This window comes from Gorilla gorilla, chromosome 18 (genome assembly GCF_029281585.2).
Source record: "Gorilla gorilla gorilla isolate KB3781 chromosome 18, NHGRI_mGorGor1-v2.1_pri, whole genome shotgun sequence".
Classification (NCBI taxonomy): Eukaryota; Metazoa; Chordata; class Mammalia; order Primates; family Hominidae; genus Gorilla; species Gorilla gorilla.
In genome coordinates this window covers 37301678-37373766 of record NC_073242.2, presented here as the reverse complement: position 1 = coordinate 37373766, position 72089 = coordinate 37301678, and the positions used below count along the sequence as shown (strand labels likewise).

General features: G+C 39.2%; 1 protein-coding gene across 12 annotated transcripts; it reads right to left on the bottom strand.

The window, feature by feature from the left end:
- Positions 1-22766: 22766 nt before the first annotated feature.
- On the bottom strand, positions 22767-71118 carry KRBOX5 (KRAB box domain containing 5). Of its 12 annotated transcripts, none has more exons than XM_055365991.2 (6): positions 70895-70964; positions 65259-65399; positions 61580-61706; positions 60972-61067; positions 30441-30575; positions 24446-29886 (listed from the first exon to the last, which is right to left on the bottom strand). In XM_055365991.2, the coding sequence occupies exons 3-6, from the start codon at positions 61611-61613 to the stop codon at positions 28622-28624; spliced, it is 1530 nt and encodes a 509-aa protein (XP_055221966.1). In that variant the 5' UTR covers positions 61614-61706; positions 65259-65399; positions 70895-70964; the 3' UTR covers positions 24446-28621. The 12 variants fall into 12 exon arrangements, with proteins under 12 accessions (XP_004057618.1, XP_018868184.1, XP_055221966.1 ...); XM_063700168.1 differs by lacking the exon at positions 70895-70964 and adding an exon at positions 70020-70224 and having other exon boundaries at positions 65259-65396; XM_055365993.2 differs by lacking the exons at positions 65259-65399; positions 70895-70964 and adding exons at positions 50677-50737; positions 59577-59959 and having other exon boundaries at positions 61580-61602.
- Between the last annotated feature and the right edge of the window lie 971 nt (positions 71119-72089).

Below are 72089 nucleotides of genomic sequence, written 5' to 3'. Positions count from 1 at the left end.
ATTCACAACCAAGCATTTCAGTTCTGGGGAAGATAGACTAGACCTACATGTCTCTATTCTTCCCATTAAGTACAACTAAAATCCCTGGACATTATACATAAAACTAAATGGAGAAAGCTCTAAAAGGTGGAAGAAAGCAAGCATACTGTTCGTGAACCGAAGAAAGATGTGATAACAGAGTGGGGTGAAACATGGGTTTCTTTGCCCATATACTGTAGTCTTGGAGCTAAAGAAACTGGCAACTCAGATACACCAATGGGCAAAGGCAAAAAAATAAAACCAGAAAACTTTTATCCAGTGACTGCCCTACTACAGCCAAAACCACTGAAAAACCATGGCTGCCTGCCCACGTATGCCACCAAAAGCCAAATGAGAGGCTTTCACCTATGCCAGGATGAAATGCAGACAGCACCATAGGCTTTCTTTCCCTTTTGTGTTTTATAAATTGTATTTGATGCTTTAAGGAAAAATGGTAAGATTTTCAACTATGATAATTTCTGTATATAATGTAATATCTTGATCACACACTAAAAATGCTATACTCAAAAATACTATAAATAAAACAGCCACTGCTCCCTGGACTCCTGGAATATATTTATGGGACTTTAGGCACCTCGCTGGAGTCCTGTGCTCAGAACACAGCCTGATGAGCCACAATGTCATATTTTAAGTATAGATTCCATGCCTCATAGTGTATTTGCTGAGTTATGCAATTATAATCTCAGTCTAATTTATTTTTGTTCATCTCTAAAAAGACTTTGTGCTATTTGTAGTCACTCTTCATTTTCTTCCAGCCCTAGACACCATTAGTTTATATTCTGTCTCTAGAGATTTGCCTTTTCTGGACATGTCTTATGATTGGAATTCTCCAGTATAAGGTCTCCGGCTTCTGCTTTCTTCTTAGCTTTTTGAAAAGTTTACTCCTCTTGTACCATGTGTCATTACGTGCCTCAATTTTGATTGCTGAATATATTTCATTGTAAAAACATATATATGTATGGTTTTTATTTTACTTTAAGTTCTGGGATACATGTGCAGAGTGTGCAGGTTTGTTACATAGGCATACATGTGCCATGGTGGTTGGCTGCACCTATCCACCCGTCATCTAGGTTTTAAGCCCTGCATGCATTATGTATTTTGTAGGGTCCAGCCCTACAGGACCTGTGGGTTTTCTCTTTGTGTGTGGAGACAAGAGATCACAGAAATAAAGATATGAGACAAAGAAATAGAAGAAAAGACAGCTGGGCCCGGGGGGAGCACTACCACCAAGACGCAGAGACCAGTAGTGGCCCCGAATGCCTGGCCGCGCTGCTATTTATTGTATACAAGGAAAGGGGGCAGGGTTAGCAGTGTGAGTCATCCCCAATGATAGGTAAGGTCATGTGAGTCATGTGTTCACCAGACAGGGGGCCCTTCCCTACTTGGTAGCCAAGGTGGAGAGAGAGAGGGGACAGCTTATGTCATTATTTCTTCTATGCATTTCTTGGAAAGACTTTAATATTTTCACTAATTCTGCTACTGCTGTCTAAAAGGCAGAGCCGTGTGTACAGAACGGAACATGAAAGTGGACCAGGAGCGTGACCGCTAAAGCACAGCATCACAGGGAGATGTTTAGGCCTTCGTATGGCTGCGGGAGGGCCTGACTGGTGTCAGGCCTTCCACAAAAGGTGGTATAGCAGAGTGTTCTCTAAATCCCCCAGGGAAAGGGAGACTCCCTTTCCCGGCCTGCTAAGTAAAGGTTGCCTGCCTTCCCAGGCACTGGCGCTACCGCTAGACCAAGGTCTGCTAAGTAACAGGTGCCTTCTCAGGTACTGGCGTTACCGCTAGACCAAGGAGCCCTCTAGTGGCCCTGTCCAGGCGTAACAGAGGGCTCACACTCGCCTTCTGGTCACTTCTCATCATGTCCCTTCAGCTCCTAACTCTGTATGGCCTGGTTTTCCTAAGTTATAATTGTAGGACAGAAGTTATTAATAAAAGAGTAATGCTACAAACTAATGATTAATAATATTCATATATAATCATGTCTATATTCTATTTCTAATATAACAATTCTTATTCTAATTATTTTCTTTATTATACTGGAACAACTTGTGCCTTCGGTCTCCTGCCTTGGCACCTGGGTGGCTTGCCTCCCACAGTATTTATTCTAACGCTTTCCCTATTCTTGCCCCCAACCCCCTGACAGGCCCTGGTGTGTGATGTTCCCCTCCCTGTGTCCATGAGTTCTCATTGCTCAACTCCCACTTATGAGTGAGAACATACGGTGTTTGGTTTTCTGTTCCTGTGTTAGTTTGCTGAGGATGATGGTTTCCAGCTTCATCTATGTCCCTGCAAAGGACATGAACTCATTCTTTTTAACGGCTATGTAGTGTTCCATGGTGTATTGTTTTTCCTTATTCTCACTGGTTGATATTTGGGTTGTTTACCCATTCAGCTATCATGAATAGTGTTGCAGGGAGCCTTTGTGTACACATAGGTTTTCCTATCTTTTAGTTATATAACTGATAGTGTCACATGAATAATTTGCAAATATTTTCTCCCATTCAACAAATTGTCTCATCACTGTTGATTGCTTCCTTTGCTGTGCAGAAGCTCTGTAGTTCAATATGGTCCCATTTTCTAGTATTTGTTTGTTGCTTGTGATTTTGTGGTCTTAGCCATAAAATCTCTGGCTAGATCAATGTTCAGGAGGGTTTCTCTTATGTTTTATTCTAGTAGTGTTATAGTTATGGGTTCGTGTTTCAATCTTTTATTTTGAGATGATATATATATCATATATCATATATATATTTTGAGTTGAGATATATATATAAATATATATATTTGAAGCTAGACTTCTATCAGTATATATATATACTGATAGAAGTCTAGCTTCAAATGAATTGAATAGCTTATGCATATAGCTATCCAGTTTTTTCAATACCATTTATTGAAGAGGGTATCCTTCTCCCAACGTATGTTCTTAGTGCCATTGTTGAAAGTCAGTTACCTGTAAATATGTGGTTTTTTTCTGAATTCTCTATTCTGCTCTATTGGTCTCTGTGTCTATTTTTATACCAACACTATGCTTTTGGGGTTGCTCTGACCTTGTATGATATTTTGAAGTCAGGTGGTACAATGTCTTCAGCTTTGTTCTTTTGCTCAGGATTGCTTTGACTCCAGGCTCTTTGTTGGTTCCATACACATTTTAGACTTCTTTTGTGTGTGAAAAAGTTGGTATTTTGATAGTGATTGCATTGAATCTGTAGACTGCTTTGGCCATTTTAACAATATTAATTCTTCTAATCTATGGGCTAAACCACTAGCTAGACAAAAAAATTATGGGCATGGAATCTATGGGCATGGAATGTCCTTTCATTTTTTTATGTACTCTTCAGTTTCTTACATCAGTGTTTTTTAGTTCTCCTTGTAGAGGTCTTTCACCACCACAGCTAAATTTATTACTAGGTATTTTAATATTTTGTAGCTATTGTAAATGAGATGGCTTCCTTGACTTCTGTTTCAGCCACTTACTTATTATGGAGAAATGCTCCTGATTTCTGCATGTTGATTTTGTGTCCTGCAACTTTGCTGATCATATTTATCAAATCTAATAGTTTTTTGGTGGCATCTTTATGTTCTTCTAAATATAAAGTCATGTCATTTGCACAAAGCAACAATTAAACTTTCACTTTTCCAATTTAGATGCCTTTTATTTCTTTCTCTTGCCTGATTACTTCGGCTAGGACTTCCAGTACTTTGTTGAATAGAAATAGTGAAAATGAACATCGTTGTTTAGTTCTAGTCCCTAGCAGAAAAGATTTAAGCTTTTCCTTATTTAGTATAATGTTACCTGTGGATTTGTCATATATGGCCTTTATTAAGTTGAGGTATGTTCCTGTAGGCCTAGTTTGTTGAGCGTTTCTATCATGAAAAGATGTTAAATTTTGTCAAATGCTTTTTCTGCATCTATTGAGATGATTGTATGGTTTTTGTATTTCATTCTGTTAATGTGATGTATTGTGTTTATGGGTTTGTGTGTGGAAATCCATCCTTCCATCCCTGGGATAAATCCTACTTGATTGTGGCATGTTATCTTTTTGATGTGCTGTTGCATTCAGTTTGCTAGTATTTTGTTGAAGATTTTAACATCTTTATTCATCATATTAAACTGTAGCTTTCTGTTTTCATTGTATCCTCGTATTGTTTTCATATCAGGGTAATGCTTGCTTCATAGAATGAGTTACAAAGAATTCCCCCCCTTCTATTTTTTGAATACTTTGAGAAAAATTGATATTAGTTCTTCTTTATAAGTTTGGTAGAATTCAGCTGTCAAGTTATCAAGCCCCAAGCTTTTATTTGCAGAGAGACATTTTATTACTGTATCAATCTCATTTCTCATTACTGATTTGTTTGGGTCTTCTATTTCTTCCTGATTCAATAGTGATAGTTTGTATGTGTCCAGGAATTTAGATATTTTCTCTAATTTTTCCAGTTTGTTATCATGCAATTGTTCTTAGGAGTCTCTGATTATCTTTCATACTTCTTTCTGCAGTATCAGTTGAAATGTCTGCTTTTTCATTTCTGATATTGTTTATTTGGGTCTTTTCTCTATTTTTTGTCTAGCTAGTGGTTTATAAATGTTGTTTCATGTTTTCAAAAAAAGTTTTATTTCATTGGCCCTTTGTATTTTTTTTAAGTTTCTAGTTTGCTTACTTCTCCGATTTTTATTATTTCTTTTTTTGTTTGTTTGTTTTGTTTTGTTTTGTTTTAAGACGGAGTCTTACTCTGTTGCCCAGGTTGGACTGCAGTGGTGCCATCTCGGCTCACTGCAGCCTCTGCCTCCTGGGTTCAAGCAATTCTCCTGCCTCAGCCCCCTGAGTAGCTGGGATTACAGGTGTACTCCACCACACCTGGCTAATTTTTGTATTTTTTAGTAGAGAAGAGGTTTCACCACGTTGGCCAGGCTGGTCTCAAACTCGTGACCTCAGGTGATCCAGCTGTCTCAGTCTCCCAAAGTGCTGGACTACAGGCATGAGCCACTGCACCTGGCCTGATTTTTATTATTCCTTATGCTTATGTTGAGCTTAGTTTGTTCTTGCTTTTTTGGTTTCTTGAGGTGTATCATTAGGTTGTTTACTGTAAATATTTCTACTTTTTGATGTAGGTATTTACTGCTGTAAACTTCCCTCAACACTGCTTTTGCTGCATTTCATAGTTTCCAATATATTGTGTTTTCATCTTCATTTTTTAAATATTTGTTTGGATTTCTGTATTAACCCAATGGTTGTTCTGGAGCATGTCATTTAATTTTCATGTATTTGTACAGTTTTCAAAGTTCCTTTTGCTACTGATTTTTGGCTTTATTTCACCGTAGTATGAGAAAATACTTGACATGATTTCAATTTTTAAACATTTGTTAAGACTTGTTTTCTGGCTTAACAGAGGGTCTATCCTGAAGACTGTTCCATGTGCTTCTGAGAAGAATGTATGTTTTGCAGTCATTGGATCAAGTGTTCTGCAGATGTCTGTTAGGTTCCTTCAGTCTAAAGCAGCGGTGCCTAACCTTTTTGGCACCAGGAACTGGTTTCGTGGAAGACAATTTTTCCTAGGACTAGGGGAGGGGGATGATTTCAGGATAATTTAAGTGCATTACATTTATCATTAGATTCTCATAAGGAGCATACAGCCTGGATCACTGGCATGTGCAGTTCACAATAGGGTTTGAGCTCCTATGACAATCTAATGCTGCTGCTGATCTGACAGGAGGTAGAGCTCAGCTTCACTGGCTCACCTGCCACTCACCTCCTGCTGAGCTTCCTGGTTCCTAACAAGCCAGGGGTGGGTATTGGTCTGTGACCCGACGGTTGGGGACCCCTGGTCTAAAGTACAGTTTAAATCTGATGTTTCTTTATTGATTTTCTGTCTAGGTAATCTTCCAGGGCTTGTCTAGTGGTGATGAATTTCTTCAGTTTTTGCTTGTCTGGGAACGTCTTTATTTCTCCTTCATTATGAGGTATAATCTTGCTTAGGCTGTGTTTGCTAGTTGAGGCTGTGGTGAGGTTTTGGTAGGAATGGAACACCAGATAGGCCAGTCCTTCAGCCCCCATGGTGACAGTGGCAGCAGTAAAGGGTTGAGGGTGTCTGTCCTTGGGCTGCTGGGTAGTGTATGTGGGCACTGGTGTTAGTGTGCCTAAGCCTGTTGATTCTCAGGCCTTCAGGAGGCTTGCTCTGATGTCTGTAGTAACAGCAGTGGGCTAGGAAATGGGGCAAGTCCTCAGGCCTCTGAGCAGTGTGTACCGTGTGGATGAGGAGAGTAGTGGGGTTGAGGCAACTTCAGGCTTCCAGGCAGCACTCACAGTGTTTGTGGTGGCTGCAATGGGCTGAATCAGACAGTCCCTAGAGCCTTAGGTGACACATGAGTGTGGGTGCTGGTGGTTGTCTGGGTGGGCCCATCCTTAGGACCCCAAGAGTACCCAGATGACAGCAGTGGTGGATGGCATGGGAGATTCCTAGACCTTTAGACAGCATGCTTGAGTGCTCGCTGCGCATTTTCTTGGCCTGTTTTTAGGACCCTGGTGGACTCATGCCAGAGGCTACCACCTGTACAGTGCTGTCCTCAGGTCCACAAGTGGAATATTTGACCACTAAGGGTGGGAGAGAGGCAGGTGAGGTGGGCCTGTTCTCAAGTCCTCCTAGTGATGCACATGAGCATAGGCTGTGGGCAGGGCAGGGGAAGTCTCAGGCCTCTGGAGCTCATGCTAGGGCACCAGTGATGGCAGGCCTTCTGGAGCTGTTATTAGGCCCCTGGGAGATGGGTGCACCAAAATCTCAGAAGTCGCCACAAAAGAATTTATTCATGTGCAAATAAATAAATAAATAAATAAATAAATTCACTTACACTGTCTTATAATTATGTAATTAGTTTTGCTAGTGTGTGCTTTGTCTTTCTTATGCATTCAAATTATTGTCTGGATTTACTTGCTTTCAGCCTGAAAAACTTCTTTTGCCATTTTTTCATAAGGTCAGTTGGCTAGCAACAAATTGTATCAGTTTTTATTTACATAAAATGTTTTTATTTAACCTTCATTTTTAATAGCTAGTTTTTGTGGGTATAGGGTTCTTATTAGGCAGGCTTTTTCTGTGAGCATCAGACAAAATAATTTATAAAGAAGTAATTGAAAAGCTTCAGAGAAGGAAAATAAATCAAGACCTAAGGACACTGACTGGATTGAGCACCAACGTCATAGTGATGGCAGCTGGGTTTAAGATGACAGGGAGAATTTCACTGAAGACAGTAGAAGTCTGGGGATCAAGTGGTCCTGACTGCAGCTGAATGGAAAGTTTATTTTGTATTTTATTTTATTTTAATTTTTGAGACAGAATCTCGCTCTGTTGCCCAGCCTAGAGTGCAGTGGCCCGATCTCAGCTCACTGCAACCTCTGCCTCCTGGGTTTGAGTGATTCTTCTGCCTCAGCTTCCTGAATAGCTGGGATTCCAGGCGCCTGCCACGACGCCTGGCTAATTTCCGTGTTTTTAGTAGAGACGGGGTTTCACCATATTGGCCAGCTGGTCTCAAACTCCTGACCTGAAGTGATCCGCCTGCCTTGGCCTCCCAAAGGGCTGGGATTGCAGGCATGAGCCACCGTGCCCGGCCTGGAGAGTTTATTTGTTAGAGCCTCAGATATGGCACATGAGAGGGACACCAGCGTGAACTCAAACATATTCAGAACTGGTGCCTTGGGGGAAAATCTATAGATTAAGTGGGTGAGAAGTCACCACTTCAGTATCAGATGATGTTTGATTAAGAAAGTGTAACTCCAAATGTGGCAATCATGATCAAGGTTAAAGTTAAAGTTAGCACTAGTTATAACATAGGTGTGGTTGGTGGTGTCTCAGAAGCAAATAAAAGTTGTCAGTTGCTAAGAATGTGTTAATCATTTTATTCCACATGCTCTCATGCTGACTGTGTAGTTAAACATCCCTGTAAGTAGAAACAACTTCACTGTAAGCGCTATGTAAGCCTGGTGCAGGGGGCATTTTCTTCATTCCCAAAAAAGTTTTACATAGACTACCTGTAATATTGAAACGTAGGGACAACTGGGGACCATGTGTGAAGGCCCCCAGAAATTTCTTCAGTTAGCAAGGATGTTTGGTAAAGCAACACAGAAATTAAACAAAGTTTGAAACTATAGTTATTGCTTCTACTTTATTGGCAATAACTGAGACCAGACAACCCTCCTGGGCAAAATTACCTAAGAAAACAAGCTTGCACACGTTAAAGTTTGAAACCCATCTGTCCTACACTGATCTTTTCCAGGAATTAAATGTGTTCAGTTTTTCCTTTTGTTGCTCCCCTTTCCAATAATCTCGAGGCCAGGGCTGTCCTGCTTCTACAGGTGACATGCCAGTTATGGGCCTGGAGGGAGACGAGCTGACAGCATCCCTTCTTTATAACCAAGTCTCAGGGACCACCATCCACACACACAGACTCGCTCCAGGACTCCGCTGGGCAAATGGATGTTTCTCAGCTTTAGTAAAAGTGAGTGATCAAGACTTACGTTGGTAGTGGCAGGAGGATTTTCTCAATGATGTAGATAACTCTCTCATAATTTTGTTCTTGTGTCTCACTGAATTATAACTATTTTCAGATAAAAATATAAATTTTAATATCATGAGCACATAAATTTACAGATGTTCGAAAGGATATTTGTAATTTTGTAATGGTATATGTTATAGGTAAGATGTTTATTTAGAAACAGAATGCTTGTTTTTCGGTCACGTAAGGAAAAATTAGCATTTAGACAAAGTTTTTTTTTAGCAAGGCAATTTTACTTTCTGCAGAAAGGGTGCTCCTTGCAGATGGAACAATGGCAAGAGCACATTTGAACAAGGGAGGGAAGCAATTTTTATTTTTTATGTAGCTTGTCCCTGCTTTTGTGTCCTGTTTTTATTGGCTGAAGCCAGAATTCACAATTTAAATTAAAACCTGATTGGCTAATAACTTAAAATTTTTTAAACAGGTAAAAGCTCAGAACTTGTTATTGGTCTATTCAGAAATTCAGCTTCTACCAGGTTCAGTCTTGGGAAGCTGTATGTGTCCAGGAATTTATTTATCTATTTCTTCTAAATTTTCTAGTTTATTTGCATAGAAGTGTTTATAGCATTCTCTGATCGTTGTTTGTATTTCTGTGGGGTCAGTGGTAATATCCACTTTATCATTTTTTATTGTGTCTATTGGACTTTTCTCTCTTTTCTTCTTTATTAGTCTAGTTAGTGGTTTGTCTATTTTATTTATTTATTATTTTTTTTTTTGAAAAGCCAGCTCCTGGATTCATTGATTTTTTAGAGTTTTTCATGTCTCTATCTCCTTCAGATCCACTCTGATCTTGGTTATTTCTTGTCTCCTGCTAGCTTTGGGTTTGTTCGCTCTTGTATCTCTAGATCTTTTTGTTGTGATGTTAAGCTGTCGATTTGAGATCTTTCTAGCTTTTTGATGTGGGCATTTAGTGCTATAAAATTTTCTATTAACACTGTTTTAGCTGCATCCCAGAGATTCTGGTACCTTGTCTCTTTTTTCTCATTAGTTTCAAATAACTTGTTGATTTCTGCTTTAACTTCATTATTTACCCAGGAGTCATTCGGGAGCAGGTTGTTCAATTTCCATATAGGCGTGTGAGGTTCTTAATCTTGAGTTCTAATTTGGTTGTGCTGTGGTCTGAGACACTATTTCTTGTGAGTTCAGTTATTTTGCATTTGATGAGGAGTGTTTTACTTCCAATTATGTAATTGATTTTAGAGTAAGTATCATGTGGCACTGAGAAGAATGTATATTCTATTGTTTTGGGGTGGGAAGTTCTGTAGATATCTATCAGGTCCACTTGATCCAAAGCTGAGTTCAAGTCCTGAGTATTCTTGTCAATTTTCTGTCTTAATCTGTCTAATATTGACAGTGGGGTGCTAAAGTCTCCAACTATTATTGTGTGGGAGTTTACATCTCTTTGTAAGTCTCTTAAGAGCTTGTTTTATAAATCTAGGTGCTCCCGTATTGGGTGCATATATATTTCGGATTCTTAGCTCTTCTTGCTGAATTGATTCCTTTATGATTATGTAATGTCCTTCTTTGTCTTCTTTGATCTTTGTTGGTTTGAGGTCTGTTTTGTCAGAAACTAGGATTGCAACCCCTGCTTTTTTCTGCTTTCCATTTGCTTGGTAAATTTTCCTCTATCCCTTTATCTTGAGCCTATATGTGTCTTTGCAGGTGAGATGGGTGTCTTGAATACAGCCCACTGATGGATCTTGATTGACTCTATCCAGCTTGCCATTGTATATCTTTTAATTGGGGCATTCAGCCCCTTTACACTTAAGGTTAATATTGTTATGTGTGTATTTGATCCTGTCAAATGATGTCAGCTGGTTACTTTGAAGACTTGTTGATATAGGTGCTTCTTAGTGCCATTGGTCTTTGTACTTCTGTGTGTTTTTGCAGTGGCTAGTAATAGTTTTTCCTTTCCATATTTAGTGCTTCCTTCAGGAGCTCTTGCAAGACAGGCCTAGTGGTGACAAATTCCCTCAGCATTTGCTTGTCAAAAAAAGATTTTATTTCTCCTTTGCTTATGAAGCTTAGTTTGGCTGGATATGAAATTCTCAGTTGAAAATTCTTTTCCTTAAGAATGTTGAATATTGGCCCCCAATCTCATATGACCTGTGGTGTTTTTGCTGAGATGTTTGCTGTTATTCCAATGGCCTTCCCTTTGTAGGTGACCTGGCCTTTTTCTCTGGCTGCCCTTAACATTTTTTCCTTCATTTTGACCTTGGAGAATCTGATGAGTATGTGTCTTGGGATTGATCTTCTCATAAACGATTTTACTGAGGTTCTCTGGATTTCTTGAATTTGAATGTTGGCTTGTCTTGTTCAGTTGGGGAAGTTCCCCTGGATGATATCCTGAATTATATTTTGCAACTTGGTTCCATTCTCCGTCTCTTTCAGGTGTCCCAATTAGTTGTAGGTTTGTTCTTTTTACATAATCCCATAGTTCTTGGAGGTTTTGTTCATCCTTCTCATTCTTTTTTCTCTAACCTTATCTTATTTCAGCAAGACAGTTTTCAAGTTCTGAAATTCTTCCCTGTGCCTGGTCTATTTGGTTAGTGATACTTGTGATACTAGTGATAAATTTTGACATTCTCATGTTGTCCATCAGGTCTTTTATGTTCCTCTCTAAACTGGCTGCTCTGGTTAAGTTCCTTATGTTTTATCATCGTTCTTAGCTTGTTTGCACTGGGTTAGAACATGCTCCTTTATCTCAGCGAAGTTCACTATTACCCACCTTCTGACGCCTACTTCTGTCAATTCATCCATCTCAGCCTTCTCCCTCTTATTGGAGAGGTGTTGTGATCATTTGGAGGAGAAGAGGCCCTCTGGCTTTTTGAGTTTTTAGAGCTTTTTCATTGATTCCTTCTCATCTTCATGAATTTATCTGTCTTCAAACTTTGAAGGTGCTGACCTTTGGATGGGGTTTTTGCGGGTACTTTTTTGTTGATGCTATTGTTGCTGCTTTCTGTTTGTTTTTAACAGTCAGGGCCTTCTTCTATAGGGCTGCTGTGGTTTGCTGGGGGTCCACTCCAGACACTATTTGCCTGGATTCCTCCCACACATGGAGGTGTCACCTGTGGAGGCTGCAGAACAGCAAAGATAGCTGTCTGCTCCTTTCTCTGGGATCTCTGTCCCAGAGGGGCACTGATCTGATGCCAGAAGGAACTCTCCTGTATAAGCTGTCTGGCAATTTTTGTTTGGGGGTGTCTCACCCAGTCAGGAGGCATGGGATCTGGGACTCACTTAATGAAGCATTCTGGCTGCCCCTTAGCAGAGTCAGTGTGCTGCACTGAGGGGAATCCCACTCATCTGGACTGCCCAAATTCCTCAGAGCAAGCAGGAGGATATGGCTGATCCAAAGAGACTGTGGCTGCCCCTCCCCTCAGGGGTTCAGTCCCAGGGGTATCAGAGTTCTGTCCCTAAACCCCTGGCTGGAGTTCCTAAAATTCCTTTAGGGAGGCCCCTCACCCTCAGTGAGGAGGGTTGGGTCAGGGTCTGGCCTAAAGAGGCAGTCTGGCCACAATCTGCAACAGCTGCTGTGCTGCGCTGTGGGGAATTCCTTCTGGGTCCAAACTGTCCAATCTTCCTGGCACCAGCAGGGGAAAAATGGCAGCCTGGAACCCCTCCCCCCGGGAGCTCAGTCATCTTAGGCAGCAGGCAGCTGCAGTGATAATGGCCACCCCTCTCCTGAGAATTAGGTAGTCTTAGGTAGTCTCCAGCCAAGTGGCTGCTGAAAATCTGTACAGCTCTGTGCTTGGGACCCAAGGCCCTGGTGGTGTGGGCTCATGAGGGGGATCTTTTGATCTGTAGGTTGTACAGATCCATGGAAAAAGCAATGGTTTCCCAGGCAGGGTAGAAGGATCAGTCACTGCCTCCCTTGGATGGGGTTGCGCGCCCCCCTTGCCCTGTGTGGTTCCCAGGTAAGCCATCGCATCACCCTCCTTTTCCTACACAGTTGGTCATGCCAACTGTGTAGTCAGTCCCACTGAGAGAACCTGGATACCTCAGTTGCTGGTGCAGGATTCACTTGCCGTTTTCATTCTTTTCACTGGGAACCTTCAACTGCAGCTGTTTCTAGTCGGCTATCTTGGTCCCTTCCTCCCATGGATAAATTTAACGAAAGAAATGCAAGGACCTTATACTGGAAGATTATCTTATGTTAAAATAAATCCAAGAGCAGAATAAATGAAAAAAATCCAATGTTAAATGATAATATTGTAAAGAATACAATACCCCAGAAACTGACCTACAAATTAAATGGAGTCTCTTCAAATTTAAACCATAGCTTCTACAGTTTTTATAGAAATTGACAAAGTTTCTCAAATTTTCCTATATTTCCATAGTTTTTATAGAAATTGACAAGCTTTCTCAAAATCCACATATATATGCAAAGTAAACCAAAGACATAAACACAATCCTTAAAAGGAATAACAAAATTCATCCGGGCATGGTGGCTCACGTCTGTAATCCCAGCACTTTGGGAGGCCGAGGTGGGTGGATCACCTGAGGTCAGGAGTTCAAGACCAGCCTGATCAACATGAAGAAACCCCATCTCTATTAGAAATATAAAATTAGCCAGGCATGATCGCCCATGCCTGTAATCCCAGCTACTCGGGAGGCTGAGGCAGGAGACTTGCTTAAACCTGTGAGGCGGAGGTTGCAGTGAGCCGAGATCACGCCATTGCACTCCAGCCTGGGCAAGAGCAGCAAAACTCCAACTCAAAAAAAAAAAAAAGGAATAACAAAATTCTATAACTTAAACTCAATAAAACTAATTTTTATTCACTACAAAGTAACAATAATCAAGCCTGTGGTGGTAGCACAGGGATAGATTCATATAGAACAATGAAATAGACAGGAAGTTTCATTAATAAACTTGCATTTATGGTAAAGTGATTTTAACAAAGGGGCCAAGAAATTTCTGAGGAAAGAAAAGTCTTTTCAACAAATGATACTAGAAAATTGGATATTGGCCTGCAAAATAATGACACTGCACTCCTAACTCAAATCACACATCAAAAAACAAAAAACAAGCCAATCAACCAACAAACAAAAGTTAAAAAGATCATACACTTAAATGTAAGTGCTGAAACTAAAAAATTCTTAGGAGGAATATTAAAGTTTTGCAACCTTGCATTAGGCAATGATATTTTAGATTTTACACCAAAGGACAATCAAAAAGGGAAAACTATACTTCACCAAATTTAAAATGTTTTAAATATAAAACATGAAAATATAAAAATGGAAGTCACTGAATGAGAGAAATCACCCTAGCTGACACTTTGATACAGGATTTTTAGTCTCCATAATTGAGTACATTTATGTTTCTAAAGCCACCCAGCATGTGATAATCTGGTAATGTGGTATGGCAGCCCCAGCAAACTGATAGTCTATTAGAACACACACAGGATGTCCACTACGGTGTATCTGAGATGACCACAGAATTGAATCATGTCAATCTTCACCAGCACGGAAAGGCTGCACCACTGTGGCAAACAGCCTCCCTCATGGAATATTATGAAGACAAGTGAGGGCACAGGTTCTGACCTGGCAGGGTTATGATAATATGTTTTATAAGATTAAAAGTTATAGACAAATGTTAGAATAGCCTAAACCCCTCCCTTTCCTATATAAACCACCCAATTTAGAGTGATGGTTAAGTTGGAGGTCTGGAAGAATAGCGGAGCTGCCTGCTACATGGAATACTTGGGGCAAGTTGTGAAAACAATAAAAACAGCAACAACATGCAAAGATACTCATGGCCTATTTTAAAGTAAAAACAATGCAAAAATGTTTTCTCTGATATTTCTGAAGTATGTGAACAGGGAGTTTGCACCTAGCCAAGTTGCCACTGGGGACTAATGGAGGCCAGTTTCCTTTGGGAATGGGACTATCGGCCAGTAAATTGGCAAAAGTACAGGACAGAGCCCAGGGAAGTCTGTATATTCAGGTTTAGGCCCTGGGCCCACCCTGGTCATCTCAGGTCCTTGTCTGTGATGAACCTTTTGTGCTCACTCTCATGCTTGCCCAGCAGTGACCATGGTTGGTGATGTGGCACAACTATCTTTTTTCCAAGGAGATACAGTCGGACCTATCAAACAGCTCTTCACTGATCTCCTGCATGCAATTCTGCAAATAGAGTACCCAGCAAATTGACTGAGAGGTGTTAGTAGCCTGCTTGGCTGTTCCCACAAGGAGATACTCTGATTAAAGTTCTGCATTCTAGATTAGGCACAGAGGAGCATCTCCATGAACCTCCAGCCAGGGCAAAAGCCACATGACAGCTTGAGGTCTCAAAATCAAATCTGAGTAAATAAGCTTAATCCCCAACACTCACCTTCCCATCCTGCCAGCCATGACCTGGGGTATGAACACAGTAGAGTTCCAGCACCTAACAACCTGCTCCTTCCCAGGAAGAGCCTCACCTCACCTTCTGCTCCCCACCCCTACACACATATATGGTGATGAGGAGAGGATATGAGGTTATCCAGATGGGATGTCAAGTGAGGATTGGTCTGGAAAGGGCTACCCTGTGGTTACTTTGGGGTACCTCTTGCCAAATGACCTGAAGCATGGAGGTTGGGGATTGAGAGCTGAGCCAAATTCTGCATATTTAGAAAAGGCTCTCACTGAAGCAAGAGCTTTGAAAAGTTGGGATACAGCAGAACATCTTGCTCTCTTGACAGTCTCTGGCTAACTAAGCTTGATAGGAGACTGTCTTCAGAAATATGAGTGCCTGGTTACCAAAGTTCTAAGTTCTGTTGGGGTCCTTCACCAAGGAAGTGAGGTCACTTCTTCAAGGTTTCATCCTTTTACTAAGACCTACCCATAGGCTCCTCTAGGATGCTGACTGCTCATCTTCCTGCTCCATGTTATTTTATTACCTGCACACAATTATGCAAACACAGACCCCTCTCCCCCAGATTCTGAGAAGACTCAGTGAAGCCAGGACGACAGGTTGAGGAGAGCTAGGTCAGAACCTCCTTTTAATAAATGTATGAGTTATGTCATCCTAGATATGTCATTGTGCTTCTTGGGGGCTCCACAGTCTCCCAACCTGCACAATAGAGATCATGCTAGTTACCCAATTCTAAGAGAACTCATCAGGAGTTACCTAATTCTAAGGGAACTCAACAGGAGCATGTGAAATAATACAATGGTCGTGAGTTGGTATCACATGTAACTAATATAAAAAGAGATGGAAGAATTACATGGGTGGAACAACTCAAACATGCCTGGGTTTTATAAGCTGCATGTTGGGAAAGTCACTTCCCCTCCTGGTCTCATTTCCCAAGATCCACCATAAGGGAACTGAAATTAAATAAAATTTTGACAGTGTCATCCTCAGGCTATAGACCTTCCAATGTCTTCTCATTCTATTTAGAATCAGGTCCTTTTGTCTCACCTTGGCCTCTGTGGTAAGCAGCCTCCATGATGGTTCACGAAGATCCCCATTTCCCAGTATACACATCCTAGTGTAACCAGTAAGTGGTCAGCAACTCACCTCTTGGGAAAAGAATACAACTGAAGCTACGGAATGTCACTTCCTTACTAAAATATTGTCTTTTACCTTTTACTTTCTCTCTCTGGTGCCCTTAATTCCTTCCTTCCTTCCCCTACCCCCTGTGGTGTAGAAGATTGGTCAGGGTGGTGGGGAAAATTATAAGGAAAGATGAAAACCTTCTTGGAAGGCTGGGAGATTTTGCAAAAGCTTCTAAATACAATTTGGCTGAAGGCAGCCAAATTCCCTTCTCTGGAGCCTGAGAGCGAAGGGTAGATAAAAAGGGAATGTAAACAAACTTATCTAGATAAATTTGTTTACTCCTGTCTCCAGAAACCAACCTTTGATAATTCTTGCACAGGATTGCTCTCTACTCGTGGGTTTGACAATGTTTATTACCCACAAATTGTGTTTGCTCCAAGCCTTGGTCATTAAATCTGTGCTAAATAAATGTGAGCATCACTGGCTTATAGGGCGATAAGCACTCTTGGCTGAGCTGCACTCTCATCAGTGGTTCTAAGGGGTATAGTTCCCCTAGTTGTGCTGTCAGGCAAAATACCTGTGTCAGCATACTTCTTTCATCCGTCGCTCAGCCAGAGTCTGAAGGACAAACTCGGCAGGTTGTGCCCCATGTGAGGAACGCTACAATGCATCATGACAGAACCCTCAAAAATGAAGGTGAAGAGATTGCGCAGTAAGTCATTGGTGCCCCCTTGGGATTTCCAAGTTCGAGGGAATTGTTTAGGCTACGGTTTCATCATGCGACAACAGTTATCAGCTCAACAGCAACAGTATATAAAAGTATTGAAACAGCTGCTTAAAGCTAGTGGAGCCTCAGTTTTGCAGGCTCAATTAAGGGACCTAATGCAACCTGTTGTTTCCCATAACCCATGGTTCCCGGAAGAAGGTATGCTAGACGTACAGCTTGGGAACAAGTGGGTAAAAGTCTTAAACAACATCATGAACAAGGGCAACAGGTCCCAGTAACATCTCTAACATTATGTGCTTTAATTAGGGCTGCTTTGGTCCTGCTCTACACAGAAGAGCCTAAAAGGTAAGGGAGGAGGAACTGTCACCTACCTCACCACCACCTCCTTCTCCCTCAGCCCCGCCATTAACAGGCAAAAATACCAAAGAGGAAACAGAGGTTTTTCCTGAGCCCCCTCCTCCAATAAATTGGAAAAAGACAAGGGATACACTACAGCTATGGGACCCTGTCTTGGGCAAGTGACATTAGAAGGGGAGCTCTTAACCTGCCCAGTAATGCAAGATCAACAGGCAATCAAGTATCTGAACCCATTTCTTTTGACGCTCATAAAGAGATAAGAAAAAGCACTAAAGAAAATGGAGCTGCTAGCCCATTTATGAAAGGATTAATTGAAGCCATAGCAGACAACTTCTGTATGAGTCCGTGGGACTGGTCAGTGCTAGCTAAAAAACCTTTAGAGCCCAGCCAATACCTCCTCTGGAAGGCAGAATATGATGAGTTATATGAACAACAAGCCAACCAGAATCAGTTGGCCAGGCAAGACATAACAACTGCTATGCTCCAGGGTAGGGGTCCCCATGCCAATGTACAACTACATTTTGATACCCAGGCCTATGCACAAATGTCTTTGTGTGCTCTCAGGGCTTGGGACCAAATTCCTGAAAGCAGTGTTCAACAGGGATCTTTCATAATTGTTCCACAAGGGCCTCAGGAGCCATTTGTTGAATTTATCAATCAGTTAACCCAGGCAATTAAGAGATAAATTAGTTATGCCCAGGCCGCTGATCTTATTGCTGCAATTGGCTTATGAAAATGCTAACGTCAACTGCCAGCAAGCAATGCAGGAAATCAGAGGAAAGGCAGCCACAGTCAGGGAACTTATACAAGCATATAAACTGGTGGGGACTGAAACACACAAAGCCAAAATATTGGCTATGGCATTAAGGCCTCCTAAAGTGAAAAGGGAGAAAAACCCAAATTGTTTTCTATGTGGAAAGCCAGGTCATATTAAGAGGGAATGCCCCAATAATAGAGACCAAGGTAACTCAGGAAAAGAACCCCCTTTTATATGCCCCCAATGTAAAAAGGGGAAACATTGGGCAAATCAATGCAGGTCCAAATTTTAATGCCAGCAGCTTTCCTCGGTCAATGGAAAGCCCACAGTCCTCTCTCTCAGAGCAGCCACCACTGGGAGCACAGGACTGGACTTACTCTGCCCCAACGAATTAGTGCTAAAAGGAGAAGACCCTAAAAGGGTTGCAACCAAGATCTGGGGCCCACTGCCTCTGGGAACAGTGGGAGTAGTCCTAGGGCGATCAAGCCTATCCAGTAAAGGAATTAATGTGCTCACCAGGGTAATTGATAGTGATTATCAAGGTGAGATATTAGTTATGATGGAATGTAAAGGTCTGCATATTCTTCCTCCTGGATCAAAGATAGCTCAGTTACTACTCTTACCATACTGGGTCCCCAACAGCCAGGGAAAGGAAAGGGGAAAGGGAAGTTTTGGAAGCATGGGAGCCACAGGAGTATATGAGAACCAATTAATCACTGATTAGAGACCCATGATTACCTTAAAAATTGGAAATAAAAATTTTACTGGCTTATTGGACACAGGGGTGGATATTTCAATCATTAGTGATCAAAACTGGCCAGAAACTTGGGCTTGGGTCACTCAGAAACAAAAAATTGTCATCATCGGGGAAGTGCACACAGCCAAGTAGAGCACATGCCCCCTAACATGTTGCAATTTGGAGGGGAGAAAGGCAGTTATACAGCCTCTAGTCATGCCCATCCCTGTTAATCTTTGGGGATAGGACCTATTAGCCCAATGGGGGGGTCACTCTGCAGACCCCTTTCTAATAATGGCCACTGTTATTATCCCTCCCCCATCCCTGATGTGGCTCTCTCAAGATCCAATTGGGGTAGAACAGTGGGCTTTAAAGGGAGAGAAATTACAATGAGCCCATGAATTAGTTGAGGAGCAATTAAAAGCCGGCCATACAGAACCATCAAACAGCTCTTGGAATTCACCCATTTTCGTCATTCCCAAAAGTTCTGGCAAATGAAGACTTTTGCATGGCTTACAGGCTATCAATGCTAATTTACAACCTATGGGGCCCCTTCAACAGGGCCTCCCTTCCCCCGCGGCGATTCCTCAAGATTGACCTATACTCATTATTGACTTAAAAGACTGCTTTTATACTATTCCCCTTGTAGAACAGGAGAGGGGAAAATTTGTGTTTACAATACCAGCTAACAATAATGAAAGGCCAGCTCACCAATTTCATTGGAAAGTACTTCCTCAAGGAATGCTGAACAGTCCTACCCTGTGTCAGTATCATGTAAATCAGGCTTTGCTCTCCAGTAGAAACAAATTTCCTAATTGCGAGGTTATTCATTTTATGGATATTTTACTAGCAGCCCCAACGGAGCCAGTCCTTTTAAGTTTATATGCCTGTCATAAAGAATACACAGTTAAGAGGTTTAATCCCTGAAAAGGCACAATTGTCTTCCCTTGGAAATATCTTGGATACATACTAACTTCCCAGTCAGTAAGATCTCAAAAGGTTAAATTAAATACTAGTGACTTACACACCCTAAATGATTATCAAAATTACTGGGCGATATTAATTGGCTTCATCCCACCTTGGGCATAACTACTGATAAGTTACAAAACCTGTTTTCTATCCTAAAGGGCAGTACAGCCCTAGACTCTCCCAGGTATTTAACTCCTGCAGCAAAAAGGGAAATTGAGGAAATAGAGCAAGCTATTTCTCAGAGGCAACTAGATTGCATAGACCCAAAACATTCAGTTAAATTGTTTGTTTTTCCTACTAAACATTCCCCAACAGGATAGCTCCAGGGCTATGCTTCCTAGAATGGATTTTTTGCTCACATACTGGGACTAAAACACTATCTCCCTATATCCAGCTAGTTAGTAAAGTCATCTATACATGCCATAGATGATGCAATCAGTCGCTAGGTTATGACCCTGATGTCATAAGAATTCCTCTGAGTAAAAAGCAATTCGAGGGAGTATTGCACCTATCTCTAGATCTTCAGATAGCACTCTCTGATTATGCAGGTCATATAGAGCATGCCCTTCCTGCTGACAAACTACTTCAATTCTTATCTCATACTCCAGTAGTTGTGCCTACAAAAGTAGTTCACTCCCCCATAACTAACACTTTAACACTTTTTACTGACAGCTCTGGTAAAAATGGAAAAGCGGCTATGTGGTGGAGACCATATAATTCCCTAACTCGTTCTGGATTTACTAGCACTCAGAGAGCTGAGGTTGCAGCCATAATACTGGCCCTGGAGACCTTCTGCTCAGCCCATGAATACTGTTACTGACTGCTTACTCTATTGCAGAACTTGAAACAGCCCTCATTAAGTCTACTCTCAAACCCACCTTGTGTGCACATTTTCTTTGACTTCAGCAATTGCTGGATCAACGTACACATCCTATTTTTATCACACATATTCGAGCCCACAGCTCACTGCCTGACCCACTGGTTTATGGCAATAATCAGTCATGACCTGCAAGTCATGATGTCACTGCTTGACCAAGCCACCAAATCACATCAATTTTTCCACCAAAGTTGGAGGAAGTTAACTAAACAATTTCAACTTACTCAAAGACTAGCTAAACATATTACCCTGCAATGCCCAGATTGCCAGCTCACAGGCATGTCCTCTCCTTCAGCAGGTGTTAACCCTCGAAAACTAGAACCTAATCAGTTATGGCAAACAGATGTTACACACATCCCTGAATTTGGAAAACTAAGATATGTACTTGTATCCATTGATACCAATTCTCAGCTAATTAGCGCACATGCTCTTCCTGGAGACTCCATCCGATATGTTATTAAACCTCTTCTGTTGGCTTTTGCATTTATGGGGCGGCTCACAAAAATTAAAACTGATAATGGTCTGGCTTATGCCAGCTCACAATTTCAACAATTTTCTCACACATGGAACATCCAATATTCCACAGGCATCCCATATAACCCCAAAGGGCAGGCCATAGTAGAATGTGTCCATTCCACTCTCAAAAATATGCTCAGAAAACAAAAAAGGGGAATATGAGTAAAGACCCTGCAACACTACTAGCATAAGCTAAAGGGTAAAATTCTTTACCCATAATTTTTTAAATTTAAATGACAAATTTCAATCAGCTATAGAAAAGCTTCCTCTGTTTTAGGGCTGAGAATATGAATAAAACTTCATTGAGTCAAAAAAGCTATTACATCTAACGAAAAACAATGAAGCATACCATTTGACATTGAATTTTATCAACATGACACATTAGCCTACCTTCTCTTTTTAATAAATATTTAGAGAGGACAGAAAAATAAATGTGAATAACATACACAAAATAATTTAGTAAATGAAGAATGGTATGAACAAATAGAAATTTGAGGAAGCAGAGTGGTTACTATGTATTAGCCCCTACAATGTGTTAGGGATTATTCTAAGCCAATTACACGTGGACTTAATACCTGAAATGCATAATACAGAAATTCATGAAAAATTACAAACTAAGCCATTTACAATCCTGTTAGGTAAAATTAAGACCATCACAGAAATAAAATGTTTTGGTATACAGTAACTAAATGAACATAAGCATGCTAAATATAGTTTCACTATTAGGTAGAAACAAATGTGTAGCATTTTTCACCAGTAAAGAGAAGATACACATTATATTCTAGTACCAGAGGTGAAAAAAACTGAATGGCAAAGTGTAGGCCTAACAATGACATGAATTTTATGATAGCAGAAATTCAAGAGGTCACTATTTTCAAGGCAACTAAAATGACACTAGAAATTATAAATTGTAACCAACAAGTACTATCTAGCCACACACAAATTTCCCTTGTCTCTTTTAATTAGTTTATAGAACAAGTAGAAATCCAAACAGATTCTTTTGTAAATTCAGAAACATGCTAAAAAGGAAGCAGAGTGATTAAAGCCAAAAGACCTGAATTCAGGTACATAATTTTATCAATATTATTTTAATATTATAGAGAAACAGTAATTCTGGCTGTATCTAGATCAGTTCTGTTCATTGGCATGAAGTATATAGTTTCAGAAATGTGCAAAAAACAAAATTTTAGTATCAAAAAACTACTGTTTACAAATTACTATTACCACATGGTATATTCCAGAGGAATGTTCTGAATGAAGAAACAGGATATCTCATAAGATTCTGCTGTATGCTGCACAATGTCTATTGAAATATTTTACTAATGTACACTGTGGATATTTGTGCTTTTAGGAAAAATGCTATATGTTATTAAATATTTTAATATAGACAACTAAAAAAATCCTCAAGAAGTTACAAGAACCTTTAAGTTGCTGAATGGAGTTAAAGGAAAATATAAGAACTTCACAGGAGCAGAAGTAAATCAAGATAATGATCCAGAGTAGTCAAACTAAGAAAAAAATGCTCCCTTCAGATACTGACTCATCACAAGGATGTCAAATCTATGTGTGTTTTTCATCTTGTTCCCAGGGAAAATGAAAGAAACACTGGAAATAATATGACTACAGACACCCCAAATATGGTATCTCCCAAAAGTGAGAACCAAAGGAAAAACTGAGTGACATAACAAGGAAGAAATGTCTGAAGAAAAAATATGCAACAGCTTTGCACATTGGAATTATATTTAAAATGTTTAAATGAATACAATGAAAAGTAGAAAATCAATGTTTATTTTTGTAGAAAGAACAAGTAACTAAAGTTTAAAAGCCACATTTGAACGACAGCCCAATAGAACATGAATAATACAAAATTAAGTTACCAGACAATGTATAGGTTCACCACTAAATTAAACAGAGATGATAAGAGGACTAGTGAATTAGAATATTGAGCAGAATGAATATAGCCAAATACAGTAGAAATACAATTTCATAAAATCTTATTTTAAAGACTAGAATGAGGAGCAAAACTTGCCTAATTGTTTCACCAAAACAATGAGTACAAATTAGCCACAGCAAATAAGGCCAGTCAGATCCAAGGAATGGGTAAACAGAATCTTTCCCTCCATGGGAGTAGCTAAAAACATGCATTGCAAAGGGCATGGATACAGAGAGGAATGAATTGTTCCCATTACTGCAATCAGTATCATTGTGCTTTGTCTTGCATAACTGTTCCAAGTCAAGTAACTAGTCTATTAAGAGGCTGGGGTTGGACTCAGGGTCAACTCTGCCTGACTCCAAAGCCCATGAACTCCATGGGCCCTTGAGGTTCTGGAGAGTGCCACTTCTGCGACAGAAGTAGGATTCCTTAGACATTCTCATCCATCTATTATTCTTCACTATTGGGAATAATCTCCTTTGGACAATGCTTCTGAAGCAACTTGGAAGGTCTTCAAATAACTTGAGAAAGTGACTAAGCGCTGAGTTTAGGAAATCAAGGCCCAACATTACTCATTTCTTATCATCAGAGAAACTGGAAAGCACATAAGAACACACTCCACATGTTTGCAAATTCTCACATTTGCAAATTCTTTTCATTTTAGTATTTTCAGATTTAGTATTTGAAAACAGATTAAATCAAATTACTGTGCCTGAAATAACCTCTTACTCTAAAAGCAAGTGACATAAAAAATAGATCTGTAGAGAGACACTTCTTCCTTATGCAATTTCCAAGACTCCAAATGCAGGAATGTTCACAGGGCAAATACTTGCAGCACACATGGAAATCACCCACAGCTAATGCATCCCTCACCCTGAAACAGTGGGTCTCACCCCTGGCTCCACATTACAGTCACATGCAGAGGCCCTACAATTCCCAAAACCCAAACTGCAACAGACCAATAAAATCAAAATCCCTGGAGTGGGGCCCAGACATCGGTATAGTTTAAAGTTCTCCAGGTGATAACAGAGTTTAGCCAAGCCCCCAAAGTACTGCTTTCAGCCAAAATTTTTTGGTGTACTAGTTGCAAATTGTCTCTTGAATGAATGTAAAATGTTTACTCCTGAGTTGCAGCCTTTCAGTCATACCTGTATTATCTACTCACCGTTGCAGGAACTGACCTTTGCTACTCCTTTTGTTCCTGATCAACATGCTCCACATGAACTGAGTGCATACTATGCCCAGGGTCCTGTGCTAGGTGTCCTGGCTTTCAGAGCATCACTGTGGGGGAAAAGACTTTGCTGGGAAAAAGTTTCATCTCAAAAAATCAAAAGCATGCCACTTACCAAATGAAGGCAAAAATGGAAAGACCCAAGAGGTGCCCATAAGATAAGGACGTTGATACTTTAGAATATTCAAACCCATCTGCTAATGCCATGAGATTGTGTTCCACTTTACAACAAAAGAAAATGCTGCTAACATTCTGAGATCGTGAGTTAGGATTCTGTTGCAAATATGTAATATTTAATTTTTTTATTGATATACAACATTACATACAGAAACATTCATGTAAAGCTTTTTGGATTATAACAGATAATTTACATAACTGAGGAATAGAACCAGCTTTACTCCTACCCAGAAAATAAATTTCTCCCTCCCTCCCTGTCCAAAGGTAAACAAGATCCTGAGCTAACATTGTAAATGAATATTGTACATTTATACAAATGCTATTAAAGACATAAAAATAAAATAGTATATAGACTTGTCACCCAGCTTCAACTACGAATCATGTACCACTTCTGCTTCATCTATACTTCAACCCTTTACCAACCCCCACCCGTTTAATTTTTTTAAGATTTTTTTGTGAAGATGTACATACATTGCAAGGCATAAACCTTAACTGTACATGTTAGACAAATAAATAGACCCATATAAACTTCACCCCTTTTCGAAGCAACACTTTCATCACCCTCAGAAAATTCACTTGTCTTTGGTCCTTTTTCTCAAGCAGAGATTATCTTGTTGATTTTTTTCACCATAGGATTATTTTGCCTGGAATAAAATACAAAATACATAAAGTACAATTTTGTGTCCAACTTTTCTCTCATTGAGCAGGTTTATGAATTTTATCCAGGATGTGTGCTTGGTTTTTCATATTCCTGAGCTGTATTTTGTTCTAAAAGCTATACAATTCGTTCATTTTCTTATTGATGGACATTTTGGTTGTTTCCTGTTTTGGGCTATTATGACTAAAAGATACATAAATATTGTGCAAATAAATATTTTATATTTAACTCCTTTTTTAGCATTTACATTACACTTCTTGGCATTTTTTAGTGGTTGCTGCAGGTAATACAATATGAATCTTTAACATATCCACCATACTTTTAGAGTTAATACTATACTGTCTTAAATATAAAACATGAAAAATTTGCTACAGAACAGTTCCATTTATCTTCTTATTCCATGTGTTATAAATTTTACAACTACAAATTATAAATCCTACAATACAGTGTTATAATTTGTTTCAAATAGTCACAAGTCTAAGAAATTAAGAAAAAATTGTATTAATAAATATTAGATGGTAGATACTTAAAATATGCAAATACACTTTTCTTTTCTTTTTTTTTTTTTTTTTTGAGACAGAGTTCCGCTCTTGTCGCCGAGGCAGGAGTGCAATGGCATGATCTTGGCTCAAAACAACTTCTGCTTCCCAGGTTCAAGTGACTCTCCTGCTTCAGCCTCCCAAGTAGCTGGGATTATAGGTACCCACCACCATGCCCGACTAATTTTTGCATTTTTAATAGAGACGGGGTTTCATCATGTTGGCTAGGCTGGTCTTGAACTCCTGACCTCAGGTGATCCACCCACAGAGGCCTCCCAAAGTGCTAGGATTACAGGCATGTGCCACCGAGACTGGCCCAAATACACTCTTCAGTGTTTAAGTTTTTCCTGAAATTTTTGAATTCCTCGGGGAACCTTCCCTATGGTAATTATTACTGTGATGTTCTAGTGTTGATTTATTTTGCATTATCCAACTACATTGATCTGTATTTTAAATATTGTAGATTTCATTCCTTCTTTCCTTAATCTCTTTTAGTCACACAGTAGAGATGAGTATTATTTTATTCTGTGGGCCATAATCCAAAGCTATCATAACTTATTGCTCATATTGTTGGAGCTTGGACCATTGGGAGGTCTTTCAGGTTGGCTCCCTTTGAAAAGTCTCCATCATTTTTATTAAGCACTTTTTTCTTTGTGGCTTTACAAGATACTCTAGCTCAACTTGTATTTTCTAACTTCAACCCTTGGGTCCTTTTAATGAATGTTGTTTAGAAATCAAGATTGTAGACCTAGATGTGTTGATACAAGATGTCACCGGTTCTTGGCCCTCAAGAGTTTGGAACATTATCTATCTCTGAATCATCTACCTATCTGTCTGTCTGTCTATCTATCTATCTATCTATCTATCTATCTATCTATCTATCTATCCATCCATCCTTCCAGATATCTTAGACATCGCTTCATCTATCTATCTATCTATCTATCTATCTATCTATCTACCTACCTACCTACCTACCTATCTTTATATCTATTCATCCATCCATCCATCCATCCATCCATCCAGATGTATTAGTCATGGGTTCATCCTGATATTTCCAACTTTGGGCTAGGACCACAAGATTCATGCTAGCATTCACCATTTAACTTTTGTGAACTACACTGAGAAACAGCCTCCATATATTATATAATAACATGTAAAACTGTTTCAGAATTGCTAATGCATATCCTTGTAGGAAAATAAAATATTACTCAGTAGAATACAGCATTTGTGTAGTCTTACAGCATTCAATCAAAATACTGTTTTTCAAAGTGACTTAGATGCAGACCTTTTATCCCCATCCTCCTCAGTAGGGTTATGTCTATAGGTAGATGACAGATAATTTGTTTGTTTATAGACAGAGTCTCACTCTTGTTACCCAGGCTGGAGTGTGAGGCACAAACTTGGCTCACTGTAACCTTCATCTCCTCAGTTCAAGCAATTCTCCTGCCTTTGCCTCCTGAGTAACTGGGATTACAGGTGTGTGCCACCACATCCAGCTAATTTTTGTATTTTCAGTAGAGACGAGGTATCACCATGTTGGCCAGGCTGGTCTCAAACTCCTGACCTCAAATGATCCTCCTGCCTCAGCCTCCCGAAATGCTGGGATTACCGGCGTGAGCCACCACACCTGGACAGCACCATTAAATTTTACAAAAACATTCTTAAAATCCATGAGAACTTATAAGTAATAGGTTATAAGCTTTGAAATAAGAAAATTGTATAATTCTTCTCACATGAATCATAGGCAAGAAAAAAGGATTTGTACGGGATAAAGTCTGAACCCAGAAGACATTAGATTTATCAGAGAAAAATTCAGTGTGCAATGAAAAGCTAATTTAGCTTTAAGAATTTGGGAGGTTTCTAGTTTGGTAATAAATCAACAGTTCTCCAGTTTCCTGTTGTGATCCATCATTTTCTTTTCCATTTGAAGACAGGTACACACACATGCATTTCTGCCTGCATAGTTCTTTCACCTTTTTCTTTCTATCTTAGTACATCTGTATATTCCATTTAATGCAAGTGAAAGCAAAGAAAAATCTCTAAGTGTTCAATTGGACTGAAAAAGGGCATGTGCAAAGAAAAATACTGAATAAAATTTTATAAACAATGATTCAGGATTTTAAAAGTATGGCATTTAAGTATACCCCCATATAATCTTTATTATAACTGTCATAGTACACCAGTAGCTACAAAAAGCAGGAAAGAATATAAAATAGTAACCATGAGAATATTACCAATATTATAAGAAGTTTAAGTTCTGTGGAAAATTGATATAAAGTACATTCACAATTGTTCAGATATGAGTTTTCACTTTCCTCTGATATCTGTGAAGATTTTTTATTTTTAACACATCAAATAATATTCAAGATTACTACTTCATTGTACTATAAATGTATGCCAGTATTTTAAATAACTGACCAGTGTTTTTCTACTTAAGGAGCAAATGATGTAATAAATAAATTCAGAATATTCCTCTTTTACTTTAGTATAGAATACTAATGCCCTAAATATGTACTATATGTTTACACATATTACTGTTTTATGATTCAAACACAAAGAGCCTCTTTTAGATTTTCTTCATGTATTTTACATTTGCCATTAAACTTCGATGAAAATAAATTGATATTAATGATGTTCACCTACTACAGAACGACCTCTTATAGCTCTGATGCAGAAAAAATAGACTATATGTTTTTATATAAACACTAGGCATTAAGGTATAACAACTAATTTGAGAATTAAATTATGATTTGCTTTATACAAATTTCAAATGTTTTCAATACAAATAACGTGCTCACTGAATAATTACTTGTCCAAACATCAATGCTTTTGCTCATTTGAAACACATAACAAAATAAGTAACTGCTTTGGCTTTAGAGTAATCCTCCATAACAAATACTCTTATTTAATTTTAAAGTGGGGATCTGTGCTTTAGTCCTTTTTTGTGTAAGTCCTGACACATTCAGATTTGAGTTCTGATTAAATACTTCCTCCCATTTATTCAATCTGTAAAGTCGGTTTCCCTATAAACTCTATGGTGATTTTTAAGTTCTAAATTTTGGATAAAACTCTTTTCACATTTACTACAACTATAGAAATTCTCTAGTATGAATACTCTTATGTCGAGTAAGGGTTGAGCATCGATTAAATAATTTGCCACATTCTTTACATTTGTAGGGTTTCTCTCCAGTATGAATCATCTGATGTCGTCTAAGGTTTGAAGACCGGTTAAAGGAGATGCCACAATCCTTACATATATATGGTTTCATTCCAGTATGAGTTATCTGATGCACAGAAAGACATGAGGAATGAGAGAAAGATTTGCTACATGCTTTACATTTGTAAAGTTTTACTCCAGTATGAATTCTCTGATGTTTAGTAAGGGATGAACTACAGTTAAAGGCTTTGCCACATTCTTTACAAATGTAGGGTTTCTCTCCAGTATGAATTCTTTGATGTTGAGTAAGGCGTGAACTACAATTAAAGGCTTTGCCACATTCTTTGCATTTATAGGGTTTTTCTCCAGTATGAATTCTCTGGTGGACAATAAGACTTGAGGAACGAGAAAAAGATTTGCTACATGATTTACATTTGTAAAGTTTTTCTCCGGTATGAATTCTCTGATGTTTAGTTAGGTACGACCTACAGTTAAAGGCTTTGCTGCATTCCTTACATTTATAGGGTTTCTCTCCAGTATGAATTCTCTCATGCTGAGTAAGGGCTGAAGACACTTTAAATGATTTACCACATTCTTTACATTTGTAAGGTTTCTCTCCAGTATGAATTCTCTGATGCACAAGAAGATTTGAAGAATGAGTAAAACATTTGCTACACGCTTTACATTTGTAAAGTTTTTCTCCAGTGTGAATTCTCTGATGTCTAGTAAAATATGAACTAGAATTGAAGGCTTTGCCACATTCTTTACATTTGTATGGTTTCTCTCCAGTATGAATTATTTGATGTTGAGTAAGGTGTGAACGATGGTTAAAGGCTTTGTCACATTCTTTACATTTGTAAGGTTTCTCTTCATTATGGATTATCTTATGTTTTCTTAGACTTGACAATTTACTAAGGATTTTCTCACCATTATTACATCTGTGTGACTTTTCTCCAATATGGATTCTCTGAGGCTGAGTATGTTTTGATGACTGGATAAAAGTTTCTACACACTTATTACATTTGGCAGACTTCTCTTGAATAAAGATACTCTGATGGACATGGTTGGTGCATTCATGAAAGGCTTTCTCACATTTTTTACATTTGCAATGGTTATGTAGAAAACGAGTTTTCTGATGTCTTCTGGGGCTTATGCCTTGGCTTAATGTTGTATCAGATTTATTGTACTGATTTTTCTCTGCAACACAAATATACTGGTAATTATTTAGGGTAGAGTCCTGCCTAAAGGCTGTCAAAGTTTTATTATGTGTGTGATATTTTCCCAAATTATCTATTCCTTGACATTGATTAAGCAATGATGAATGAATGAAGACCTTTCTATATTGATCACAGGCAGAACGAGGTGTTATTTGTTGGTGAAACAAACTTTTAACAAAGACCCATCAAATTGATCATATTTAGAAATCACCTCCTCATTTTTAAATCTCTCCTTTTCAGAAATATTTGACTGAACATTTACTCCAGTTCTATATTTTAATTGGTTTCAATGATTATTTGAAACATGGACTAAGTCACTATTCGGATTATCCAAATTTCCTTTTAAAGAAAAGGTAAGTTTCAAAAATTGATGTCGACACTTACTTACAGAAACACATGGTTTAGAAAAAGCAACTGACATAAATTGAGTTTTTTCATGTTTTTGACCTCCTGTAACAGTGATGTTTTTGTTATAGGTAGTTGTCTTACATTTTGTATGTCCATCATAATATCCATTGTGACCTTCACACTTACCCTCACTTTCCCACTCTTTCCTTAAGTTTAAATTCTGACGGCCACAGCTCCCATATCCATCCAATATCACTTTTTGGAATGATGCTTCTATAAGCTTCTTTCTTAAGAGGCCTTGAGTATCATGAGAAAAGATATCTGAAAGATACCAAAAGTTTTCAAAATTCCAATTACTAAATTCAGGTGAAAATACTTTATAAATCTAATACACAAATTATACCACGTTGAGAACACCATGATAGTTGAATCAAAAACTTGAGGCCCCTTTGTTTTCTCAATTGATATATGAACTTAAATGTAATAGGGTGACTAAAGCCAGTTGAGTTTGCAGCACCTAGGTGAACACAAAGCCAAGAATGGTCACATATAGAAGGAAGAAAGTTTGTTGTATTTGTGCACCACAGCACAGTGCAGTTACACAAAAATTTTTCGCATTCTGTTTCGCTCTCAGGAAAGAAAAATAAAAGGAGTAAAACATATGTCCAAAGCTCTGGGTTATTCTGGGGCTATCTAAAGACTGGCCATTGCTTCCTTTAATATGTGGTGCTGAAGAAAATGGTGATACAGTTGAAATGATATGTCGGGTCAACTGAGAACAAACATGAATGCTTGTTACAAGAACAGAGAGACAGTAGTGCCTGTGACACTCAACAAAGGGGGAGATTAAAGGCTCCTAAGAGAAAAAGAAAAAAGCAAACCTTTTTAATAGGAAAATACACACAGTAGTCCAGAGAAGAAACATCCTGACAACAGTATGAAGAATCTCCCAGAATGACTAGAGTACCTGATGGATATCAGTTTTCACATGTACAAATTCATTCCATAATAGATGGAATAGGTAGCTGTCTCTTACTTGATCAAAATATCAACAAAATCACAAGACATCAAAGTAACCAAAACACATGGCTCAATAAAAGGACCAAAATGAAAGCGAATCTAAAGAAGCAAAAATCTATTAACTAACATATTAATATCCAAGTGAAGCTAGAGAAGTAGAAATCTATTAACTAATTTTAAAATAATTTAAAATATCTATCTTTGTCTTACAGACAAGGTCTTGCACTGTCACCAGGCCAGAGTACAATCATAGCTCACTGGAACCTCGAATTCCTGGCCTAAAGCAGTCACCCTACCTCACTTCCCCAAGTGGCTATGACTACAAAAACACACCATCACGTCTGAATAATTTTTTAAGTTCTTTGTACAACCAGGGTCTTGCTAGGTCATTTAGGCTGGTCAAAAATTCCTGGCCTAAAGGAATACTATAGCCTCAGATTCTCAAAGTGCTGGGATGAAACCAGCAACTGAACCTGGCATTTTATGACTTCTTTAAGAAATGAGAATATTAACCCAACAACCATACAAAAGGACAAGGATGTATTCCATAATGATAAAGGGTTCAATTCAACAAGAATACCTACACATGCTAAACACCTATGCACCAAACTTTGGAGCACTGAGATTCATAAAACAAGTGCTTCTAGTCCTGAGAAAAGAATTAGTCACATAATAACAGTGAGGTATTTCAACATCCCATGGACATCATTAGATCCCTGAGGCAGAAAATTCACAAAGAAATTTTAGACATCAATTCCACATAACCTAATAGGCATCTACAGAATAGACCAATTGGACCTAATAGACATCTACAGAATATTCCACCCATCAACCACAGAACACATACATCCTTCATATGCACACAGGACATACTTGAAGATTGACCCTATACGCTCAGCCAGAAAGCAAGTCTCAATAAATTAAAAAGAAAAAAATCATACCAGTCATACTCTTGGACTAAAATAGAATAAAAACAGAAAACAATACCAAGAAGATCTCTCAAAACCACAGAAATGCATAGAAATTAAACAACTGGCTCCTCAACAACTTTTGAGTAAACAATGATATCAAGGCAGAAATTTAAAAGTTCTTTGAAATAAGTGAAAACAGAGAAAACACAAACCAAAATCTTTGGGACACAGCTAAAGCCACATTAAAAGAAGCTTATAACACGAAATGCCTATTTCAAGAAGTCAGATCTCAAATTAATGATATAACATCACTTGTAAAGAAACTAGAAAAATAAGCTGAGCACAAATGTAGAAGAATAGAAATAACTAAAACCAGATAACTGAATTAATTGAGACCCCAAATTCCATATAAAGCATCGGCAAAACCAAAAGTTGGTTCTTTGAAAGGGTAAACGAGATTGATAGACCACTAGCTAGGTTAACAAAGAAAAACAGAAGATCCAGATAAGCACAATCAGAAACAAAGGGGACATTGCAATCGATCCCACAGGTGTACAAAAGATTCTCAGAGACTTCTGTGCACATAAATTAGAACATCTAGAGGAAATGGATAAATTCCTAGAAACACAAAATTTCCAAAGATTGAACAGGGAAGAAACTGAAACCCTGAACAAACCAGTATCAAGTTCTGATACTGAATCAGTAATAAAAAATTTACCAACCAAAAAAGCCCTGGACAAGATGGATTCACAGCTGAATTATATCAGAAGTACAAGGAAGAGCTGGTATCAGTTCTACTGAAACTATTCCAAAATATAAGAAGGGACTCCTCCCCTCTCATTCTATGAGGCCAACATCACTCTGTTACCAAAATCTGGCAAAGACACAATGAACAAATAAAACTACAGGACAATATCTCTAATGAACATAGACACAAAAATCTTCAATAAAATAGTAGCAAGCCAAATCCAGCAGCATACTCAAAGTTAATTTACCACAATTAACTAGGCTTTATTCCTAGAATGCAAGGTTAGTCTAACATATAGAAATTTTAAAATGTGATTCACCATATAGAATCAAAATTTAAAAGCTAGGCGCAGTGGCTCACACCTGTAATCCCAGCACTCTGGAAGGCCGAGGCCGGTGGATCACCTGAGGCCAGGAGTTCGAGACCGGCTTGCACAACATGGCAAAACCCTGTCTCTACTAAAAATACAAAAATTAGCTGGGTGTGGTGGCACATTCCTGTAGTCACAGGTACTCTGGCAACTGAGGCATGAGAATAATTTGAACCCAGGAGGCGGAGGTTGCAGTGAGCACTCCAGCCTGGGGGATAGAGTGGGACTCCGGCTCCAAAAAAAAAATCACCATTTCAATATATATGAGATAAGCTTTTGATAAAACTTAACATCCCTTAATGATTTAAAAAAAAAACCTCAACAAACTAAGCATTGAAGAAACATACCTCTAAATGAGAGCCATCTATGAGAAACCCACAGCCAACACACTGACAAAGCAAAAGCTGGAGGCATTCCCCTTAAAAACAAGAATGAGAGAAGAACACCCTCTCTCACCACTTCTATTCAACATAGTAATGGAAGTACTAGCCAGAAAGATCAGTCAAGAGAATGAAATAAAAGGCATCCAAAGAGGAAAAGAAGAAAGTAACATCATCTCTGCTCATATGATTCTACACCTGGAAAGACTGTGCCAAAAGGCTCCTAAAACTGATAAGGAACTCCAGTAAAGTTTTAAGATACAAAATCAAAGTACAAAAATCAGTAGCATTTCTATACACCAATAACATGCAAGCTGAGAGCCAAATCAAGAACATAATTCCATTTACAATAGCCACACACACAAAGAAAAAACCGAATACCTAGGAATAGATCTAACCAATGAGGTTAAAGATCTCTACAAGAGGAACTATAAAACACTGTTGAAAAAAATGATAGACAACACAAACAATTGGAAAAACATTCCATGCTCAAAGAATCAACATCATTAAAATGGCCATACTGCCCAAAGCAATCTAGAGATTCCACACTATTCCTATCAAACTACCAACGTCATTTTTCACAGAATTAGGAAAAAACTATTCTAAAATTAATATGGAACTAAGTAAGAGTCCAAATAGCCAAAGCAATCCTAAACAAAAGAACAAAACCAAAGGCTTCACATTATCCAACTTCAAACTATACTATAAGCCTACAGTCACCAAAACAGCATGGTACTGGCATAAAAATACACAGAGGGGCAGGGCCAATACGGCTGACTAGAAACAGTAGCGTTCGGAGGCTCCCAATGAAAAGAACCATAATAAGTGTGAATCTTTCACCAGCAACCAAGGTATCCAGATTCTCCCATCAGAACTGACTAGGAGGCTGGCATGATCCACAGAGAAAGTAATAACAGTGTGGTGTGGCTTTGAGAGCCACATAGGGGAGGAGAGCCCTGTCCTGCCAGCCAGAGGAGTCAGTGAGTGAGTGTGCTACTCAGCCAGGAAAACCATGCTTCTTCCAGGGAACTGTGCAACCCACGGATCAGAAGATCCCATTCGTGAACTCATGCCACTGGGTCTTAGCATCCCAACCCTGTGGCTGCACAGATTCTCAGCAGCCTCTCAGCTGGAATCTGCTTAAGCCTACAGAGCACCTGCAGGGAGGGGCGACAAGCACCACAGCTGCATCTGCCTGCTGTCTAAGCCATTTGAGCTCCTTGGCAGAGGGGCAGCAGCCAGCACTGGGGCTCACAACTGCATAACGTGCTAAGCTCCCAGGGTGAGGGAAGGGCAACATCCACCTCTATAGCTCCAGGTTGTGCTTTTCCCCTTCTGGAGTCAGGGAGGCTGCATGGCTTGGTCCCAAGATGTGTCCCTGACAACCCAACACACTGGCTGTGGCAGACTGCAGCCAGAGTGCCTCTTCAGGCCTGACCCAGGCCATCCTTTCTCACTGTGCAGGGCTTCCCTACAGGAACTCCATTAACTCCAGCCAGAGGTTCAGGGAAAGAACCCAGATCTCACTGGGTCTGAGCCCCTAGGGGGAGGGGTGACAGCAGTCTCTGTGGACCAACAGACTTAGCCTTTCCTCCTGGTAGTTCTGAGGAATCCAGGCAGCCCAGACAAGTGGGTTTTTCCCCAGCAAAGCACACCCCCTCCACCAAGGGACAAAGTGCTTCATTAAATGGGTCCTATTCCATGTGCCACCCAACTGGGTGAGACCCTCAACAGGGGTTGTCAGACACCCTATACAAGGGCAATCCTACTGGCATCAGGTTGGTGCCCCCCCGAGTTCAGAGTGGGACCTGACCATTGAAAGAAAAACAAACAGAAAGCAACAACAACAGCATCAACAACAACAAAAACCCCCACAAAAACCCCATCCAAGGGTCAGCAGCCTTAAAGATCGAAACTAGACAAACTCACAGAGATGAGAAAGAATCAACTAAAAAAAGCTGAAAACCCAAAAAGCCAGAGTGCCTCTTCTCCAGATGATTGCAAGATCTCTCCATCAAGGGCATAGAACTGGACAGAAGATGAGATGGAAGAATTGACAGAAGTAGGTCTCACAAGATGGGTAATAAAAAACTACACTGAGCTAAAGGAGCATGTTCTAACTCAATGCAAAAAAGCTAAAAACCTTGATAAAAGGTTAGAGGAGCTGCTAACTAGAATAAACAGTTTAGAGAGGAACATAAGCCAAAAGAACAAAGCTGGAGGCATCACTCTACCTGACTTCAAACTATACTACCAGGCTACGGTAACCAAAACAGCATGGTTCTGGTACCAAACAGAGACATAGACCAATGGAACAGAACAGAGCCCTCAGAAATAATGCCGCATATCTACAACTATCTGATCTTTGACAAACCTGAGAAAAACAAACAATGGGGAAAGGATTCCCTATTTAATAAATGGTGCTGGGAAAACTGGCTAGCCATATGTAGAAAGCTGAAACTGGATCCCTTCCTTACACCTTATACAAAAATTAATTCAAGATGGATTAAAGACTTACATGTTAGACCTAAAACCATAAAAACCCTAGAACAAAACCTAGGCAATACCATTCAGGACACAGGCATGGGAAAGGACTTCATGTCTAAAACACCAAAAGCAATGGCAACAAAAGCCAAAATTGACAAATGGGATCTAATTAAACTAAAGAGCTGCTGCACAGCAAAAGAAACTACCATCAGAGGGAAGAGGCAACATACAGAATGGGAGAAAATTTTTGCAATCTACTCATCTGACAAAGGGCTAATATCCAGAATCTACAATGAACTCAAACAAATTTACAAGAAAAAAACAAACAACCCCATCAAAAAGTGGGCAAAGGACATGAACAGACACTTCTCAAAAGAAGACATTTATGCAGCCAAAAGCCACACGAAAAAATGCTCATCATCACTGGCTATCAGAGAAATGCAAATCAAAACCACAATGAGATACCATCTCACACCAGTTACAATGGCGATCATTAAAAAGTCAGGAAACAACATGTGCTGGAGAGGATGTGGAGAAATAGGAACACTTTTACACTGTTGGTGGGACTGTAAACTAGTTCAACCATTGTGGAAGTCGGTGTGGCGATTCCTCAGGGATCTAGAACTAGAAATACCATTTGACCCAGCCATCCCATTACTGGGTATATACCCAAAGGATTATAAATCATGCTGCTATAAAGACACATGCACATGTATGTTTATTGCGGCACTATTCGCAATAGCAAAGACTAGGAACCAACCCAAATGTCCAACAATGATAGACTGGATTAAGAAAATGTGGCACATATACACCATGGAATACTATGCAGCCATAAAAAATGATGAGTTCATGTCCTTCGTAGGGACATGGATGAAGCTGGAAACCATCATTCTCAGTAAACTATCGCAAGGACAAAAAACCAAACACCACATGTTCTCATTCATAGGTGGGAATTGAACAATGAGAACACATGGACACAGGAAGGGGAACATCACACACTGCGGCCTGTTGTGGGGTGGGGGGAGGGGGGAGGGATAGCATTAAGAGATATACCTAATGCTAAATGACGAGTTAATGGGTGCAGCACACCAGCATGGCACATGTATACATGTGTAACAAACCTGCACATTGTGCACATGTACCCTAAAACTTAAAAGTATAATAATAATAAAAAGAAACAGAGAAACATAAATGACCTGATGGAGCTGAGAAACACAGCATGAGAACTTCATGAAGCACACAAAAGTATCAATGGCCAAACGAACGAGGCAGAAGAAAGGACATCAGCGTTTGAAGACCACCTTGCTGAAATAAGGCATGCAGACAAGACTAGAGAAAAAAATAATAAAAAGGAATGAACAAAGCCTCCAAGAAATATGTGACTTCACAAAAAGACTGAACCTACGATTGATTGGAGTACCTGAAAAAGATGAGGAGAATGGAAACAAGCTGGAAAACATAATTCAGGATATTATCCAGGTGAACTTCCCTAACCTAGAAGTCAGGCCAATATGCAAATTCAGGAAATACAGAGACCACTACTAAGATACTCCATGAGAACATTAACCCCAAGACACATACTCATCAGATTCTCCAAGGTCGAAATGAAGGAAACAATGTTAAGGGCAGCCAGAAAGAAAGGCCAGGTCACCTAAAAAGGGAAATCTATCAGACTAACAGTAGGCCTCTCAGCAGAAATTCTGTAAGTCAGAAGAGACTGGGGGCCAATATTCAACATTCTTAAGGAGAAGAATTTTCAACCCAGAATTTCATATCCAGCCAAACTAAGCTACAAAAGCGAAGGAGAAATAAAATCTTTTCCAGACAAGCAAATGCTGAGGGATTTCATTACCACCATGCCTGCCTTGCAAGAGCTACTGAAAGAAGTACTAAAAATGGAAAGGAAAAACTGGTACCAGCCACTGGAAAAACATAAAAACATAAAGACTAATGACACTGTGAAGAAACTGCATCAACTAGTGCACAAAACAGCGAAATAGCATCATGATGACGGGATCAAATTCACACATAACGATACTAACCTTAAATATAAATGGGCTAAATGTCTCAATTAAAAGACACAGACTTGCAAATTGGATAAAGAGTCAAGACCAATTGGTTTGCTGTCAGGACACCCATCTCACGTGCAAAGACACATATAGGCTCTAAATAAAGGGATAAAGGAAAATTTACCAAGCAAATGGAAAGAAAAAAAAAAGCAGGGGTTGCAATCCTAGTTTCTGACAAAATAGACTTTAAACCAACAAATATCAAAACAGGCAAAGAAGAGTATTACATAATGGTAAAGGGAACAACTCAACAAGAAGAGCTAACTATTCTAAATATATATGCACCCAATACAGGAGCACCCATATTCATAAAACAAGTTCTTAGAGCCTTACAGAGACTTAGACTCCCATACAATAACAGTGGAAGACTTTAACACTCCACTGTCAATATTAGACAGATCAACAAGACAGAAAATTAACAAGGATATTCAAGACTTAAACTCAGCCCTGGATCAAGTGGACCTAATAGACATCTACAGAACTCTCCACTCCAAATCAACAGAATATACATTCTTCTCGGTGCCAGATGGCACTTATTCTAAAATCAACCACATAATTGGAAGTATAACACTCTTCAGCAAATACAAAATAACTGAAATCATAACAAACAGTCTCACAGACCACACTGCAACCAAATTAGAAATGACCATTAAGAAACTCACTCAAAACCATACAATTACATGGAAATTGAAGAACCTGCTCCTGCATGATTCCTGGGAAAATAATGAAATTAAGGCAGAAATCAAGAAGTTCTTTGACACCAATGAGAACAAAGAGACAACGTACCAGAATCTCTGGGATGCAGGTAAAGCAGTGTTAAGAGGGAAATTTATAGCACTAAATGCCCACAACAGAAAGCTAGAAAAATCTCAAATCAACACCCTAAAATTACAATTAAAAGAGCTAGAGAGGCAAGAGCAAACTAATCCAAGAGTCAGCAGAAGACAAGAAATAACCAAGATCAGAGCAGACTTGAAGGAGATAGAGACGTGAAAAACCCTCCAAAAAATAAATGAACCAAGGAGCTAGTTTTTTGAAAAAGCTAACAAAATAGACTGACCACTAGCTAGACTAATAAAGAAGAGAAAAGAATCAAATAGACACAATAAAAAGTGATAAAGGGGATACCACCACTGACCTCACAGAAACACAAACTACCACCAGAGAATACCATAAATATCTCTACACAAGTAAACTAGAAAATCCAGAAGAAATGGATAAACTCCTGGACACATACACCCTCCCAATACTAAACCAGGAAGAAGCTGAATCCCTGAATAGACCAATAACAAGTTCTGAAATTGAGGCAATAATAGCCTACCAACCAAAAAATGCCCAGGACCAGATGGATTCACAGCCGAATTCTACCAGAAGTACAATGAGGAGCTGGTAACATTCCTTCTGAAACTATTCCAAACAATTGAAAAGGAGGGACTCCTCAATAACTCAGTTTATGAAGCCAGCATCATCCTGGTACCAAAACTGGGAAGAGAGACAACAAAAAAAGAAAACTTCAGGCTAATACCCCTGATGAACATTGATGTGAAAACCCTCAATAAAATACTAGCAAACTGAATCCAGCAGCACATCAAAAAACTTATCCACCACGATCAAGTTGGCTTCATCCCTGGGATGTGAGGTTGGTTCAACATATGCAAATCAATAAACGTAATCCATCATATAAACAGAACCAAAGACAAAAACCACATGATTATCTCAATAGATACAGAAAAGGCCTTTGATAAAATTTATCATTCCTTCATGTTAAAAACTCTCAATAAACTAGGTATTGATGGAACATATCTGAAAATAATAAGAGCTATTTATGACAAACTCATAGCCAATATCATATTGAATGAGCAAAAGCTGGAAGTATTCCCTTTGAAAATCAGTACAAGACAAGAATGCCATTTCTCACCACTCCTATTCAACACAGTATTGAAAGTTCTGGCCAGGGCAATCAGGCAAGAGAAAGAAATAAAGGGTATTCAAATAGGAAGAGAGGAAGTCAATTTGTCTCTGTTTGCAGATGACATAATTTTATATTTAGAAAACCAGTCATCTCAGCCAAAAAAACTCCTTAAACTGATAAGCAACTTCAGAAAAGTCTCAGGATACAAAATCAATGTGCAAAAATCACAAGCATTCCTTCACAAGAATAGACAAGCAGAGAGTTAAATCATGAATAAACTCCCATTCACAATTGCTACAAACAGAATAAAATACCTAGGAATACAGCTAACAAGGGATGTGAAGGAACTCTTCAAGAAGAACTTCTAACCACTGCTCAAGAAAATAAGAGAGGACACAAGCAAATGGAAAAATATTCCATCCTCATGGATAGAAAGAATCAACATTGTGAAAATGGTCATACTGCTCAAAGTAATTTATAGATTAAATACTATTCCCATCAAACTACCACTGACATTCTTCACAGAATTAGAAAAACACTACTTTTATTTCATATGGAATCAAAGAAGACCCCATATAGCCAAGACAGTCCTAAGCAAAAAGAACAAAGCTGGAGGCATCACGCTACCTGACTTCAAATTACACTAAAAGGCCACAGTAACCAAAACAGCACAGTACTGGTACCAAAACAGATATATAGATCAATGGAACAGAACAGAGACCTCAGAAATAACACCACACATCTACAACCATCTGATTTTCAACAAACCTGACAAAAACAAGCAATGGGGAAAGGATTCCCTATTTAATAAATGGTGCTGGGGAAACTGACTAGCCATATGCAGAAAACAGAAACTAGACCCTTTTCTTGCACCTTATACAAAAACTAACTCAAGATGGACTAAAGACTTAAATGTAAAACCCAAAACCATAAAAACCCTAGAAGAAAATCTTGGCAATACTATTGAGGACATAGACATGGGCAAAGACTTCACGACTAAAACACCAAAAGCAATTGCAACGAAAACCAAAATTGACAAATGGGATCTAATTAAACTAAAAGCCTGGTTACCTACAGAATGGGAAAAAATGTTTACAATCCACCCATCTGACAAAGGTCTAATATCCAGAATTTATAAGAAACTTAAACAAATTTACAAGAAAAAAACAACCTCATCAAAAAGTGGGCAAAGGATATGAGCAGACACTTCTTAAAAGAAGACATTTACGCAGCCAACATAAGAAAAACATCTCAACATGACTGATCATCAGATAAATGCAAATCAAAACCATAATGAGACACCATCTCATGCCAGTCAGAATGGCAATCATTAAAAAGTTAAGAAACAACAGATGCTGGCCAGGCTGTGCAGAAATGGAAACGTTTTTACAATGTTAGTGGGAATGTAAATTAGTTCAACCACTGTGGAAGACAGCGTGGTGATTCCTCAAGGATCGAGAATCAGAAACACTATTTGACCCAGCAATCCCATTACTGGGTATATACCCAAAGGAATATAAATCATTCTACTATAAAGACACATGCAGACGTATGTTTGCTGCAGAACTATTTACAATAGCAAAGACAGGGAACCAACCCAAATACCCATCAATGATAGACTGGATAAAGAAAATGTGGTACATAAACACCATGGAATACTATGAAGCCATAAAAAGGAATGAGATCATGTCCTTTGCAGGGACGTGAATGAAGCTGGAAGTCATCATCCTCAGCAAACTAACACAGGGACAGAAAACCAAAACACTGCATGTTCTCGCTTATAAGTGGGAGTTGAACAATGAGAACACATGGACACAGAGAGGAGAACAACACACACCAGGGCCTGGTGGGGGCTGGGTGGGTGAGGGGAAGGAACATAGACGATGGGTCAACAGGTGCAGCAAACCACCATGGCACACATATACCTATGTAACAAACCTGCATGTTCTGCAAATGTATCCCCCATCTTTTTTTTTTTGAGGAAATAAAGAAAAACAAAAAAATTTTTTTAAAAAAGGACACACAGATTGATGGAACAGAATAGAGCACCCAGAAATAAATAGAGGCACACACTTACAATCATCTGATGTTCCACAAAGTCAACAAAAATAAGCAATAGTGAAAGGACTCCCTATTTAATAAATGGTTCTAGGATGACTGACTAACCACATGCAAATGAATGAACATAGACTCCTACATTTCACCATATATAAAAATTAACTCAAGATGATTAAAGATTTAAATTCAGAAACTTAATAAAAATACTAGAAGAAAATCTGGCAAATACCATTCTAGACATTGACTTTGGCAAAGAATTTATGGCTAAATTCTCAAAAGCAATTGTAACAAAAACAAACATTGACAAATGGGACCTAATTAAAGAGTTTCTGCACAGCAAAAGAAACTGTGAAAAGAATCAATAACCTACAGAACAGGAGAAGATATTCACAAACTATCTACCTGACAAAGGCCTAATTCCAGAATCCATATGAAATTTAAATTAACAACAAAAAAAATAACCCCATTAAAAAGTGGGCAAAGGGCAAGAGCAGACACTTCTCAAAAGAAGACATACAAGCAGCCAACAAGCATACGAAAAAATGTTACACATCACTACCCATCAGAAAAATGCAAATCAAAAACCACACTGAGATACTATTTACACCACTCAGAATAGTGATTACTGAAAAGTCAAAAAACAGATGCTGGCAAGTGCCAGCAGTAAAGATAATACTTATACACTGATGATGGGAATGTAATTAAATTAGCTCAGTCACTGTGAAAAACAGTTTGGAGATTTCTGAAAGAACTCAGAACTACCATTTGACCCAACAATTCTATTACTCAGTATATACCCAATGGAAAATGAATTGTTCTACCAAAAAGTCACATGCACTCATATGTTCATCACAGCACTATTCACAATAGCAAAAACATGGAATCAGCCTAGATGCCCATCAATGGTGGACTGGCTAAAGAAAATGTGGTACATATACACTGTGGAATACTATGCAGCCATAAAAAAATAAAATCATGTCCTTTGCAACAACATGGATGCAGCTGTTATCCTAAACAAATTAACACACAGGAACAGAAAACCAAAGACCATGTTCTTATAAGTGGGAACTAAACATTGGGTACATATGGACATTAAGATGGGGAAAAGAGACAATGGGGACTCATGGAGGCAGTAAAGGAAGGAAGCAAGGGCTGAAAAACTATCTATTAGGCACTATGCTCATTATCTGGATGATGGGATCATTCAGACATCAAACCAGTGTAATGCAATATACCCATGTAATGAACCAACACATGTACACCTTGAATCTAAAATAAAAGTCAAAAGTATATTAAGAGAAAAAAGAAACAGAAAAAAATGGGGTCTTACTCTGTCACTCAGACTGGAGTACACTGGTACAATCGTAGCTCAATGTAGCCTAGCCTCAAATTCCTGGGGTAAAGCAATCCTCCTGACACAGCCTCCTGAGTCACTGGGACTACAGGCACATGCCACAACAACTAATTAAAAAAAAAAAAAATCTTAGACACAGGGTCTTGCAATACTGCCCAGCCTGGCCTCAAGTGATCCTCCTGCCTTAGCCTCCAAAGTAGCTGGGATTACATGCACACACCACTCTGCCTAGCAAAATATCTATTTTAAAGATGCTCAACCAGTTAAAGGAGAACACACACAAATTAACAAAAGAAGACAAAAATGCATGAAGAAAATGAGGTTATGAACAGAGATTAAAACTATAAAAACACAAAGTATGGAGCTGAAAAATAACTAAATTTAAGGATTCACTAGAGGGTTCAACAGCAGACTTGATCTAGCAGAAAAATAACCCAACAAGCTTGATAACAGGTTATTTGAAAGTATATGGTCAGGACAGCAAAAAGAAAAAAACAGAGTGTCTAAGGGACTAATGGGGTACTATCAAGTAGGCCAATGCTGAGACCAGCTCGGTCGTGGAGACTTAACCCAGCAGCGCTAGAGGAATTAAAGACACACACACAGAAATATAGCATGTGGAGTGGGAAATCAGGGGTCTCACAGCCTTCAGAGCTAAGAGCCCCCGAACAGAGATTTACCCACATATTTATTGACAGCAAGCCAGTGATAAGCATTGTTTCTATAGATTATAGACTAACTAAAAGTATTCCTCACAGGAAACAAAGGGATGGGCCAAAATAAAGGGATGGGCCAAAATAAAGGGATGGGCTCTGGCTAGTTATCTGTAGCAGGAGCATGTCCTTAAGGCACAGATGGCTCATGCTACTGTCTGTGGTTTAAGAATGCCTTTAAGCGGCTTTCCACCCTGGGTGGGCCAGGTGTTCCTTGCCCTCATTCCGGTAAACCCACAACCTTCAGCATGGGTGTTATGGCCATCACGAACATGTCACAGTGCTGCAGAGATTTTGTTTATGGCCAGTTTTGGGACCAGTTTACAGCCAGATTTGGGGGCCTGTTCCCAATAGGCCAATTTACTCATAATGGGAATTCTAAAAGGCAAAGAGAGAGGAAAGAGTAGAAACTTTATTTTAAGAAATGATGGCTGAGAATTTTCCAAATTTGAGGGAGAAAATGGCCTAAAATTTAATGAAACTCTACCAACTCTAATTAGTAGCAACACAAAGAGACCCACAACAAGACACATTATAATCAGAGATTCAACAGTTACGAACAAAGAGAATTTAGAAGCCAGAAAAAAAAAAACCGTGACTTGGCATATGCAAGGCCCATTCCTAGGATGACCAGCAGATGTCTCAGCAAAAAATCTCACAGGTCAGAAAGTTGAAGAATGATATATTCAAAGTGCTGAATAATGACAACTACCAATCAAGAAAATGTTTTCTGCCAAAACTATCCTTTAACAATTTTGAAATAAGGAATATTCAAAATCCACAAAAGCTGAATGAATTCATATCCACTAGATCTGTTCTAAAAGAACTGCTAAATAGAGGCAGTTCTTGACATTGAAAAATAAAATGATGGTGAGTAGTAACACAAAATTATATAAAAATATAAAGTGTTCTGGTAACAGTAATTATATACACAAGTAAAATATTCTGTATTATAATGATGGTGCATAGAATACTTTTAATTCTGCTATAGATTTGAAAAGTCAAATACTTTAAAATAACCACAAATCTGTGCTAATGGATTCACAATATAAAGTGATATAATTTGTGATATCAATAAAATACAATGGAGAGTTCATAAAGAGGCAGGATTTTTGTATGCAATTAAGGTTAGCAGCTTGAGGTAAATTGTTGTAACTTTAAGATGTTTTACATAATATCTATGGTAACCACAAAGCAAGTACCTATAATAGATACACAGAGAGAAGTGGGAAAGGGATTAAAACATGTCATTACAAAAATCAACAGAACACTAAGGAAGACAGCAAGAGAGGAAAACGGGACCAAAATAGATACAAGACCCAAAACAAAAAATTGAACAAAATGCAATGGTGAGTCATACCTTTCAGTAATTACTTTATACATAAATGAATAAATTCAAAAGACATAATTTGGCTGAATAAATTCAAGAAACAAGATCTAACTCCATGCTTTCTAGGGAAAACCAACTTTAGATCTAAGAACACATATGAGCTGAACATGAAAGAATGGAAAAAAAATAGTGTGCAAAGTAAAATACTGTCATATTAGTTAAAATACATGTTACATCAAAACATGTTACAAGAGACAAGAAAGAGCATTATATAATTATAAATGGGTTCACTGTCTAGGAAGCTATAATAAATATTAACATATATGCACCTAACATCACACCTCTCAAATATATGCAGCAACTAGCAAACTTTTACAGAATTGAAGCAATAAGTAGCCAGCAGTACAACAGTAGTAGACTTCCATACTCCACTTTCAGTAATGGAAAGAATAAGAGACAAAAGATCAATAAGGAAACAGAGGACCTGAACAACACTATAGACCATTAGACCTAACAGTCATATACAGAACTAACCATTCAACAGCAGAATACACAATATCCATAACCATATATGGCACATGATCACCAATAGACAACCTGTTAAGCTGCAAAAAGTTTTACCAAATTTAAGCAGATGACAATCACACAAAGCATCACTTCTTACTACAACAGAATAAAACTAGAAATTAAAAACAGAAAGAAAAATGGCATGTCCATGAACATGTGGAAATTAAATAAACTCTCAAACACACTCTTGTTCAAGATTTTGAAGACAATACTGTTAAGATGTCAATACTACCTAAAGTGATCTACAGATTCAATGTACTCTCCATCAAAATATTAATGGAACTTTTTGCACAAGTATTAACATAGTCTAAAATGTCTACGGAATCTCAAGAGACCACAGATGGATAAATAATCTTCCACAGATGGATAAACAATCTTGGGAAAGAAAAACAAAGAGGCATCAAACTTTCTGATTTCAAAATATACTACAAAGCTATTGTACTCAAAACAGTCTGCTACTGATATAAAGATAAATAAAAGATGAAACAGATTGGAGAGTCCAGAAATAAACACTCACGTATATAGTAAACTTATATTCAACAAGGGTTCCAAGAATTCACAATGAGAAAAGGGACAGTCTCTTCAACAAATAGGATTGGGCATATTGGAAATCCACAAGAGAAAAAATAAAGTTGGACCTTACCTTGCACATTTACAAACATGAACTCAAAATGGACTGACTTATTTTTTGTAGCTACTGTAACTCGCATTTTTTATTTTCTTTTTCAGATGGTTTTCTATCAGCACACAGAGATGCCACTGAAATTTCTATGTTGATTTTGTATCCTGCGACTTTACAGAACTTGTTCATTAGTTCTAACAGGTTTTTTGTGTCATGTTTATGTTTTTATTATATACAAGGTCATATTGTCTGTAAACAAGGACGATTTCATTTTTCCATTCCAATTTGGATGCCTTTTATTTCTTTCTCTTGACTAATTGCTCTGGCTAGAACTTCTAGTACTATGTTGAATAGGAGTGGTGAAAATCAGTATCCTTATCATGTTACAGATCTCAGAGAAAAAGCTTTCATCTTTTCCCTGTTTGATATATTAACACTGGTTTGTCATATTTACTGTGTTGAGATACATACCTTCTATACATAATTTGCTTAGAGTTTTCACTATAAAGAAAGTTAAATTTTGTCAAATACTTTTTCTGTGTATACAAATAACTACAAAAAATTAACATACCCAGCAATAAACTTAAATAAAAAAGTGAAAGATCTCTACACTGAAAATCATAAAACATGGATGAAAAAATGAAATACATGTGAATAGATGAAAATATATTGTGTTTATATATTGGAAGAATATTATTAAAATGGGCCAGGCGCAGTGGCTCATGCCTGTAATCCCAGCGCTTCGGGAAGCTGAGACGGGTGGATCACCTGAGGTCAGGAGTTCAAGACCAGCCTGGTCAACATGGTGTAACCCCGTCTCTACCTAAAAAATACAAAAATTAGCTGGGCGTGGTGGTGGGTGCCTGTAATCCCAGCTACTTGGGAGGCTGAGGCAGGACAATCATTTGAATCCAGGAAGCGGAGGTTGCAGTAAGCCAAAATCGCGCCATTGCACTCCAACCTGGGTGACAAGAGCAAGACTCCGTCTTAAAAAAAAAAAAAAAAGAATATTATTAAAATGGGCATGTTACCCAAAGTGACCTATAGATTTAATACAATTTCTATCAGAATACCAATGACATTCTTCACAAAAATAGAAAAAAAAAAAAACTAAATGTACATGGAACCACAAAATACCCTGAATAGCCAAAGCAATCCTGAGCAAAAGGAACAAAGCAGGCTCAAGGCATCACACTACCTGACTTCAAAATTTACTACAAAGCTACAGTATCCCAAACAGCATTATACTGGCATTAAAACAAACACATAGACCAATATGCCCAATGAGTCCATAAATAAATTCATGCACCTAAAGCTGACTGATTTTCAACAAAGATGCCAAGAACACACTTTGGGGAAAAGACAATCTCTTTAATAAATGGTGCAGGAAAAATTGAATATCCATATACAGAAGAGTAAGACTAGACCCCTAACCCTCATCATATACAAAAACCAACTCAAAATGGATTATAGACTTAAATGTAATGCCCTAAACTATGAAACTATTAGATGAAAACAGGGCAAATACTTTACAACATCGGACTTGGAAATTCCGACTTCAAAGCAAAGGCAACCTAAGCAAAAATAGGCAAATGAGATTACATCAACCTAAAAGACTTTTGCATATGAAATGAAATAACAGAGTGAAGAGACAACCTAGACAATGGGAGAAAACATTCGCAAACTATACATATGACAAGAGGTTAATATTGAGTATATAAGAAATTTGAAATCTCAAAATAAAACAAACATAAAATCCAATTTAAAAATGTGCCACAGACCTTCATAGACATTAGTGAAAAGAAGACATACAAATGGCCAAAAGGCGCATAAACAGATGCTCAACATCACTAATCATCAAGGGAATGCAAATATAAACCACAATGAGATACCACCACACTCCAGTTAAAATGACTATAATCAAAAAGACAAAAAATATAACTAAAACAAGTATTGGTGAGGATGTGAAGAAAAAGGAACACATATATACTGTTGATGGGATTGTAAAGTAGTATGGCCACTATAAAAGAGTATGGAGGTTCCTGAAAAATTAAAAATACAGCTGTCATATGATTCAGCAATTCCACTATTGGGTATATATCCAAAAGAAAGGAAATCAATGTGCCAAAAACATAGCTGCATTCCCATGTTTACTGCAGCACTCTTTATAACAGCCAAGATATGAAATCAATCCAAATGTACACCAAGAGATAAATGGATAAAGAAAATGTGGTGTAAATGCACAATGAATTACTATTCAGCCATTAAAAAAGAATAAAATCCTGTCCTTTGCAATAACATGGATGAACCATGAGATATCATGTTAAGTGAATAAGCCATATACAGAAAGATAAACCCTTCATGATCTTACTCAAATGAGTAACCTGAAAAGAAAGAAAAAAAGAAAGAAAGAGAGAAAGAAAAGAAAAGAGAAAAGAAAGGGCAGGCAGGTGGGCAGGACACAGTGGCTCACACCTCTAATCCCAGCACTTTGCGAGGCCAAGAGGGGTGGATCATTTTAGTTCAAGAGTTCAAGACCAGTCTGGCCAATATGGTGAAACCCCGTCTCTACTAAAAATACAAAAAAATGAGCTGGGCATGGTGGTGCATGCCTGTAATCCCAGCTACTCAGGAGGCTGAGGCAGGAGAATACCTTGAACCCAGGAGGCAGAGGTTGCAGTGAGCTGAGATCACGCCACTGCACTCCAGCCTGGGCAACAGAGCAAGACTCTGTCTAAAAAAAAAAAAAAAGAAAAAAGAAAAGGAAAAAAAGTTGATATAAGCAGAGTATAACAGTGGTTACCAGAGACTGAAGGGGGAGGAATAGAAAGAGGTTGGTTAACAGGTATAAAGTTACAATTACATAGGAGAAGTAAGTTCTGGTGTTCTATTACACAGTTCAGTAACAATGGTTAATAGAAGGGTATTGCATATTACAAAATAGCTATAAAAGGCCAGTCACAGTGTAACATGCCTATAATCCCTGTACTTTGGGAGGCGGAAGCAGGAGGACCACTTAAGGTCAGGAGTTCAAGGCCAGCCTGGACAATGTAGTGAGACCCTATCTCTGTAAAAATTTTTAAAAATTAGCCAGGCACGGTGGCATATGCCTGTAGTCCTAACGACTTGGGGAGCTGAGGCAGGAGGATCACTTGAGCCCAAGAGTCTGAAGTTATGGTGAACTACAATTGTGCCACTGCACTTCAGCCTGGGTGACAGAGTGAGATCCTGTCTCTACAAACAATAAAAGTTAAAAAAAAAAAAAAAAAAACAGCTAGAAGAGAGACTTTTGAATGTTCTCACCACTAAGAATTACCAAATACATGAGGTAATGCACTAAACATCCTGATATGATCATTATACAACACACACACATATATATAATTGTACTCCGTAAATATGTACAATTAACATTGTATCAACTTAAAAAGCAAACTAAAACTTAAACATAAAACCTATAAATATAAAACTCCTAGAAAAATACAGAAGTGGAAAGCTTGGTCATGAAAATTGGTCTTGGCAATGATTTTTTGGATATAATATCAAAGGGTGAGACAACAAAAAGCAAGAACATACACATGGTACTACATCCGTGTATCCAAAATATTCCAAATATATTCAAAACAGAACGCGGAATAGATGTTTGCACACCCATGTACCCTGCAGCATTACTCCCAAAAGACAATACCTGGAAGCAATCAAAATGTCCCTTTATGGATGAGCAGATTAAACAAATGTGGCACACATACACAACAGAACATTACTGAGCCTTAAAAATCAGAGACATTTTGACAAGTATTAATAAGGACAAACCTTGAGGACATTATGTCAGGTGAAATAAGATAGTCAAAAAGAAAGAGACACTGTTTGATTACACTTACATAAAGTATCTACAGTAGCCACACTCATAGAAACATTAGGCAGAATGGTGCTCTTCAGGAGCTGGAGAGAAGTGTGGAAAGGACAATTTGTTGTTTAATGGGTATTCGCTTTGACTTCTGTAAAATAAAAATGATCTACAAACCTCTTGTAAAACAATATGACTATACTTAACACTAATAAACTGTACACTTAAAAATGTTTGAGATGACAATTGTATGTTTTCACCATTAAAAATTTGACTACCTAAAAGAGATAGTTATAAAATGTTTCAAAAATCACCTTCAAAGAACAAAAGTATTCCTCTCACATAATTATATAGATCCAAACAATAGATTGTGAATTTAAGATTATTTCCTTAACTACTCATCTAGACAGAATAAAGCAATCATTAACAGCTAAGAAAAAAAAATATACAAGATAAGTCATGAACAAAGTAGAGGCAATATTTATACAGATGAATAACACGTAGTATTTTATAAGCAACAGGCATATAGCTAATTCATATCTAAACATCATATTGTCTTAAAGTGTACAGAGTTGAAAATTATCATCCAATTCATAATATCAAGGTTGAAAAGCAAAAATACAATTAACTGATCTAAGGAAACCTATCTGAAAAAAAAGAAACACAATCATATGGAATCAATAACAAGAATAAGAGAAATTTTAGTGCATAAAATAATAAATACATCATAGATATTCTATTAAAAAATAATGCTTTAGATATTTACAACTATCAACTGTGTGCACCCATGAAGAACAGGCATTTTGAATCAATGCCATTCAATGAATGGCAGTAAAATGTCACAGGAAATGCATTACAATCATTAATAATTAGCTCTAATGAGAAAATTTTAATGAGTAAATATTTAAAAGACACTAGGAAGACTTCTTTATCATGTTATCAATATATTGGTGCTATTCTTACATAAAATATAATGGCTATAATAAAGTCTTTAGAAGCTAAAACAAAAAGCTTTCTATTTCCAAATACAGGAACAACATAAATGTTGCAAAATACGGTGAGAATTACTGAAATGTAAAGTCAGTATTTGGGATTGCATTATACATCATTTAAATACAGGCTAAAAAATATATAAATCTTAACAATTCTTTTTTGCTTGCAGTAAACTTAAACTTATAATCAAACATATTAATATATATGTGGTACCCACTAGTAATCTAATTTACATCTTATACAATGAATACATTTAAGCATTTTATTTCAGAACTTTTGAATCTAAAAATCAGACAAATTTGATATATATTTCAGAAAGGGAAACATACAGATTAGAAACATAAGCAAGATGACAGAATAGGAGGCCCCCATGCATATTTCTCACAACATAATGTGGCAGCCATGCCAAACACAACTGCCTTTACGGGAGCTTTGCAATCCAGGTCACAATTTCTGACACCCAGCTGGAGACCAAGATCAAGGAGGACAATTTGAGGACAAGTCCTTAACCGAAGGGTAGGCTCATTGATCATGGTTCTGGACACAAAACAAAAAAATTGCTATATCTGACTGTAGATTTAGCTATAGCTCACTTGGTCTTGGTCCTGCCACTCAAAAAATCTTCCAAGAATCCAGGAGGATTCATTCCCACTTCAGATTTAGGTGACAGGCCTGAAGATCCTGGTCTTGTCTGTGCTCCCTGAATAAGGCAAAATCTATCTCCGTCAACTCTCAGTCATGGTCTGGAAAAAATCCTGTCCACACAGAGACCCTCAGGAAAAAATATCCATCTGTGCCCCTGGATGTAGAACTGTCAACACTGACCCAAATGGGAATCCTGAAGTGGCACTGAAACTTTGCTCCAGTTTCATGCAGCCACAGGTCAGGAGTTTTGCTCAACCTGGGACCTGCATGAAAGCACACACATCTGTGCCCCTGGAGCTAGACTTGCTGACATTAGTCTCACTATGAATCTTAAAGCAGCCTTGTAACCTAGGTCTACTTTCTGTCAGCCAGGGTCTGGGAGCAGTCCTGCTCACCCAGAAACCTGGAGGGAGACATGTCATGCGCCGAGAGACAGCTGAGATTTTGGTCTCAGCTGTGTATCCTGTAGCAGCCCTATCAATCAGTTCCAGACCCTCTCAGGGGTCAGTCATGTCCATCAGTGACTTGTTCAATGACTGGATGAAAGCATTCCCAGAGACTCAGCAGGAGCCACACCTGTCCACATCTATTCTATCAGCACCCCCACTCTGCAGAAACAACTACAATTCCTTATCTTAGAACCAGCCCCAATGCTCAAGATCCTGAAGAAAGTTGTCTTCCCAGAGAAGAGACGGGATCCATGACTATCTATGCCCTGCTAATAGGTCTGTCAACCATAAAACCCACTGCAGACCCAGTAGCAGTCATGTGACACGGCTCCAACACACTCAGGTGCAATCTTAGTCAAAATCTCATCAGCTCAGGATCTGAAAGAAGAAAGTATTTATTTCCCAAAACTGTCTATAATGACTGGAAGAGAGGTTTGCTCCTTCACATTCAGGGACATAAACATAAGCCTACACAGATTATAAAGAATCAGGCAAACCACCACCACCAAAGGAAACTAAAAAGCCTTAGTAATCATCTCCAAAGAAATGGAGATCTGAAAGTTGGCTGACAAAGAATTCAAAATAATCATCTTAAAGAATTTCAATGAGATGCAAAAGAACACAGATAGATAACTAAAAAGTTTTATAATACAATACTTGAACAAAATGAGAGTTTTAACAGAGAAATAGAAACCATTAAAAGGAACCAGATAGAAATCTTGGAACTAAAGCGAACAATGAAAGAACTGAAAAAATGTAACAGTTTTAACAAGAGACTCAATCATGAAAGAAGAAAAAAATCAGCAAACTTAAAGACAGGTCATTTGAAAGTAATCAATTAGAAAAAAATATGAAAGCATGAAGGAAGCATATAGCCTGTATAGTATATCATAAAGTGAACAAATATACATATTTTAGGATTTTCAGAAGAAGAAAGAAAGAAGAAAAAAAGATTAAAGATATAATGTCTTAAAACTCCCCAAATCTGGAAAAGGATATGAATAAGAAGTTTCATAAAGCTCAAAATACCCATGGCAAGAAGAACCTAATGAAGATTCCCCTGGGGCATATCATAATTAAATTGTCAAAATTCAAAGACAAAGCAAGAATCATGAAAGCAGCATGAAATAAGAGATTCTTCGCATACAAGGGAATCTTTATAATGTTATCAGTAGATTTTTTAGCAGAAACCTTACAGGCCAAATGGGAGTGATACCATATATTAAAAGTGCTGAAAGAAGGAAAATTAAACAAACAAACAAACAAAAAAGACAACTAAGTAGGCTATACACAACAAAGCATCTTTTAGAAATAAAAGAGAGATGAAGACATTTCAAGACCCCCCACACCAAAAAAAAAAGTTAAAGGAATTCATCACCACTAGACCTGTCTAGAAATGCTAAAGGACTAAAGGGAATTACTCAAGTTGAAATGATGAAATGCTAACTAAATATGAAAACATTAAAACTACATATATCACTGGAAATGGTAAATAGTGAAATTCAGAATACTCGAATACTGTGATGGTGGTACATAAGTCACTTTTAATTCTAGTGTAAGAACTATAAAACAAAACTATTTTTTAAAAGTATAGCTATGATAATTTGTTAATGAATACAAAACATAAAAAGTTTTAAAATGTGACATATATAGTATAAAATGTGTGAAGGGGAGGAAAAATATAGAGTTTTTCTATGCATAAAATTTGGATAATTATCATCTTAAACTAGGCTGTTATATGGTGTTTTATGTAAGTCTTATAACCACTGGAGAAAAAAAAACTGTAGTAGATACAAGAAAAAAAGAAAGTAATCAAAGTATATAAAAACAACAAAAACAAGACAAAAAATTAACATGACCAAAGCATAAGAGGAAAAAAGAAACAAAGTATAAAATAGAAAACAAACTTATAATAGTTACCTATCTATAATTACATATAAAGAGATTAAATTATCCAATAAACAGACACTGATATAGACTGAATGTCACTTCCAAAATTTAGGTTAAAATTTAATAGCCACTGTGATAGAATTAAGAAGTGGGACTTTTAAGAAGTGATTAGGCCATGAGAGCTCTGCCTGCATGAATGTATTAATGTCCTTATCACAGCAGTGGGTTAATGATCACAAGTATGCGTTTGTTATAAAAGGGAGCTCTCTCCCCCTTGTGCCTTTGGCCATGTTATTATGCAGCAAAAAGGTCTTCACCAGATGCCAGTGTCATGCTCTCTGCCTTCCCTGCCTCCAGAATCACAGGCTAAATTAACTTGTATTCCTTATAAATCACCCATTTCATTATAAAATACCCTGTGAATATTCTGATATAGCAGCACAAAATGGATTTAAAACAGACAGTGGCTGAATGAATTTTTAAAAATCCAGTGACAGGTTGCTTACAAGAGACTCACTTTTGATTTAAGGACAAACATAAGCTAACAGTGAAAGAACTGGAAAGGATATTCCATACAAATGATAAACAAAAGAGTGCAGGCAGGGGTAGCTATACTTACATTAGACAAAACAGGCTGTCTGACAAAATCTGTCACAAGAGACAAAGGAGTTAACTATATAATAATAGAGAGGTTAATTTGTCTAGAGGATAGAGCAATTAAATAGATATATGCACCCAACACTGGAATACTTAAATATATAAAGCATACATTAACAGAACTGGAAGGAGAAATATACAGAAATACAACAAAAGAGAACATTAGTACCCTACTTAAAATGGATAGATCATTCAGGCACAAAATTAAGAAAGCAGTGCACTACTATAACACTATAGACTAAATGTACATATAACATCCCATCCAACAATATGAGAATACAGTCTTCTAAGAATACATGAAATATTCTCCAGGACAGATCACATGTTAAACCAAAAGTAAAAAGCAGTAAGTCTTTTCAAATTTATAAAGATTAAAATTATATCTTTTTTTTTTCTGATTGCACTGATATAAAACTGAAAATCAATAGCAGAAAAACTGGAAATTCACAAATATGTAAATATTAAACAACACACTCCTGAAAAATCAATAGGTTAAAGAAGAAATCAAAAGAAAAATCTAAACATATCCTGAGACAAATGAAATTGGAAACACAAGAAACCAAAACTTCTGTGATGCAACCAAAACAGTTCTAGTACACAAGTTTATAATAATAAAGTCCTACATTAAGAAAAAAAGATGTTGAATAAGCAATCTAACTCAATTCCTCAAGAAACCTGAACATGAACAAAACAATCCCAATGTTAGCATAATCATGAAAATAGTAAGAATTAGAACAAAAAGAGACTAAATAAAGACTAGAAAGGCAATAGAAAAGATCAAAGAAACTGAATTGAGTTTTTCAAAGAAAACAAAATTGAGAAACTTTTGGCCAGATTAAGCAAAGGATCAAAAAGAGAGAGGACTCAAAAAATTATAAATGGGCTGGGTGCACTTCCTCATGCTTGTAATCCCAGTGCTTTTGGAGGCCATGGCAGGTAAATCACTTGAGCCCAGGATTTGGAGACCAGCCTGGGCAACATGATGAAACCCCTCTCTCTAAAAAATACAAAAATTAGCTGAGCACGGTGGTACACCCCTGTAGTCCCAGCTACTTGGGAGATGGGAGAATAACCTGAGCCTGGGAGGTTGAGGCTGCAGTGAGTTATGATCATGCCACTGCACTTTGGTTTGGACATCGGAGTGAGACCCTGTCTCAAATAAATAAATAAATACATAAAAGAAAGAAGGATGAGTCATTACAACTGACAACACACAAATACAAAGAATAATAACAGACTACTATGAACAATTATATGACAACAAATTGGATAACTTAGAAGAAATAGATTCTTAGAAATGAATGACTCACCAAGATTAAATCACAAAGAAACAAAAATACTGAACAGACCAATAATAAGAAAGGAGATTCAAGCAGTTATAAAAAAAATCCAATGAGAAAAAGCCCATGACCAAATGAATTCATGGGTGAATTGTATCACACAGTTAAAGATGAATTAACGTCCATCCTTCTCAAATTCTTCCAAAAAATTGAAGGGAAAAAACACTGCCCCTTAGTTTGCGTGTAATGAAAAGTGGGTATATAAGTACGTGACTGCAGAACTGCTCCTCTCAGCACACTGCCTACAGGGGAGCCTCGCTCCACAGGAGCAGTCATAGGGCTGCAACACTGCAGCTCAATAAAGCTGCTTTCTTCTACCACTACCTTGCACTTGAATTCTTCCTGAGTGAAGCCATGAACCTTCCCAGGATAAGCCCCAATTTGGGGGCTCACCTGCCCTGCAACAAGAGCAATTAGGTAAAAAAAAGAAATACAAGGCACTCATATCAGCAACAAAGAATTGTAATTTTCTCTGCTTGCAGATTAGGTGATTTTATATACAGAAAACCCTAAAGAGTATACAAAGAGTTAGAGCTAATACTCATTCAGTAAAGCTGAGGTCACAAAATTACCATACAAAAATTAGTTGCATTTCTATATACTAACAATAAACGATCTGAGAAAAAAAGTTAAGCAAACAATCCAATTTATAATAGCATCAAAAGTATAAAATTCTTATGATTCCATTTAACAAAGGAGGTGAAAGATCTGCTCAGTAAAATCTGTAAGACAGTGACGAATACAATTGAAAAAGACACAAATAAATGGAAAGATATCCCTTGTTCATGGATCGGAAAAATTAATACTGATAAAATGTCCACACTACACAAAGTGATCTACAGATACAGTGTAATCCCTATTAAAATTCCAATGTCAGTTTTCAGAGAAATAGAAATAAATTCTAAAATTTATTTTATTTTATTTTATATATATTTTTTGAGGCAGAGTCTCGCTGTTGCTCAGGATGGAGTGCAGTGGCGTGATCTTGGCTCACTGCAACCTCCGCTCCTGGGTTCAAGCGATTCTCTTGCCTCAGCCTCCTCAACAGATGACATTACAGGTACGCACCACCACACCTGGCTAATTTTTGTATTTTTAGTAGAGACGGGGTTTTGCCATGTTGGCCAGGCTGGTCTTGAACTCCTGGCCTCAAGTGATCCACCTGCTTCGGCCTCCCAAAGTGCTGGGATTACAGGTGTGAGCCACTGCATCTGGCCTCCAAATTTCTATAAAACCACAAATGACCACAAATAGCCAACACAATCATAAGAAATAAGAATGAAGGTGAAGGCATCACACTTCTTCATTCCAAACTATTACAAAGCTGTACTAATAGTGAGTATTATATTGACCTAAAAAGACATATAGACCAACGGGACAGAACAAGGAAACCAAAAATAACCCCATGTGTATAGAGTTAGCAATCTTTGACAAGGGCACCAAGATACACAAAGGGAAAAGGATGGTCTCTTCAATAAATGATGCTGGAAAAGGTGGATATTTATGAGCAAAAGGATGAAATTAAATATTTATACCATATACAAAAATGAACTCAAAAAGAATTAACACTTAAATGTAAAACCAGAAACTGGATAACTTTTAGAAGAAACACAGGGAACAAACTCTTCGACATCAGCCTTGGTACTAATTTTTTAGATTTCACACCAAAAAAGCACAATCAACAAAATCAAAAAACAAAAACAAAAACAAAAACAAGCGGGACTACATCAAACTAAAAAGTGTCTGCACAGCAAAGGAAACAAAGAACAACATGAAAAGGCAACCTAAGGACTGGCCTAAGGACTGGGAGAAAATATATCTGATACGAGTTTCATATCCAAAAGATGTAAGAATCTCACACAACTCAATTGCCAGTAAAAGTAAATCTGACTTAAAAATATGCAAAGGACCTGACTAGAAATTTTTCCAGGGATGACATAAAAGTAGCAAACAGGTTTAAGAAAAGGTGCTGAATATAATTAATCATCAGGGAAATGAACATCAAACCTCAATGAGCCATCACCTCACATTTACAGAGAGATAACACAATGAGATAACAGATCATGAGATATCAACTCATACCGTTAGAATGGCTACTATCAAAGAGACAAGCGATCACAAATGTTGGTGACAGTGTGGAGAAAAGGAAACGTTGTACGCCATTGGTGGAAATGTAAATTGATCCAGCCATTATGGGAAAAAGCATAGAGGCTCCTCAAAATACTAAAAATAGAAGTACCATATGAACCTCAATTCCACTTCTAAGTATATACCTAAAAGAAATACAATCTGGCAGAAGCAGTGGCTCACCCCTGTAATCCCAGCACTTTGGGAGGACGAGGTGGGCGGATCACTTGAGGCCAGGAATTCGAGACCAGCCTGGCCAACATGGCGAAACCCCGTCTCTACTAAAAATACGAAAAAATTAGCCAGGCGGGGTGGCACAAGCATGTAATCCCAGCTACCTGGGAGGCTGAGGCGGCAGAATAGCTTCAATCCAGGAAGCGGAGGTTGTAGTGAGCCAAGATGGCGCCACTGCACTCCAGCCTGGGCAACAAAGTGCGACTCCATCTCAAAAATAAATAAATAAATAAATAAAATCAGTATGTTAAAGAGATATCTGCACCCCTATGTTCACAGCTGATTATTCAAAATATATAGTGGAATATTATTCAGCATAATGAAGAAGGTAATTCTACCATTTCTGACAACATGGATGAATGAACCAGGTGGAACTATGGTAATTGAATAAGATAGAGAAATACAAATACTGTATAATATCAGTTATTTGTGGAATCTAAAAAAAGGTGAGCTCATAGAAGTAAAGTGTAGAACGGGTCCCAACAGCTGACAGGTGGTAAAACTGGGGAGATACTGGTCAAAGAGTACAAACTTTCATTTAAAAGATAACTTCTGGGGATCTAATGTAAAGCATTATGAATATAGTTTACAATACTCACATATACTTGAGATTTGCTAACACAGTAGATCTTTTTTTTTACTTCTTCTTTTTTTGAGACGGAGTCTCGCTCTGTCACCCAGGCTGCAGTGCAGTGGCGCGATCTCGGCTCACAGCAAGCTCCGCCTCCCAGGTTCACGCCATTCTCCTGCCTCAGACTCCAGAGTAGCTGGGACTACAGGCGCCCGCCACCACGCCCAGCTAATTTTTTTTTTGTATTTTTTAGTAGAGACGGGGTTTCGTCGTTTTAGCCAGGATGGTCTCAATCTCCTGACCTCATGATCCGCCTGCGTCGGCCTCCCAAAGTGCTGGGATTACAGGCGTGAGCCACCGCGCCCGGCCCACAGTAGATCTTTAATGTTCTCTCCACAAAAAACCTGGCAACTATGTGAGATGATTAATATGTTAATTAATTTATTTGTATTAATCAATACACAATGTATACATATATAAAATCAAATGATCAGGATGCACCTCTTAAATATATATAATTTACAAGTGCGGGAAAAAAAATCCACATGAAAGAAGGAAGGAAAAGAAAAAAGAAAAGGAAAAGAAAGAAAACGAACATAAAGAACACATTCTCATTAAGCTTCACAGTTAACCAGACAAAATTATAAAATGTTATGAATATATAAGGTAAGAGTTGAAAGTTTACTATATACTGGACAATGTTCTAAGCTTCCCATAGACATTCATTTAGTTAAGAATTCTACATAGTAAGTAATATGTTAAATGATTTTAAATCTGTGGAATTTGTGCATACAGAGATTATATTTCTAATCTTAGTTTAAGGCTAGGAAAGATGAAAAGTTGAAGTGAAATACAGAATCAGATTTTTTTTTATATTTAGGAAGGTGTTTTGCACTCTGATGAATTACTGAGTCTCAATTTTTGTAGGATCATCTGGGAAACCACCATAGCATTAGAAATTAATATACCAGAAAATATGTGACATCTATCCACAGAATTCCTGGGACTTCTGAAAAAAATCCTACTGTCCATCACTCGCCTCACACACTTCTGACATGAGGCAAAACCAGAACTTTAGAAGTGGTTTCACATAGAGGTAGAAACATGCACAGACTTTCCCAGAGCCCCCAAATCAATGGAAGAACAGTCAGATCACGCAGGCCCTCACAGGCCAAGGGGAGCACTTTGGCTGTGACTGTGAATTTGATGGTGGATCACAGAAGGGTAAGGAGAATAATCAGATAATTTAAGAATATGAGACAGAAGATGTCCCTCTGTGACAGCAGCAAGAGAAAGAAATAAACCCAGGTGTCTCAAAAATCATTTCCACTGGAGAACTTCCCAATCCACACTTCAAGGTCTGGTTCTTTCTTAACCTCTGGACCTCTCGCCCATGTCATCTACTTCATTCACTCCCACCTACCTGGCTGGATGGCTACTGTCTCTGCACTCTTCACATTCCAGGGCTCTTTCCTTTGCTCCAAAAAGGTGATCAGGTCCGGCTTAGAGACAGCGAGACCTATTTTATTAGAAAAAGTCACATGACTCTTGCTGGCAGTTCTTTAATTGCCAGCTCAGTAGGATACTCAGTAAAGAGGGAACATTACAGAGGATCCTAGAAAATTACTTCCCCAAATACTGTTTCCTGTCAGCTTCTTTAGAATATTCAGGAAGCATTTTAAACACAGGAATCCTGAGCTTCACTTCCAAGTATGACTAAATCAAAAATAAGGAGAAGGAATTAGATTTTAAAGTGTGGGCAATGATAGTTTATGTCACTCAATTTTCTAGAATCACTACTAAACTAGAGTGAAGCTTCTACATCCCTCAAGAAAGAAGGCAAATGTCAAGATCAAACATTAGGAAGTCTTTTCTACAACAAACCCACAATTTTTTTTTTCCTGGAAACAGGAATCTGAATTCATTCATATAAAGCTTAAGCTCCCAAGTGACAAGGGAGCTTCTACAAAGGAAAGAAATAAAACCCTTAGTTGTTAGATATTAGATATTCCAAAGGCAAGTTATCCTCACCCAGAGAGACCAGGTTTCCGTAGTTCTCTAACATCACATCCCCATATAAAAGCTTCTGATCTGAGTCCAGGTGTTCCCACTCCTCCCGAGAGAATTCTATGGCCACATCCCTGAATGTCAACAGTCCCTGAAATAAAAATAAATAGCACATTGACCATGTGGCCATGGGCAGAGTTCATCACTTGACAAACCAAGATGAAATAAGAGAGCTAAGAAAACTGACTGATTTATATGAGTGACCTGAAATATTCAATAAGATACTTTTAAACACAATAATATTTTCTATGTATTCTCTAACTCTGTGGAAAGAGAATGATACAAAATCCACAAAACCAGTGTAGATACTATGCCTATATGGAATATAAAGTATAAAACTAAGGCATCAAGGCCAGGCGCGGTAGCTCATACCTGTAATCTCAGCACTTAGGGATGCCGAGATGGGTGGATCACCTAAGTTCGAGACTAGCCTGGCCAACATGATGAAACCCCATCTCTACTAAAAATACAAAAAATTAGCTGGGCGTGGTGGCACATGCCTGTAATCCCAGCTACTCAGGAACCTGAGGCAGGAGAATCACTTGAACCAGGAAGTGGAGGTTGCAGTGAGCCAAGATTGCGCCACTGAACTCCAGCCTGAGCAACAAGAGCGAAATTCCGTCTCAAAAAACAAAAACAAAAAAACAAAAAACAAAAAGCTAAAAACTAACGCATCAACATAGGAGTATACATTTTTTAGTCTATATTTACATCATCCACAATCAGTTGTATATAATTCTCAGGTGGAAAAGTCATGGTGACTTAGAGGCATACTTCTGAAATTTTATTGTATTCAGCAATAAACTGCAGAACTGGTTCAAATGCAGATTCTGATTCAGGAGATCTGGGGCTGCGGCTGGGGCTGCGTTTCCGCATTTTTAACAAGCTTACCAGTGACACCAATGCCTCAGGTCCAGAGGCCACACTTTTGAATAGCAGAGGTAGAACACTGAAGGAAGAATTCAGGGATGATGTGGAATTGAGAGTTTTATGAAATTTACAGGTTATAACATAATAGCAAGAATAGTAGAATCCTTTTTGAACACTTACTATTTACTAGATGTCATCCTAGCAGTTTTTCATGTATTGATAAAAACCATAAAAATAATCTATGTGAGAAATAATACTATTCTTCCTCTTTAATAAAAATATTTTGCTGACCCTTCCCCTCTCTGTCTCAAGCCTGAAAAAAATTTTTTTGCCAAATATCTAGTATATAGTAGAGCTTATTTTATTATTTATTTATTTATATTTATTTATTTTTTTATTTATTATTTTACCCCAGTATCTAACTTAGAATTCATTTTAAAGGGACATACAGGCCAATATGCAGAGATAAGTAAAAAAGAATGTTCAGAGCAGGTGTCACAACTGAGAAGAAGACGAAAACAGGAAGGCAGCAACACAAAACTGATCAAATGATGCTTATGTCACACGCACATACGTACACAGAAATGGTAACTATACATACATGAAAAGTGACAGAACATTTCTTAATTAAGAAATATTTTAAATTGTGTTAAAACTATAAAACTCTTTATGGATGATGGCTTTTTCTGTTTTTTAACAAACTATGAAGACTAACACATTCAATGATATAAACTAAAATAAGAGCTTGTGTTTCTGAGTCTAGTTCTTTTCCCCAAGTTTTTATTTATTCTAAGTGCTGTTATATTTTAGAATTTTAAGACAGTAGATATATTAATTATATGTTAATTGTTGTTATCTTTCTCTGAAAATACAGAGAATAAAGGAGTGTATGCTTGTGAAATTAGTAAATTAAAATGGAAACCTACAGAAGTGAGGCTTGTTTCAGAATTTCCAGTTTCAAAAACCAGTATTTACGGTCAACAAATGTGAAAGCCTTCACTCTCCAAAGCAACCCACAAGCAAAGGGAAACTAAAAAGAAATAGCAGTCTCTGGATTAAACATGATGGTTTACATGCATCACTCAGTAAATCCTCCCTCCTAGAAACCCATTAACAACAAAGAGAAAAATAACTAGTGAAGGAATCTGGCAGAGAGCACCTGAACCAGGTGAATGAAGTTAGCATCGACTGTAATGAGACGAATTGGTATCAGTGCTGAAGCACTGATGGACCCATAATCGTTGTATATTAGTGGGGGAAAAAAGTAAATCATAATCTGGGTATAATAATAAACAGAATATGTGGAGGAACATACAGGTGGCCATATTTCTTAAAACTGGCCATGTGACTCTACTTAGAAGCCTGAGCTGAGAATCACTTAGCTAAGCATTCCCTCTCAAGCTTCAATATGCATACACATCATTTGGTATTCTGGGGCCCGTGCTAAGTACTGTGATTCTGCAGGTTTGGAAAAGTTCCATGAATTGGCTTAAGACCCATTATCAGTAGCACACAGCTAGAGGAAGCGGGCACAAAACACAGGGTCCCTTACACCCAATACTCTAATCACAACGCAAATACTTTTCATTCACAGCGAGGACCACCAACCACTGTCCTGAAAAATCACATCCTTTGCCAGCCATTTAAAGTCTACAGAGGCTGGAGAGGACAGTAACATCTAAGTCAGCATTTGGAAAACAGCATGGATACATGCATTAAAGCAGTATTTACTGAGCTTGTACTATGTGCTCACAGTATGTACTGTGCTGGCAACATCACATGGTGTGAGTTAAGCCATATAAACCCCTGGGATGTGGGTCCTGAGTATCCCATAATTCCCAGCAGGATTTACATAATGGCCTAGCCTTTCTCTCTCTTCTTCTGTTTCCCTGTCACTATAAAAGCTAACTATAGATAGATGGGAGGGATACGGAAAAGGGTGAAGTTTAGTTCATAAGGATTTCTCACTGTAGTCTTTACATTGACTTTGTTACTACTTGTGAAGCAACTACTGGATCTGCAGGAATGGAAAAAGGTTGCCAGGTGGGATGTCTCTAGAAACACTGTTCTCAATGAAGAAAAAAATTCAGGCCCCCATATTGTCCTTTGCTCCCATTTAACTGCTTTTGGGTTTGGGGAAATTGTGAGCACTAGCTCTGGAGAACCAGCAAGAGCAACCACTCAGAAGTCTGATCTCCAACAAACAGTTCTGTGAGGGTAGGCTCCAAGGTGGGGCCAGACCCGAACCAAGCTCAGAAGAGGGTGCATTTGGGCAGGGTTGGGGCAGAGCAAGGCTAGGGACACAGGGCAGGCCCTAGGCTTCCCATCTCTATGTTGCTGATTTAAGTCCTGTCTTTCCTAAGCCTGGCCACAAGAACTTGACTCCCAGAGTTTTTCTGATTTTAACTGTTTGTTTCATCCTTAAGTATTTTGTAAATCCATTAACAAGCAATTTAATCAAAACATGTAGGGCCTTCTGGGAAAATTATATTAAAAAGCAAATCAAGAGAAAATCAATAGAAATAATAATAACAACTCTTCTGTCCATGGGTGGCCCTTCAGATTGTGACATCAGAACTCACAAGGTCAAATAAGGACAGTGTCCCAAATCAAGCCCAAGTTCCCTGTATACCTCCATGCTTGCACCGGACCACATGATGCTGAATTTGGCCATTATCCATCTGCTCTAGACTGAAAGTTCCTGGATGGTAGGGACTACGGCTGCTACAAGTGTTTTTCTAATGGCCATATGAAATGGAAGCAATTGGTTTACCTATCAGTATGAGTCTCCAGAACTCCTCTTTGTTCTTCGTCCACGTATTACAAAACTGGAGCAAATCCCATTTGGATACCAAATAAAGAGATTCCTTCTGTGAGTGGAGGAACAAATCCTGGATGATGCATTCCTTTCCTTCTGAGATGGAAAGAAATTAGACCCTGTTGTCAGCCTGACCTCAGTCTGCACAGGACATCACCAAATGTCCCAAGGACTCCAAGGTGCTGGTGAGGGAGTTCCTGATGATCCTGTGCTGATGCCCCAGTAGTGATTTGGGCAGGAGAGACTCAGGCTGACTCTGTGGGGCCAGGATACAAAATGGAACTGCCCCAGTGGAGCCACAGATTCTGGATCCACGTGCAGTATTACCTATACCTGATCGGCTAACTCTTGGGTACAAGAAAGGACAAGATTACCCTACTCCAGTAACACAGCTCACAGGTAGGTGTAGCTTCACTCACGGCTCTGGACAGTTGTGGCCCTGCCCTCCCTCTGCTAAGGTGCTGCTTTACACTTACAGATTCTGCCACCATGTTCTGCTTAGACCAGAAGGCCCTCACAGAACTGCAGCAGCTCACTGGACAAGATCTGGAAAACTTGAAAGACCCCACACAAAACGTAGGGCTTTACAAGGTCTATGTCAATCTCTCATAATGCAGAAAATGTCCCCTGGATTTTCTATACACCCTCAGTCCAAAGTCTGGCCCTGTCTTGTGGATCCCAGGTGGAGACCAGCCTTTATGTGCAGACTCCAGGTGGAATCAACCTGGCTCTGCATTCTTGGGTGTTGCTGTGAAGAAAACTAGAGGAGACAGCCCCTCAGGAATTCTGCTCTCACACATCCTGGAGAACCCCAGGACCTGGGTTCAACATTTGGAGCTACAGATTTAGGTGCTGGAGGGGCAGGGAAGTGGCACGCGCCTTCTGCACATTCATGGGCATTTGGGCAAGAGGATGAGGGGAATGTTGAGATTCTCAGGCCTGCTCAATGTATGTGTGTGCCTGGTAGGTTTCCAGCCCCCATGGTCTCTGAATCGGTTTCAGGTCTGAAGACGCCAGGGGCATGGAAAGACAGAGCTGGAATGGCTAACTGATGCCCTGTAAACTTATTTTTGTAGAAATCTGGCCAAACTCTTCTAGAAGGGATTAAAGATTCCAAACAAGCAGAGAGACCATTCTGCCTGCAGATTTTCAGGGCAACGGGCACTTTGCTGCACAACTGTGGGTTGTGACAGGAAGTCTTAGAGGGAATGTCCCCTCTAGAGTGAGGCCTGGTGGGCACCTTACATTTCTCAGTGTTTGGGAAATATAATTAAAAACAGAATCACGAGAAAAACGATGCACAATGGTAGAAAAGAAAGAAAACTGTTTTATAACACAATGAGACCAGAATGTAAAGGACATTACAGGCAATCTGCTAAGAGATTGGAAAAACACTCACTCATGAAAAGTCACCATAATTAGTCCTCAATAGAAGACCTGACAGCACCATTTGTCAGATAAGAGTTCATCCTAAATTCACCTGGGAATTGGGAGGCCATCTGTGGTTTTTATTTGGCTATAGTTAAAGGAAAAATAAACTTCATGTCTTTGAGACAGGTACATTTGCAACTTGGAGCCAGGGGCCTGAAGGTAGATGCCTGCTCTCCTAAAGAAACTGTAAGATACGGCTCTATCTTCTTTGCTACCTATAGTTCAAATCAATGATTCCCAGTTCCTAGAGAAAGAATGTCCCGAATCAAAAAGACTGACAGCCAGGCACAGTGGCTCACGCCTGTAATCCCAGCACTTTGGGAGGCCGAGGCAGGCAGATCACCTGAAGTCAGGAGTTTGAGACCAGCCTGGACAACATGGTGAAACCCCATCTCTACTAAAAATACAAAAACTAGCCCTGCGTGGTGGCAGGCACCTATAATCCCAGCTACTTGGGAGGCTAGGCAGGAGAATCGCTTGAACCCAAGAGGCAGAGGTTGCAGTGAGCCAAGAACGCGCCACTGCACTCCAGCCTGGGCAACACAGCAAGACTCAAAAAAAAAAAAAAAACAAAAAACAAAGACTGACAAAAGACAAAAGATCTGTTTAGCTGTTACAATGATTTAGACATATTTCCAAAAGGCAGAAAAAAACTTACATACAAACATTCTCTAAAGTAAATGATTCAAGAAAAGGAAGGAGAGAAATATGTCTTCCCTTATTTTCAAGAAGGGTTAAGTCTCATATTTTTAATTTGTATTTGTTCTCACAACTGGGAGATCTAGGGCCATAATCTTGAATTAATGGACATCTGAATTCCAGCAGGCGCTAGATTCAGGCACCTGAGGATTTGCCTTGGACACACCGCATGCACATAAAAAGGGGTTTGTGGGCCGGGCATGGTGGCTCACGCCTGTAATCCCAGCACTTTGGGAGGCAGAGGCAGGTGGATCACTTGAGCCCAGGAGTTCATGATGAGCCTGGGCAACATATTGAGACCCTCCCTGTCTCTACAAAAATTGCAAAAATTAGCCAGGTGTGGGGGGCACACGCCTCTAGTCCCAGTGATTGGGGAGGCTGAGGTGGGAGGATCACCTGAGCCCGGGGAGGTCAAGACTGCATGATCATGCCACTGCACTCCAGCCTGGGCGACACAGTGAGAGACCCTGTCAGGGTTTGTGGGGAAGTTAAAAGGCAGAAAGGAAGGTGCTACTAAGAACTCTCACATGGGGGGCAGTGCAGAACTGGTGGAAGGACTGGTTTGTGCTACAGATACTGGCCCAGGCAAGGCTATGCTCTGACTTACTCCTGTGTCCATGCAGGCAGATGAGACTATGACTGGGTGGTCCACAAGCCTAGGTTGATGGAGGGACTGGGTTGCTGCTGCAGTTTCAGGGCCTGGGGGCAAGGATAAGCCAGGAGTCCTCTAGGCACCTGTATGGGAATTTTGGCAGGAAACTCTAGGAGCAAAGGTGCTATGGGCACAATTCCTGAGGGTCATGTCTTGTCCTGAAAGGGGCATGGCGACGCCAGTGCCTAGTGGGTGTGTTCAGAGTGGGTGGGAATTATGTGGTGGCAGCACAGTGGGGGCAGGGGTCTGTTCTCAGAACTTCTTCCCTTTCTGTCCTCAGTCGCTTCTCACCCTGGGAGGAGACGTGGAATCACAGGACAATGTGTAGGGTGACAGTCTATGTGCAGGGGAATACAGCCTCCCTTCCTGGAGACACCCAGAGTCTCTCTCCAGCCCAGGTCCCTGTGCTATCTTTTTTATGACACTAACTGTGTGGAGTTTGCTGAACACCAGCCAATTCTCCAACACCAACTGGTTGTCCAACAACTCAATTCTGACAGCACCCAGAGGCAGCACAAACCCCACAAGTTCAGAGTTCAGTGCCACAACACTGCCCCTCTACAGATGCCAGTCACAATTCCCCAGGGGCCATCTATACTTCTGAGCTACTGCCTGTAAGTTAGGGCCTCCCATAATACCCTACTCAAGTTCATTAATTTTATACAAGGATTCACAGAACTCAGCAAAGACTGTAATTGCATTGACCAGTTTATTATAAAAGATACAACTCAGCCTAATGGAAGAGATGTGTAGGGCAAGAGAAAGGAGTGGGGAAAAGATGGAGTAGGTAGTTAACCCTGGGAAGCAGTTGTGATGAAAGAAATCCCCCTTCCTTGTTGTTCTTCAAGAGCAGCTTACTGCAAAGAATCTTCTTCCTGTTATGACTTAGATGATGCTCCCTGTTTTAGGTATCACAAAGCCACAAACTCTCCTATTTCCTTTTTTTTCCCCCTCATAAGCAATTAAATAAAGAGTTTTATCTTCGATGGTCAAAACAAAATATGTGTTAACCAAAGTTGCTTAAATTTCTCCCCTTCTCCAAGGTGCCTGAGGTTTGTCCCACCCACAGCCTGAGTCAACATTCAACCCCTCTTTATGCCCCTCCTAAGAACAGGCTGACTTCAGGGTGAAACATTCTCTGATCAGGGATCTGATTTAGCCCAGGAGTCGTGCCCTTCCCCTCCCACCTTGAATCATGTTTGCTCCTCCCTATGAAAGAAAGGCCTTTTCTGCTTCAACTGTGAGATCCACAAATATCTTACAGTTGGTGCTTTCCTCCTCTTGCAATACTCCTTTACAATTAAGGCACTTCTTACCTATATCCAGATGTTTTATTTGACCAAGTCAAGAAACAGCCCCAGGACACTAACAATTCCACCCTCAGAAAGAGCTTCCCAATCTCCCTTCCAGCCCAACCTCGACCACATCCGCCTATGAATCCCCTGCTTTCCAGAACTCTGCAGCTTCTCCCAGTAACAAAGGGCTCCCTCCATGGCTGCTGTAAACCTCAGGGACACCTGAAGGGGGCGCTCCCCAGGAAGAACTAACTGGGCCTTCAATGACCTCCTTTTGCAGGCTCAAATAAGACTGAGGTCTTCTATGCCTAGTCAGGGTTATTCCACACACCCGCTTCTCAATTCGCAGGCTCTGTCTTTCAGGCCCATCGAGGTGGGGTGCCTTCTTCCCATCTCATCAGCTCTCCACAAGCATCTAGCGAGCTCTAAAACCTACCCCAGGATAGCAAACGTCAGACCTTCCTCCACTCTCCTGGCACTGCACACCTTCTGGGGAGTGCTGCCAATCCTACCTCAACTGAAGGGACAGGAGCAGGTGCCCAGCCAGTCAGATGTTCAGTGACCTAACAGGTTTCAGGAAAACAGCAAAATCACTCAAAACAGTTTTTATAGAAAGGAAGGAAACTGTAAGGCACTTACACTTTATACTTCAACAGGTAAGGCCAAAATACCTCTTTCGAGCAAGAAACATGTCATTTAATTATTTCCATAATAGCAGATCATTTAGTATATGTGAACACTTCTAGGAGGTGCCAAGTCCTGTCTCATAACATTTGGCATTAAAGTCGGACATCCAGATAGCAGTAGAATACGGAACACAGATATCCACCGTCACAAATCCTCCACTGCAAAAGAGAGAACCTGATATTTTAATGAATGTTTGTAATTGACCAATTAATCTAGCACACTTTCTGTGGAAATGTATTCGTTTTCTACAGCCATAGTGGAAGAGAGATTGTCCCTATTTCTTTTCCCCAGCAGCATTCCTAAGCTAAGCCCTGGGATTTTGAAATCGCTGCTCCAGAGGACCCTAAACCACAAACCACGGCGGCAAGCTTCCCTTTTCACCAATCGCTGTTTACCTAAATCAACCCTTTAACGCTTTAAGGGTGACTCCCCTTAATTTGTAAGAGGAAAAAGGAGACTGGGACACCACGGGGCACAGTATCTTCCCACACACGAATCACACGCCGACCCGGGGTTTCCCCTGAGACCCTCACGTTCTCACCGCACAATCTGGGGAGACGCCGGGCTGCGGCGACCCAAAGACGGCTCCGGCCAGGGCGGAGGTCGCTCTGCGGGGTCGGGAGGGGACCGGACGCGCGGGGTCCCGGCTGCCGGCCCGGCCGCCATCTTGCGGCGGAGGAGACCAAGGGCCGAGTTGCGTCCGCGGGGACTCAGGGCCCAGACCCCGCAGCTAACCTCTGGGAGGCGCGAGTGCCCTCAAAGAGGGTTCCCGCCGCTTCCAACCGCCCCTCTCCCTCTTCTGGGGACCCCCGACCTGGCACATTCACCATTTCCCAGCTTCCGGGATGTCCTGGCGTCTGAGCTACGGATCTCCCGGTGCCTGCCGGTCAGAGTAACAGAGGTTCTGTCTATTCTCAGAACGCGAAGCCGCCTTGGCCTCCCAGATGGAAGGACTGGGAGCCCCTGGTGAAGAGACTGAGCTCTTACTGCAGCCAACAAAGGCCACCGCCAAATCCCGGAAGCCGCCCCTGCTCTCCGGCTGCTCCCGATTGGAGGATTTCCACTCCGACGCCACTGATTGGGTAAAGCTCCAGGCCCCGCCCTCTCATTCGTTCTGCTTTTTGAATGGGAGACAGGCTCATTGAGGTGGGGCCACCTGCTGAGGGTATTACAGCTAATTTAAGGGGTGAGCTTGGACTTGAAATGCACTTGCTTTCCCGTACCTGGTTTTGCTTGTATAAGGCATCTTATTAGCTAATTAAGTTTAAGAAGGAGGGCATTTGGGCACCTTTAAAACAACTTTTTAACCGTTCTAATAACACAGGAAAGACCCTCATCCCATCCTTAGCACCTCTCATCACACGGTACCCCACTGCTCAGGACATAACTGTGGGACTGCAGAGGAAACTGCTGGGGTTTTTGGGGAGCATGCAGGAGGCTTCAACGGCCAAGGTAACGGTGGCTTCCCTTGGGTGTCACTTAAAATCTTGGGGTCAGGGACATCTTTTATCCAGTTGGCTCAGGGAAACTAACAGACAGGAGGATTGTAATTTTTTTTTTCTTTTCTGAATTTCCAAGACATAAAGGACTATCCAAACATCCCAAAAGGCATTCAATTATACATAAGGCTGAGGGCCTCCCTGCTCTGGAGAGGGATGGCCTGGCAGCCACCAGCTGCAGTGAGCTGAGATAGTGCCACTGCAATGAGCTTTAAACTTGCCCTCTTGTAGACAGGCCACCTCCACACACCCGCTTCTCACATCGCAGGCTCTAACCCTCCGGTCCATCAAGGTGGGCTGCCTTCTTCCCATGTCATTAGCTCTCTGCAAGCATCTAGTTAGCTCTAAAACCTACCACAGGATGGCAAACGTCAGACCCTCCTCCACTCTCCCGGCACTGCACGCCTTCTGGGGAGTGCTGCCAATCCCACCTCAACTGAAGGGACAGGGGCAGGTGCCCAGTCAGATGTTCAGTGACCTAACAGGTCCAGCATGCCCAGGGCCTGACCCCACAGCCTAGCAC

What these genes read in the sequence shown, in the direction of transcription:
- KRBOX5 (XM_019012636.3), bottom strand. An exon ending in CGGAAACCTGGTCTCTCTGG is followed by an intron (nt 61,068 to 61,579) that starts GTGAGGATAACT and finishes CTAATAAAATAG; the next exon opens with GTCTCGCTGTCTCTAAGCCG. An exon ending in GAAAGAGTGGGAAAGTGAGG is followed by an intron (nt 29,887 to 30,440) that starts GTAAGTGTGAAG and finishes TTTGTGTTGCAG; the next exon opens with AGAAAAATCAGTACAATAAA.